The sequence below is a fragment of the Camelus dromedarius genome, chromosome 16 (assembly GCF_036321535.1).
Source record: "Camelus dromedarius isolate mCamDro1 chromosome 16, mCamDro1.pat, whole genome shotgun sequence".
Classification (NCBI taxonomy): domain Eukaryota; kingdom Metazoa; phylum Chordata; class Mammalia; order Artiodactyla; family Camelidae; genus Camelus; species Camelus dromedarius.
The window spans coordinates 32101768-32162495 of NC_087451.1; the positions used below are offsets into that span (position 1 = coordinate 32101768).

At 41.2% G+C, this 60728-nt stretch overlaps 1 protein-coding gene across 1 annotated transcript; it reads left to right on the forward strand.

The window, feature by feature from the left end:
- The first annotated feature begins 218 nt into the window (after positions 1 to 218).
- On the forward strand, positions 219 to 60496 carry GRB2 (growth factor receptor bound protein 2). The gene is made up of 6 exons (XM_010998391.3): positions 219 to 440; positions 7476 to 7689; positions 48520 to 48617; positions 53568 to 53690; positions 56392 to 56560; positions 58372 to 60496. Exons 2-6 carry the CDS (start codon positions 7612 to 7614, stop codon positions 58555 to 58557), a joined length of 654 nt encoding a protein of 217 aa, XP_010996693.1. The 5' UTR covers positions 219 to 440; positions 7476 to 7611; the 3' UTR covers positions 58558 to 60496.
- Positions 60497 to 60728: the final 232 nt, after the last annotated feature.

Here is a 60728-nt window from a genome sequence, read left to right on the forward strand (position 1 = left end):
GCCAAGCTGTAATTTACCCACTCTGGCACCGAGAGGGTTACAGCGGCCCGGGGGTGGAGCCCTGCGGGTGCCACCTGCTGCGGGGCGGCCTGGCGCCTGCGCCCTGGCCTGTAGCAGGTCTACCTGCCGGGGCCCGGAGAGAAAGAGCGCTTGCGCTCTGGGCCTTTTCCGCCGGGGAAGTCTCGCGGGGGCGGGGCGGGGCGGAGCCGCGCGGGGAAGTTCTCGCGGGACCCGGACGAGGAGCGGAAGCGAGGCGGCTGTGCTGCTTCGGCTACCGGACGGCGGCGGCGGCGGCGGCAGTGGCGGCAGTGGCGGCGAAGACTGTGGCGGTGACGGCGACGGGAACAGGAGCTGCCCTCGGGGAGCAGCAGCGGGGTCGGCGGCCGCTCGCACCGCTGCGGAGGGGCTGGCCAGACGCTGAGCGGAGCAGCTGCGCCACGGTGAGTGGCTGGCGGCGGCGGCAGCGCTGCTCCTGTGCCCCTTCTTCTGGGCTCCACGGCGGGAGATGGCCTGGAGGGACCGGGCCCAGCGCACCGCGGGCTGCCGGGCCTGGGGGTCGGGGCCGCGAGGGGCGGGGAGCGGAATCCCTGGGCTCCGGGCTTCACGTTTCCCCTTTTGGGGTGCTTCCTTCCTGGGGGCCATTCTTCCCCGAATCTTGGTTCCGGACGGAGCCCCGGGCCAGAGGCCGGGGGCTCCTTGTTAAGTTTCATGCCTTCTTTACGCGGGTTTGCGCAGAAGGGGCCCGGGAGAAGCCCGAGAGCACAGGGTACTCATTCTGTGAGTCAGTCTGACTTGGCCCGGGAGGCGGGGGATTCGCAGCGGGCTCCAAGTGTGGTGATTGATGCTCCTTCGACCTGCAAGGCCACCACGTCACCATCTCCTGGTGTTTGGGGGCCGAATTTTGGGAGGAAACCCACCAACCCTATAATTACTATGAGTTAGAACGTTCGCTGCTCGAGCCGGTCGAGATGCCTTTGCTTCTTCGTTGTTTGTTGTTTGTTTATTTTTGAACTACTCTGAAAGATACTTGTCAAGAGAAATAAGCAGCAGTTGATTGGAATGCTCCGAGGAAAGGTTTCAGTGAGAGAGGAGAGGGAATCTCTGGTATTCCTCATTTGCAGTGCTCTCCGTGTATATGTAAGCCGTATAAGCTTATTTAGGGAGTTACTCTGGGCTGGCTTCAGATGCAATAAAAGTATAATTTGCAGAGGAGCCGAAGTGCCCTCGCAGTCTGTCTTTTGATTGATTCTCAGAAAAGAGTGGAAAGACACACGAGGGAAATGAGCATTAGTCTCTGGCTTTCTAGTCCCTCTTTCACTTTGCCCTCCCCTGTTGTTGCCTTCCTTTTTTCCCTACTTTTCTCCATTGCCCTGCGGGCACTAAATGCTTACTCGTATAATGCAAGTCACTTGCCCCCTCCCCCCCTTCCCCCATCTACTTCCCCTTCCTCCTTATTGTCCCCTCTGTGGCATAATTTTTCGAGGTTTCTGCTCTTCGGTACAATTTGTTTTCTCCGTCATTTAAAGATTCCGTTTCTCCTGGGAAGATGCCCTCTTTCCTGCTTTATCCTTTATTTGTAAGCGAGCACTGTGTTCCTTCAGTTAGCCAGAAGGGTTGCTAGAGAGCTATGGGAGACTTAAGTTCTTCCCCTGGGAACTGGGAGGCGCAAAGAATTGAAATCAGCCGTAAGTAATCAATACTGCCAGTAGGTGACAAGCGTAGCTTGCTTGTATTTTTGTGTTTTAGTTGTTTTCTTCACTTTTAGATCACGTTTTCGTGCCTGCTCACACTTTCCTTCCTGTGTCTCTTTTATGTTAGTAAGGAAGATTTGGTTGATTTGGGGGTTGTGTGACTTCTCTTTGGCTTTTAGTGGGGGTGATGAATGTTAAAAATGAAAACCAACCATAGACCTATATTACAATAGAACTAAGAAAGCTCGAAACATTTAAGGGAAGAGAATTTTAGACCAGTGATGAATTAATTAAAGTTGCCTGTTGTGATAATACTAAATTTATTCTTTACCAGGCTTTTAAAAAATCAGGTGTCTTTTCCCACTTATGCTGTAATCAGCCCTCTTTGTTATTGCTGTTGGGTTGGGTTTTTTTTTTTTTTTTTTTGACAGGAAGAAATTATTTGTTCTGTTGCTTCTTCCTTTGTTCAAAATTTCCTGAATCCCAAAATTTAAAAACGGTTAATTCTTGTAATCAGCTTTCTTTGATACTGGAAGCAGGCATTTAAACGCTTGAGGCAGTTTACTTCCTCAGCAGATGTATTCAGACTTGAGGGATTACTAGATTTTAAATAATACTAGTTGATGGTGCTTAGAGAATTTTTCTCAGTAATTCCTGTTCTCACGTTGCAGGTTATGCAGCAACAGTTTTAATCATTACCTAGAACAGAAGAGTAACAGATTTTGGAGAAATGAAGTAATAAAGATTAGAGACCCACCAAGCTCTCCTGAGAGACATTAATGGTTCCTTAATTCAGAAGACCTTTCCGGCACTACTGAACGGCCATTGAGAGCCTTTGGTTTTATTTGTCAAAGTTGGCCTTTTCCCAGTTGTGCTAAGTGAATATGCATTATTTTCATTTTATGCAAAGACACTGTAGCAAAGTTTGAAATCCAATAAAGGCACCGTTACTGTATAGCAGTGATTTAAAAAAAATTAGCATGCATAAGAATTACCTGTGAATCTTATTTCAAATTAGGTTCCGGGCCTAAGGCCACTACATTGCAGAACTCCAGAAGGGCACAGTGAATCAGTCCCTGAATGGGATGATTTGATGCAGCTGGTCCAAGGACCAAAACTGTTGTTACAGAATGCATCCGTAAATTAATGGGACTGGAGTGTGGCTTTAAATTACTCAGCTCAAAATTATGCTTTCTGTATATATGGAATAAATATTTAAAGGCCTATTAGAATAAGTGACTATAGATGTGATTAGTTTTTTATAAGTGTGAATATTTGAGCATTGTTTGGACTTGATGTGGAGCCATTTAAAGTTTATACTTAATAGGGCTGTTAATTTGCCAACCAGAGGGTTCTTCTGAGTCTGTATGTAGATGGAAGTTCCAGACTGACTGTGAGAACATGTGGACTGATATTTGAAAAGTCAACTGATGCTAGTTGACAGCTCTTAGCACTTTATGCCAGGGGCTGGGCTGAGGCCTTTTACAGGTGTTGTCTCTTTTAATTAGTCAAATGACCATATAAGGTGTAGATGCTGTTATTTCCCCCATTCTCTAGCTGAGGGAATACTAAGGATTAGAGAACGTTAGTCATTTCTCCAGTGTCGCCCACTCAGCCAGTGGTAAAGTGACAGTTGAATCCAGGTCTAACTCCAGAGCATCAGTAAGATTTTTGTTTTTGTTTTTTTCTAACTACAAACGCATGCTTACAGTAAAAACAATGGAAATACAATTCAGGTGTATGGTATAGAAAGTAAAAATATTCTGTGATCTCACTTCCAAAGGTAATCACTGTTAACATTTTGTTTTGGGTTTTGGGGGGGGGGTTGGGGGCACACATTGATGTATATTATTTTGCTTTACAGAAATGAGATAAACTGTAATTTTTCTGCAGTTTTTTTTAAGCTTAATAACGTATCTTGGTACTTATATAGAAAGATACTTGTTAGTTATTATGTTCATAGATATTAATCAGGGATATATGTATTTTGCACACAGTTTTTGGTCAGTATTTTAAAGAGATAAATCTGGAATTACTTATCCAAGGGTATGTAGTTTAAAATTGTCAAAAGATACTACAAAATTACTCTCCAAAAAGATTGAATTAATTAATTCCCTGCTAGAGTGTAGGCTCTGTGACGGTTTTATTATTATAATCCAGTGCCAACCATAAAGTCAGGCACATAGTACCTGCTTAAAATGTTAATAAACATTGGTAGAATAAAGAGTCTGAGAATCTGTTTATCCAGAGTATTGCAGAGACTGGATATTACATATCTTTTAAAAATTTGCCACGTAGGTGAAAGAAATCTCATTGTTTTAATTTGCTGTTTTTAATAATTAAGATGAACATCTTATCATGTATTTTAAGTAGAGTCACATATTAACTTATTTTGAGTGACTTTGTGTCAGGCTCTGTTCAAAGCACTTCATGTATGTCTATTACCTATATTACCTAATTTAATGCTCAATGAGTCTTATAAAATAGGTGATATTATCCCTATTTTACCAATGAGACAAACTGGGGCTTATTAAAAAGGCTTCCCGAAATTATAGCTGGTAAGCATCAGGGTTATTGCTTGAACCCGGGGCCAGCCTGCCTTTGCAAACCATGCAGACTTAACACTAAGCTGTACTGCCCCAGTAAAGCATCATGTATTTTATTTTCTGTCAATTTTGGGAAGAAGAGAGTTGAATAGAAGAAAGAAAATAAAATCCTACAAATACCTTTAGGAGACTGCAGTTTAGGATACAGTGCACATTGCTTTAAATGTATAATTCAAGCTGCACTTGCCTTGTTAAAAATTCTCTGCTTGTGATGGGCCTGCAGGGTGTGTGCTGGTACCAGTTCAGTTCAGACATACTCTCATTAGGCTTCAGTGTTATGTGTACTCTCAGCCCGTTTTCTTGGGAAATGAACAGCAACGTCTACTCTGTTAAGATCATTATACATGGTGTCCACGTTGACATTTCTTTCTTTTTTTTTTTTTAAAGTAATTAGTGTGGTGTATGTGATAGAATGTTTTTTTTTTCTGTCTTAATAATGAAACACACCCTTCTGAATTCCTTTAGCCTGTGTGCTTTTCTGTGGATAGCTTAATATGCTGTCTTCTTCCAGTTTTCTCTGTGAGATGCTAATTTTTATTTGGCACAGCCACAGAAGTACTGATTAGCTGATTTTCATTTCTATCAAACTGTATCCCACAAAGCAGTAGTTGCCTGATTTTCATGAGTGTTAGTCTGTTTAAACTTTCTCTAGGAAACCTGTGGTAGGTAAGTTGAGTAACAGCAGGAAGACGTTGAAAACTCTTGGTTTTTATGCCATGGCTGTTCAGTCACACTACAGTCATCTGGAATCCTGAATGAGAAGTTTATGCCCTGTTACTACATAGTACCTTGACAGTGACAGTGCTTTGGGTTTCCATCTGATTTCCATTTTACAAAAATGAAACTCAGTTTTTTTGGATTTGCTCAGTTATTTTTCAGCTTCCCATTTTTTTTTTTTTAAGTTTTTTTAGGGGGAGGGCAGGTAATTAAGCTTCTCATCTTTGGTATATAGTTCCAACGGTCAGACCAGGATACCAATGAAAATAAATGGTCAGGTCAGGGTGTGGAAGATATTGATAGGTGTGTGGCAGAGATTTTGGAGCATCTGTAAAAAAAAAAAATTTTTTTAAGTAAGTATACACATTGGAAAGTAAGCAAAAAAAGACAGTTATTAGTTATTAATGCTGGAAAAAAATTGAAGGATTGTGCTAGAAAGGAACATTGGTTGTCACACATTATTTACATCATCAGTGAACACTCTTTCATAATGTGGTACTGCTGTTTAAACTGGAATATGGGTTGTTACTGTGATGAGGCAAAGGAAAACAAGCAGGGGTGGAACAGCCAGGTCCTCATCTTCCAGGTGATAGGAAATGGCTGGAATAAGTTAAGAAACAGCATATGTAGGAGCATATTATTTAGAAATATTGTGAGTAAATACAGAGAAAGCTAAAAACAAAGTCAAGGGGGATGGCTTGTGGGTATTGGGGTAGGGAACTCCTTTTTCATAAGCCTTTTGATACTCTGACTTTTAAAGTTGTATACATGTATTCATTTGATAAAAAAGCAACAGTGGTGAGTGTAAGTAAAGGGTATTTAAGGACTCACAGAAATAGATACCCTGAGACTAATCTTTGTTTTTTTGCTGGAACTCTGTCTTTGCTTTCCCCTCAGGGAGCCAGCACAACATAGGATATCCTAGATTTGGCCTGATAGAATAAAACACTGGTTTGGCTTATTAGTTACCTGCAGGAGAATGTTTGGCTTTCAGAATTTGACTGAAGGACTTCTTATTACTAGATGATTTCTTTCCTCCTTTTAATATTCATTTCCCTCTAATCTTACTATTATATTCCCAGCTGGTTTACTCTGTAGTTCATTTGCAGCTATGCCCCAGTTGTTAACTTTAGAACAAAAGAATAATAACCTCAAATGAATTCTCTGCTAGGTGGTAATTATGGAAGAAGGGTGTCACTATAAATAATCTGTCCCCATTCTGCCACTGTCAGTGTTGTCTTCTGCTTTTATTTAGACTGTTTGAAACCAATGACTGACCCAACAAGAACGGGACTTCGTTTTCCTTTGTTATGCAGAGGTCTAGGTTGTATCCCATTCTCTTGGCTGGAGATGCTGTACTTCCCCCTTTGCTTCTGCAGCCATTGTCTGTACTGCCTTGGTTCAGCTGGTCTACTACCTAAGGGATATTACAGAATCTTTACCTGCAAAATGCAATTTGGATCAGTTTAGTACTCCCCTGGCTCCCAGAAAAGCAGCTGTTCTTAGGGTAACTGAGAGAGACTTCTGTTTGGCTTTCTGGCACCATCTCCCAGACAAGGTGTCTGGCAGCTCAGATTATGAAAAAGGGATTCCTTTCAGGTATAGATTAGGACTTCAGCTTTGCTCCTCAAGCTAGTTAGAAGTAATGTGGAGGCTACTCCGGAATGCTGAACCTTGGACATCTATTTTAAGGGCTGTTGGGGCCCCCAAAGCCCTCCTTTGCAAGGGAGCTTTATGCAAGAGCAGGTCTCCACTTGCAAAAGGCTCCGAGCTGAAGCGCCTTTTTCTGGTCCCCTGAGCTTGCAGATCACAGTTGTTAAGTGGAGAGGGAGAGCCACTGTGCTGACAAGCAGCAAACTGAATGAAAAAGTAGTTCCTCGGTTCATTTTCTCCCCTTTCCCAGGAGCAGACCAAGGTTTAGTTTCTGAGAACAGGTAAAGCAGCCTAGGACCAAAGCCCACATTGCTGGCTTTTGACTGTGGTTAGGGGACCCAACATTTTCAAGAACCAGAAAGGTTGGCAGGGAAAATGGAGGGAGAGGCTTATTTAACTGAGAAAATTTGGGTGCCATCCCCAGGGTGAGGCCTTTCTTTTGGTGGACCGCATTTCGTGCCCAGAGAAGAGAGTGTAAGGGGTGAGGGAGGAAAGGCGGAGACTGCTCGGGACTCCAGCCGGTTCCTGCACACCGAGCACACCCAGCGGGAAGGAAGAGGAAGTGTGTTCTGGAATAGCTCGAGCAGCTGTCGCCATTGGCCGGCAGGCCTGTCAGTCGCCTGGGGGCTGAGGTTGGAAAGAGGAAGAAGGAGATCAGGGCTTTTGCCTGGGAGGGAGGGAGGAGGGCTGAGCCAGGCTGAGCCAGGCCGAGCCAGGGGGCGTGGGGGCTGGGACGACTGGCCGACTGGCAGGGCGGGGCTGCCTTCTATCCTAGCCACTTCTCTCAATCACTCCTCTTCTGATTCAGGGTGGCATTGTGTGTCCGGAGTGCAGGAGCGAGTCCGAGAAGAGAGGCGAGGCTGAGCCCAGAGCACTGGGTTGCTTCAGCCGGGAAGACTCCCTTCCCCCTGCTTCGGGCTGCTGAGCACTGAGCCCCGCTCAGAATGGAAGCCATCGCCAAATATGACTTCAAAGCTACCGCAGACGACGAGCTGAGCTTCAAAAGGGGGGACATCCTCAAGGTAAGCATTGATGCCCAGCAGATGCCCAGACGCCCTCTCCTTGTACTCACCTGCCTTTTTTTGCCCTGATAACACACAAAGAAGCTGTGTTCCTTCTTTTTTCATTGCCCACTTTTCACATTTACCATCGTGTGTGATTTGGCTAGCTGAGATAGATGCTGAGTAGAATATCAAATATGACTTCAGAGGCTTGGTGTGGTGTATGGTCTTTAACTGCCTTTGTGTGGGTGCCTTTGTGAACATTTCTCCTTGCTTGTTAATATTGGTAATTCAAGTAGAGGCAAAGCAATGGGATTAGAGTAAGGAAGTAGATGAGTAGATGGGTTTACCTTGTAGAGTTTTACTTAAAAATTAGAGGGTTTTTTTTTAAAAAAGGGCTAAACTTGAAGCATTTATGTAAAAACACTCAATTAGTCTTCTTTTACATAGTCAAAAGATTTTTGCATTCTGGAATGTGATCCTAGTAGGTTAGAAATTAATTTCCCCTACTTTAGAGAGACAGAAGTATATGCCAAAACTCATTAAAGAACCTCTGTATTTTTCTTCTTTGTGAAACAACTAATGGAGTTCTAAATGACAAGGTTCAACTTGCTGTTGTACAAGTCAGATTTCGATTTTCTTAAATGGAACTTGAGGAGCAATTTCCCTGTATTAAACTCTGATTGCACACACACACAAAAACCCTGCTGACGGTTTAAAAATAAGCTTCCGTATATTTTGCAGCTCATTTTGAGCCCCGCTATTTACATGAGATTCGGCTTCCACCTGGCACATGTTAATTATGTGTTTACCCAATTGACTGGAGCACTTGCCCTTTTGGATATGTAATTTATTTTTTTACAAGGCTGGGTGTTATCGAATGGTGTATCAACTCTAACTGAGGAAAACCTGAAGTTTAATGTTTGAGTCTTCACTGTGTCTCGGGTTTTGACGTTTTTTTCTCTCAGAACCTCAGTCTGATTGTTGGAATTTGCCATCCATTATTAGGATTTTTATAAAGAGGAAAAAAATAGAAATAGAGAAATATGATTCTTTATAAAAGGACTAGTGGTTTTTGTTTTTAAGCTTGGCAGACCTATAGATGGTTACTATTTTGCTCTCATTGCCTGAGGCGTGGAGTTCTGCTTTGAAGTTATCTGCACGGTAGTTTCTTGATGTTAGAAATGTAGGTTGTACTTCATAGAAGGTGATAAAGAGCCCTTTAAGGAGAAGGAAACTGTGTGTGTTCTTTTCAAAGCTGTTTTTGTGATGCCAGGCTTTTTGAGGATATTCTCAAAGTCAGTGCTAAATTGTCAGAAAGCAGACAGAATCAGCTATAGGTTTTAGAATGAAATACATCTTCTGTTTCTATTTCTTTAGCTAGAAATCAAAGTAAACATAACTTAGTAAATTACTCTGTATCATTGGTATACAGAGAAAGTGATTTGATGTTTTTTATGTGATTACTGTTTTCAGCAGATAACCTGCTCCTGATGTCATAAGATTGGCTACTTAAAAAAAAGGGGATTAGCTATTCAAGTAGCCAGACTTGTCACCTATAGAAAAATACTTTGGAGCCAACTTTTGTTTGTTTTTATCTAAATGTAAATTAGATAAACAATTAAAGTTACTCTAGGAACTTGAAATTTGAGCCTGGTAGTTCATATTTTTTTCTCTAACTCTGTTCAATTGCACATTTAACGCTAAAGCAACAAATTAAAACAAAACTGCAGTTTTGAGGTCTGTTGTTTTTTTTTTTTTTAAGAATTTTTAGACAAGAACTTTCCCTGTTTACTGTCACTGAAGTTTGTCTCAGACCTGAACAGTTTATAAGTTCTCCAATTTAAGTTGGTAAACTCCTTGAACAAGTGTGACATCTTTCTTTCCCATCCTATAATTAGAGAAGATGATACTGTTTAACGTTCCCCTAGAAATTTTTATAATGGGAGAGAAAGTGAATCAGAGTGCCCACATTTACCTTCAGATTTTCTTCTGGGAGAGAGAAAAATACATATATTTGGTTCTTTCCAGTTTGGTAGATAAGTGGCATATGAAGTCATAGTGCCATTATTGCTTTTGAATGGTGGCTGTTAGCTGTTTGTCAGTAATCTTGTGGCTTTACTCCAAAAAAAGAGTGACGATACAGTGGTTGCCCTTTGTCTCATAATTCTGTGAAGCAGCTGAGTGAAGAGGAGGGACATTGCTTTGTCTTTATAGCTATTAGTTTTTTTAAAAAAAAAAAGCAGTGTTTTCTTCTTTGATTATTCAAGGAGTAACTGGTTTCATTTGAGTGGCTCTGATTTGATTTGATAACTCTTTAGGGTGTTAGTTGTGAACCAGAACACGTTTAGAAGTGACTGGAAAGCATTGGCCAGTTTCCCTTGATTGAAATAGAGATATATTTGCCCTGTGTTGATGAAAGGGACGTGTGCACTTGGGTATTGAGTACATTTTATTGGAAAATGATGAAGTAGAAAGAGGCTTAGCCCTCTGCCCCAACTAGAGTTCCAAGGGATTACATTCTCTGTCTGGGAGTTCCCGGTTAACTTTTGGTGAATGTTGACCCCTGTGCTCCATCAGACCACTTCCTTACTTTCCATCTACACATTGACTTGTACTGCCCTGAGAAAAGAGCAAAATTAAAACATCTTACTGGAGGCCTTAAATAGAACTTAATGCTTCAATGTATCTGCCTTTGTTAATTTCCCTTTTATGAAAGCTTGTGTTTTTCTTGGGGAAGGGTGGGGAGGGCTCTGGAGCATAGAAATGGAAGAAATCGCTCTTCTGTTGCAGATTTTAGGTCTTACGTGTCTGAAATGAACCTAAATTTCCCCACCGTTGATTAGGGCAACCTTGAAATAGTCCCGGGGGTTCTCCACTGAACAAGGCCCCTAAATACTCTGCCCTACAACACACAAAATGCCTGAGCTTACCTAAAAGTTGTACCTGCCATCTAGGGGCTTATGTACATGTACTTCAGACAGTGCTGCATAGGAATTAAGAGACTGTTTTGAGTTCTCACACCCGGCTCATTCCATTCTAGAGCAGGCTTATTTTCTATCAAGGCAGACCCTCGACTCTAGAAGATTACCAACAGTAGATCATCTCAGGATCCTACTCTGTCCGGCACTAACTTCCTTTGTCTGTTTCTTAAACCTCTTGAGAACTAGATCTTGAGTTCAGTACTGATGACCCTATTTCACCATCACATTTACAGAGCATCTCCTTGAGCCATGTCCTGGGACAAGTTGTTTTGAGAGTTGGGGAAGAAACAGAAGGTGTAGTTCCTCCCTTCAGGAACTAGTAAGAGAAGTGAGATTGATAAGTAAAACAGTATGTGGGAGTATATAAAGTTAGAGGGTTTTTAGAACAGGAAAAGACCTTTTAAAATCTCTTAACTTAGACTTTCTTATTTTACCGGTGAGGAAATGGTGGCCGATAGAGTTTAATGATCTATCCAAGCTTACCGCTATTAGTACTTAGTACTGAGCTGATATTTAATGAATTGCTAAAGTTGTGTTGTTACATGCTGTAACTGCGGAATAATTTAGGAAGGGAAGAGATGGGTAAGAGCTGAAGTCAGAAAAATGTGTGGGAGAGGTGCGACTTGATCTGGACCTTGTGCCAGGTAGGATAGGGCTAGGTGAAGAAAAGGGTGAGGCGGTGCTTGTTCTGTTTGAAATAGGAATGCTGGAATAAGGTTGCAGACTGTTTCAGAGTGGAAAACAAGGTAGAATTGGAGCCAGATAAGAAAAACCCAGTAAGAGTCTGATCTTGTCCTTAAGTGTCTGAAGAGTTATTAGCCAATGACAAAAGTGTTCTCTGCGTGTGTAGTGGGTTGCAAGGAGGGAAGCCTGGAGTCCCAGCCTAGCAGGTCGCAGTGATCGGTGTAATTTAAGTGCCTGCCTAGGTGTTGGAGACTAGGAATGAAGGACTGGGGGTGCTTTGAGAGACACTGAAAGGAAAAACAGTGGGATTTCTGCCTGTTAGTGGTTGGGGGACATTTAAATAATTCTCCTGTGTAACTGAGAAGAGCATGTCAATTGAGTACGCTCCTGAGAGCCAGAATCTGATTGGTTATTGTTTTCACAGCAGCTGTAAGTCCTGAATTACAGTACATGTGTCTCATTTCAGGTGTTTGAACTGTCAAACCTGAAAAATAAGAGGTTGGGGTGGGTTTTTTCTTCACTATTTTAAAGCCCTAGTATCAGTGTACTTTTTGAAATACTTGTTTACCTGTTGATAAGAATTATTATCAATCTTGTTGACTAAACTCAGAGTACTGCATTTAATCTTTAAGTATGAGGACAGTTTGAGTTCTCTTATAGCAGATAATTTATTTGCCTTTCATTATGTTCGTTTGCCTCCCCTGCCATCTGAATGGACTATTTCCAAATAGGTGCTAAGAATGAACTTTCAGTTCTTATACAAGACTCTTTTGGGGGGCTGGATGAAGACCAGTCATCCCTGTTTGGAGAAAGAAATGTGTAAGAAAATGCGATGTTCCTTTGGGTCTTCAGGTTTCACCTCTGTGAGCTGTTATAATTAAGGCATCATTGAATGGCTATTATTTATGGAGCATTTAATACATGCCACGAAGTGATACGTGATTTCTGATTTTGGGCACTGAAAGGTTGACATTATTAGCCCCGTCATAGGGGTGCAGAAGTCAAGCAACAGGCTCAGGTTCACACATCTAGTAAGTGGCAAAGCAGGGGTTTGGTCTTAGGTCTGGCTGCAGTGCTCCCCCTGCAATACATTAATGTCCTTGTTAACTGTCAGAGAGGAGGAAACCAGAAATGTAAGGTATTGGCAGTCCTGATTTGCTCACCTGCCAGGCATGGGCAGCTGTCTTGTGGCACTGCTTCTACGTAGTGACTTATTGGACATCCTATCTAAAGCAAGCTGAGGTTAATAATGAAAGAAATGAAGGGGGTGAAAAAAGGTCATTTTCCCTGTCAGATTAGCAGAGATGGTAAAGATTGACTCCACTCTGTTGGCCAGGGTGTGGAGAAATGGGGCCTGCCACCTCCTGCCAGTGGAGGTTTGTAGAAATACAGTTGGTCTTTCTGAACAGTGGCTTAGTGATAGGTATCAGATCATAAAATGACCCAGCGATTTCACTTTTAGGAATTAATTCCAAGAAAATTCACAAACAGGTTTTTAAAAATGTAGACATAAGGATGTTTATTTCAATGAATCTGTGTACTACCTAGCAAAGAAATTGCTGCAATTAAATCATGAAATATGATCATTTATAAGATTCATTTCAGAGATGTTAAAAGGTGTGAAAAGAAGCTTCTTCCTTGAATCCATGGAATTACTGAATTGGGGGGAACAAACCTAAGTAGCCCATCGATAAGGGGCTACATAAACAGATGATAGTGCCTGTAGAGTAGACTACTGTGAAGATGTTAATGTGAGCATCAGTCTGTATCAACACAGTATTAACATCTACACTTGCACAGACAAGTGTTTATGGATCCTCTTTTGAATAGTAATGATGTATCTAATGCATTGAGTTCTTAGCATGTCCTTGCACTAAGCTAAGTATTTTACTTGCATTTTCTTTTGATCTTTACAATAATCCTATTAAGATAGATGCTATTATCCCCAATTTACTGATCAGGAACCTGAAGCTTAGGTTAAGTAACTTGCCCAAGTTCACATTCAAATCCAGGCCGGTTAAGTCCAGATTCCATGTTCTTAACCACTACCCTGTGGGGCTTTTTTGTACCCAAATGAGGTCAAACGGAGAGAGAAAGGGAGAGCACATTTAGGGAAAATTGCTATCTATTTCTGTTTGCTTATTAAATACATAGACTTCTTTCTGAATGGTCCCCTGAAAGGTAATAGTTACCTCCAAGGGGCTGTATTTCATGTGATTGTTACTCCTTTTTTGAGCTCTTTTTTAATTACTTTATTCATTTAATTTATCAGTTTTATTACATCAATACAGTTTTATTCAAGTAGTAAGTAGTTAACATTTTGCATCTTTTTACCTTGATGAATATTTCCAGGAAGTTAAAGTGCTCTGGTCAAGGGTTAGTTTGTTGGTTGGTTGGTTTTTGTTTTTGTTTTTGTTTTTGTTTTCCAATGACTGAGATTTAACCTGCTTTTATATCTTTAGGCTACAATTCACTGTGCCTATGCTGTGTCATAAAAGTTAGAAACCTTTAAAAGAGTGACTCAGAATGCCTTTTTGAGGAAAATCTTGGTCCTTTTGGAAAGTACTTTCTCTGTTTCACCTCCTTGTCGATGTGGATGAGAGACATGTGCTCCAGGGCCGGACCCACCTTGTTTGAATCCCAGCTCTGCCCCTGGCATACCTGGCCTTGTGGTCTTAGGCAATTTATTCTATGCTTTGGTTCTCCCATCCTTAAAATGGGAATGGTAGCACCTACCTTCCTAATGTCACAGTGAGGATGACAAGAACTAATATATTAGTGTACTTGAAGCAGTGACTAGGATGCATTAGATAGTATGCTAGCTGCCATTGGTTTTATTAATGTTGTTCATATGCACAAGCTTTGCTAAGGGGATGTCCGTTCATCTGCTGGCTCAGGTAACTGTTAAGTCACATGATGCCGCACAGAAAACTTGCCAGGGGCTTGTCCTTATTTTACCTCAAACTCAGAACTGATCTAGCTTTGTCTCAGAGCTTAGCTGAAAGCATGATATTGATGGAGGATTGTATGAAAGACAAATAGTTTTTACATTTTTAAAAGTCTTTGGTCTCTCTCAGGATTAAACCTCAAAGCAAAGAGATGGGTACCTGCACAGCGTTCTGTCGGGGACCTTGCCTTTGTATATTTCTTGGGTTGAATGGAGCTTTGGGATTGCACTGTTGGCCAACAGTAAGAGATGATGGAAGAAACAGCCTTGGGAAAAACTCATCATTGTCACGGCTATAAGGATATTAAGGAGTTATCTCTAAGTGTCTTCAGGGAGGACCTGTGGGAGAACATTCTCTCTGGTCTCAATACCTAGAATAGGCATATTTTTCCTCCAAACAACTTTTTTAAGTCTCAAAGATGCTATAAATAATGCTTTGATATGTTTCCTTCTTTATATTGTGGGAAAGCTCAGAGCCTACGTTGGTCCCCTTTATAGCAGTAGCTGTATGTTTTCTGTCCTAATACTTTTATCAAAACAGGTACTAATTATTAGTGGTAAAATAGTAGAGTTTTTTCTCACCTTAACAGTGGCTTTACTTTTTAATTAATTTATTCTCAATAGTGGACTTTTAAAATCTTGGATTGGCGAAATGGCAAAGCCTTCTGTAATATTTGGTTTTGAAAAATACAAAAAGCATCAGTTTAGTTTTGAAGTGAGAGGAAATGCCTTTTGGACCTTGAAGCTGTAGGCTTCACAGAGAAGAAAGGAGTATGTGTTTTCTGTTAGAACATTGACCGTTGCATGTCTTCTTTGTGTCATTTCATAGATCTTTTATTTTCATAGATAAGTATATGTATGGTTTGAAATGGATTACTAGAGGAAAAAACATATTTGCAACATTTTATTAGCAGTACTTCCATTTTCCCTTAACATTTAAAATTACTTTAACATACATTAATAGGGAAAAAAAAAGGTAGGAAATTCAAAATCCTGCATAACACCCCCCCCCCCAAACTCTAGTAGAAGAGAGCTAGAAGATCTTTTCTGGGCTTTGTCATCATACCAACATTTTTATAGTGCTGTAATTGTAGTGGACTTAAAATATAACATATGTTACCATTTGCCCATATTTACTTTACTAATTATTTTTTAATGGTTTAATATTTTGAAATATTTTTAAGGTTAATGATCTATAATTGTACTTAACTATTTCCCTATTACTGTATATTTAGCTTGTTTCTACTAATAATTTAGTTCATAATCTCAAAGGAGGCTTTCGCTATATTTATGTGTGTGTGTATGTGTATATATATGTGTGTATAATGCTCTGTTGTCCTAAAGGATTGGACAGGTTACCTACCGGAGGTCAAGTTAAATGAGAATTGCCCATAATCTTAGCCAGAATACATAATAATAGTGCCGCTGATTGATGTTGGCTTCATCCTCTGTTCTTCTTTAACAATAGAACATTATTTCACAGTTTGACAGTGTTTTATAGGACTGTGGAACCAGATTTGTGAAATGATTAAACCTCTTCACTCAGCATGTGAGATACTTGACTACAGCACGTAATTTTTTTTGAAGCATATTTTATTTTGTGCTCTTCCTTCAGGTGATTAATTTTTTTAATAGCTGTGCCAGGTTAAGTTAATGAGTAATTTTGATAGCTGAGAAATTTGGTGCTTATTCATAGATGTTGTTTTAATTCAGTTTTACTTCTTTGGCTAAATGAGTCCCTTCTAGAGGGAGATCATCCATCCTCACTCCTGTTTGGAAAAAGATGGGAAGACAGACAAACCAGGCTTTGTTTAGTTGATGCTGCAAATGTTTAGGTTTGGAGCCAGGAGGTTCAGCAGACCTTTTGAGAAAAAAGCAGAGTGACTTAACTGAAACATCCTCATGCACTTACATGGATTGCAATATAAAAAAAAAAGAAAACTGTCATGTTGGTTTTCTCTGGATGTTGGGATTATGGAGAACTTTTACTTTCTACAGTATGCATTTCTGTAGTGGATATTTTTATAAGCATATATTAGTTTCATAATCAGAAAAGCAATTAAAAACACTACAACGGTTTTCCAGATGTCAGTTTACAAGTGAACAAACATTTTAGGTTCAGTTTTGCTTTCTTAAAAGGGAAAAAAATCACAATGTCCAGCTTCATGGAGTGAATTTACTTCATATTAAGACTCTTCTTGGTGCAGGCAGCACAAACATCTCCTCGTTACCTAGGGCTGTTACATAGACTTTATGTAGAATATACACCGATAAGCCCTTTTCCTTATGAACAAATAAGATTGGCCCTAAAACTGGTCTTGCTGCCCAGATTTCTAGTTATACTAGCTTATCTTTTCCCTGCAGCTGATAGGAAAGTAATGTTATGTGCTTTCTTATGTAATTTTGACTTAGGTCAGGCTCCCAAACTGGATTAAAATTAGTAATGCAGCCAAATTGCAGTTTTTCAGAGGTTTAATTATCCATTTCTCCTTTTTGTCTTCTGTCCATATTTAGCTCTGACTGGTCAAGTTTACTTTTTATTTATCAGCTTTTATGAAAATATTCCACTTTGTAAAGTAAAATTAAGAGACAAAATAAAGATTTGAAATTATTAGTGGGTCTTAGCTATCTATTGTGCATTATAAAAATCAGATGTATTCATTTCATTCTTTTAAAGTATTTGTTGGAAATATTTAATAGAAAAGTGTAAAAGAAAGTTAGGCCATAATCCGTCCTGTCACCCAGGTAAGTTTTTTCCAAATTAAATAAACAAATAAATGTAGGACCCATTAGAAAATGTAAGACGCAAACACTCTTCCCAGAGAAAATTACTGTTCCATTTTGCTGTAACATTTTAGGAAAAAAACATTTAATGAATATAGCCATAGTTACTGTTCCTGTACTTTCTGGGTACAATGAGAAACCATAATCAAATCACAGTGAAACCATAGTCAAAACTAATAATGAAAGTACGCAGGTACTTCATCTTTGGAAGGAAGGCCAGCATTGCTGTTTAATGTACTGTACCTCTTTAGAAAACAGCAGTAGCTTGAAGGATTTCTTTGCCAGGCTACTAGAAAAGATCATAATGATTAAGACTTTCTCAAAGTCACATGTTACAGCTGAGTCAGAATAGCTCTTGAACCTGAAATTGGTGTGGTGTGAATTTCCCCCAAAGTTGTGCTAATATTGTCCACATCAGATAATCAAATAAATTTGTGACTAATGGCCTCACTTAGTGCTGCAGGTGAAAAGTTGTAGCCCTTCAGGTCTTGAGATTAATTACTTTACTGGTCTCCTAAATTTAGGGTACTGGTGTAGAAAGAACCAATACTTTTAAGTTTTTATCAACTTGGAAAATGACATTCTATGTGTTGCAAAGCCCTTTGTCTGCCTTCTTGGAGCCCCTAATATAACTGCATACACCTAAACAGCTGTTGCCTTTGAAGACCCTAGAAGTAACTTTCAAATTTAGTTACTAGTTTATTACTGTTGTGTATGAAGGTTTAAGCTTTCTGCATGTTCTTTCCCTCACTCCCTTCCCTATTAGATATTAAAGGCCTTGTGAAAGGGGCGTGCCTCTCATTTGCATATTCTCAGATATCCTGATGAAAAATTGATTGCCTGCTTTTGGGGGGGGGTTTATAAATAGAAGAATAGCACCCTCAGTTTGAAATGAACTATGGTACATTTTTCCTTTGAATATAGACATTAATAAATACCTAAAGCTGTAGCCTTAAATTTTCCTCTGAATGCTGCTTTAGCTGCATCCCATAATTATGGGTATGTAGTTGTTTTCGGTTTCATTCATCTCAAAGTTATTTTCCAATTTCTCTTTTTTCTATGACCCATTGGTTATTTTGGAGTGTGTTTATAATTTCTGCATATTTGTGAATTTCCCAGAATTCCTTCTGTTGATTTCTATTTTAATTTTACTGTGCTTATAGAACACACTCTGATTTTGGTCCTTTTACATTTATTGTGGCTTATTTTATGGCCTAGCATAAGAGCTACCCTGGAGAATGTTCTGCTGTGTGCTTCAAGTGAATGTGTATTCTGCTATTGTTGGTTGAAGTGTTCTATAGATGTCTGTTAAGTCTAGTTGGTTAATTATTTTTCCCTTGAGTATGTATGAATTCTTAAGATTGCTTATCTAGTACCTTGATGAATCATAACAACAAACTGAGTATCTCCTAGGTCAAGAGTACTATGCTTAGTGCAGAGGGTTCATGATATAGATAATATTCAGTACTACACTGTTTTTAGAGGTATGCACTTTGGTGTCCTGAATGAAAACAGACTTGATAAGACATGAGTATTGAAAAGTTTTCTGAGCTAATTTAGAAACACTCATGGCTGCTTTGTCCATCCAGATATGCCTGACTTACTGAGAATTTCTGTAAGCTTACTGTCAAACTCTGAAGAGTTGTTGGAGTTGTCCTAGAACGCTTAAACTTGAAAGATTAATTGCCTTCCAGCATATAGGCAGTTATAAAAGTAGACATGAGCTGTTTGATGACAGCATGGCACGTACAAGAGCTTCAGAGTAATCGTGACACTTCCTTCACGTTTTATAAAAAAACCTTAGATAAGTGCCATCAAATTCAAACTTCCTGCTCATGACACAACCATACCGCCTTTTAAGGAGGTATTTTATGGAAATAGGTTTCTAAGTGGGACTACTTTTAACTAGAACTTTCCAAGTATTGAAAATAGCATGAACTTTACACTAGTGTTTTAGTAACTTCAGAAATAGAAAGGATTAAGCTTTTTATTTTCTCTATCACCAGAATATGAATCACGTTTAACAAGTATGTTGTATATAGTGCAGGGTGGTATCCACCTGAAATCTGCTATCTAGATGTTAGTTTCTAAAAAAAAAAGAAAATTTAAAAAGTTTGTGGTCTAAGTAGAAAATGGAATACCTTTTCATGAAGCCTTTGGAAAAAAAATTGCTCAAGGAAATAAAGAAGCTCAAGATTCCTCTTCATATACCTGAAAACATTTACTCAGTTAAACATTTACACAGGTGTTTATCAAATGTAAGCCTGGAGGCCCCAAAATTCAGTGTACTGTTTACAGGGAGGGTTGGGTAAGATACCACTGCTACTATGTTCTCAACCAGGATCCCTTAACAGGATCCTCTCATTAAGATAAAACTGTTACAGCATCTTTACTGAACATAATTTCTTTGAGCATAGATTTTCTTTAAAGTAACTTTATTTTAGAACCCTTTTAGGCTTACCAAAAAAATTAAAAAGACAGCACAGAAAGAGCCCATGTATCTCACACCCAATCTTTCTTGTCATTAACGTCTTTTTATTAGTATGGTATGTTTGTTACAATTAATGAATCAATGTTGATATTATTAACCAAGGCCCATACATTATTCAGATTTCCTTAGATTTTTCCTGATGTCCTTTGTTCTGTTCCAGGATCCCATCTATTTGATTGCCACACTGTTTGGTTGTGTCTTCTTAGACTCATCTTGGCTAAAACAGCTGAACATAGATTAAATCTGTCAACACACACACACACACACACACACACACACACACACACTTAAAATGTAATATTCTTTTGATTACTTGATAGTCCCTACTTAATGAAGAACTGTTTTCTAAGAGCTTATAAATTGGTGTTTCTGTGGAAGATGTTATTTCTCGTGTAAGGTTGGACTCCGTAAGTATTTGGCTTCCATATGTCGGATATTTACCACTCTCTTCAGTACTATCTGCACTAGCCTTATGTGACTATTTAAATTAAGTAAAACATTCAGTTCTTCACTTGCATTGGCTATATTTCAAGATCTTAATATCTGTGCGTGGCTAATGGCTACTATGTATTGAACAGTGCAGACATAGGACATTTGCATCATTGTAGAAAATTTTTTTGGACAGCCCTGCTGTAGAATGTCACCACCCATTGGTGTGTTTAGAGTATTTTGGGTTTCACTTTGAAATGCCAGGAATCATATCTTCCCTCTCGTTGCAAACCATTAGTGGTTACTCTGATCTTTGGAGGTGAGGCCGTGGGGCAGAATTGGGGCGGGAGTGGGAATGGAGAACCCTGCTGTGGACTAGCAGTAGAACTTGGTAGGCGTTTCCCTTTACCATGAATCTGTACTCCTCCCTTTCCTCGAGGACCTTTGACTTCCCAAAGCCTTTCCTTCAGGGCGCTGCACCTTTCCTACCCCAGCCTAAGCAGACAGAGGCAGATACTGGGGACCTGTGATCTAGTATTGTGTCTTTATGTGAAAATTGAAGGACCAAAAGAGTACTTGTAGAGTGGCTCCACTGGGGTGACATACAGCATGTTGTCCAGTCCAGCACTGCCTCTTCTAATTTGGGTTCCTTGTGTCATTGGATGTGTAATGTGGTCTTGAGCTAAATGTGCAGACAGCAGCATCTGAGGCACATCCAGAGAGCAGAGGCAGCATTTCTTTGAATTCAGCAAAACCATAATTATTGTGTTTTCTTTTCAGAACTCTGTTTTACATAAATAATCTTAGGCAAAGTCTTACTCTTGTTGTAGAGTCATTTTGTTTCTTTGTGTTAAACTGCACCAGAATTTTGCACAATTAAATATCCTGGCCCAGAAAGCTCTACAGTGTTTCATTAGTGAACATATTTGCCAGTAATGTCAAATAATGGGTCGATTAATCTTTGTGACTATATTTAAACAAAATTTGGTCAATTTCCAATTAGTTGCATAGTTTCCCTGAGCACTAAGCTATTTCACATCTTGTGGTCTTCAGTCCTATTGTTCATTTTGCCTTGGCCACCTCCCACTCTTCCCTCCTGGTTTAGAGCAAGCCCGAGCTGCACAAGTCTTTCTCGATGCGCTTCTCTCCCTGGGGTGCCCCAGCACTGCCCCTTAGTGCCATTGTGTACCTCTGCCTGTGGCATGTTTATGTGTCCCCGGGTCTCAGGTTCCTGTATCTCAGCGTCTTGCACAGCCCCTAGCAACGTGGTCATTTAGTTTGTTGGAAGAGAGGAAGGTTCACTCCACTCAGTGTTAATCGAGTCCATAGTGGGTATTGACTTTGTGACCTGGTATTTCCCTGTCAGAGGTCAGGCTTGGTTCTTATGTTGCCTGAGCTGTTTTTGCATTTATTTAGATGACATAAACCAGAAATAGGAGCTCTGAAATTTCCACTGTATTTTTTTAATTCCCTTACTTTCTGCCACCACCTTAGTTAGGTTTCTTAGCTACTTTTCCTTTGAGTCTCTGTAATTACACATTACTGTGCATGTGATCTAAAGAATATTCAATCAGTTTTATTTTTGTAACTGTCTAAAAAGTGTTCCCAGTTTCCACCAGCTTTTGGTTTTGGACATTTATTCCATGTATAGTCATGGTGGCATTTCATTTCAGCATATGGTCCATACACAGATAAGAAATACTGCTTTAGAAGGAGATTCTAAACATTTTGGTTTTCTGTCCTGAATTTGTCCTTTATTCTTCAAGTGTGTAAGAAAAATGAGAAAAAAATTTGCAGGAATAGTTTGAAGTAACCCTGATGAACTGTTCTAATTTACATAGTTTACACAACTCCTAGCCTTAGAAAAAGTGCCAAAGAACAGCTTTGTGGAGGGCTGGAGAGCGGAAAGAGGAATCTTGTCTCATCAGATACTCTCTTGAGTATACTCTGCTGCTAAAAGTGAGGTTAGTTGGGGGAGGTATTGCTTCTTATTTCTGAAGCTTTGCCAGAACTCTTTGCTTACAAACAACAGTGTGATCTGTTAACTAGCGTCCCTGTATTTCCAGGGATGCTTTCCGACCTCCTGTTAGCAACACAGCTAGGACTGGCAGCATGCTTTGTGGTGCCAAACATAGCCGTAGCCAGCCTGGAACGTGTCCAACTCGAAGGACATCCTGAAGTCAGAACTAGCAAGTGGTGCAAATGCTCTCAGTCAGAATCTGGGAAGTCTTCATGAGGACCTAAGGCAGGCAGATCTGACAGGCTGATGAAAATGTGTTTGTAGACTGACGCTTCATTTCCAGGCTCTGCATAGTTGAGTTCAGTCAGTGAGCCATTAATACCTCTTTTAAAATTTGCTCATAGAAGCCAGCTTTGGGAATGTACCCTGGAGCCTGAATATTGGTAGGATATTCAAAAAATAATGGATTTGCATCTCTAGTAGGACCTGGCTTTAGATTTGACTCCATAAGTCAATGAAAGCCTTGCTTTAAGGATTTACTGATTTTAAGTGTTTGTGCTTCTTCATTGGTAATATGATGGTTCATGTTTTGAGTAAATAATACTGTCCTTAAAGCAAAGGAGTACATATGTTTTGAGTCGTTTTTTTCTAGTAGTGGTAGGTACAGTATAGGGTCAGTAAGTTCTTAAACACCATCGCTTTGTTAACTGGTGCCATTCATAAATAGGCTGGTTGGTTAGAGTCAGAAAGTCAGTCTTTGACTAGCCCAGCCCATACCAGCCCACAGTCCTTGTCTCAAGAGTCTTATATTGTGACTAGTCAGCTGAGCTCAGAGGAAACAAAGAAATAAATTGGAGTTTTCCTTAATATAAGGTTGATCAGCATCTTTCAGCTGAGTAAAAGTAGCATAAGGCTGTTCATGCCTTCTTAAATTTTTATGTCTTTGGCTCTGGCCTTACAGTGTAAAGAAACTTTCAGTTTTGCTACAACTTTAAGCTGCTACTCCTTGTTCCAGCTTAAGGTCATTTAAATGAGATAAATAGTTTTGATGTATCCCATTTTGAACTCTTAGGAATATCTAGTGGCACACTGATAGAACATGAGGAAAATCGTAACTTACACATTTCTAAGATTCTGTGTTTATATACCAAGTTTAGGTCAGTCAGCAAGCTTTTGACTGTGTGCCAAGGAGACAGTTGCTAGGGGCTTATAGTTGAGCTGGTGAGGCTCTGTGTTCATACCTGTGAAACAATGTGTAAAGAAGACAGTTCCATGAAGTACCCCTTCTGACTAAATGCTGATTAGAGGATTTGTAGCGTGATAGAATCAGACGTAGTGATTGTGTACTATAACTAAATAATTTTGGACTCAAGATTCTCTGAAACAGTAGCTACCATCTGAGTAATCAGATCCTTCAAGATGGGAGGAGACCTGAAGACAGAGAGGGACTTGAACACGGAGATAACCTCACTGATGTAAAGCTTTCATGCAGGCCAAGAAAATTAGCTCTTACTGAGCTCATACAGTCTTGGGAGCCAGGCAGGCTCTGTACCAGGTGCTTTTGCTCTTTAATCCTCTCAAGAGCTCAATGAACGGGCTTTTTCAGATGCATTAACAGAGGAGCTGAGTAACTAGTGTAAATTGCACAGCTAATCAGTGGGAGAACAGACACTTGTGCACGATTTGATCTGGTTTTCATTTTGAACTGTGGATTGGATTGATCAGAAGGCAGGCATTTGTATTGATGGAACAGCAGCATTTTCTAACAGGTCCTGGAACAGTGAGCTTACCCGAACGGTGTTTTAGAAAGACTATTGTGAGTAGTACTGGATTAAAGTAGAGAAAGATTAGAAGCAAGATACAGCCTAGGGAGGAAGGACCCAGGCTGGAGCCAGACCATTTGGGTTCAGACTTCAGCTGTGCTGTTTGCCATGGTTGTGATGTTAGGCAAGTTTTTAAAACTTCTTTGTGCCAAAATTTCCTCATTGGAAAAATGGGGATAATAATAGTACTTATTACCTCATCAGATTGTTGTGAGGATTAAATTAATTGAAACATGTAAGCAGTTAAAACTGCAAGTATATAGTTAGTTGTTATCAAAACAGTTTTGTTGCAGGCAAGCTGATGAAATGAGTTAGTGGAAATGGAGAACAGTCCAGATCTAGAGGATGTTACAAGGGAAGAAATCACAGGACCCGGGAGGAGATGCAGTCTAGACAGAGGATTCTGAGTCTTTGATGCTGGGAGATTATTGGTATCATTAACAGGATGGGAAGAGGAATTATCTAATTGGGGAAGATAAGAGGTTGAATCCTCAACCATGGGAAGAGGTTTGACTAAAAATACTGCAGACAGTTTAGACTCTTCCCACTGTGGAGCAAAGTAAACAGTAAAAGGATTCAAGTCACTCTTCACAAGGTAACTTCTTTCTGCATCTTCCACAGCAAGAAACAGCTTTAATATTGAGAAACATGAGTCATCCCTGAGACCTAATGCTCTGGGCAGTTCCTGTTTCACTAAGCAGAGTCATAGATGGGAGTATGACCCTTTGTGGCAAATGCTAGATTCCATTGCTGTCGATTTTCCAAATCGGTTACAGTACAGTTTTAAATTGTATTGGCTAATAGTAAGAATGGTGTGGCTCTATTATTCAGAAAGATTCAAGTGAGGATTCCCACATCTCAATTATAAGACCCTGAAGTACTGAAACCTTGTGTTAATTTTATATTCATCGTGAGCCCCGTTGTGCTTATTATGGTCGGCTTAGGAAAAGCTTGCTGACTGGGTTAAAATGATTACAGTTTCAACAGCCAATTCATGTAAACAGAAGGATGAACACACAGGCGCTCCTCCCCAAGTCCTGTGGAGAGGGATCGTTAACAGTGCCCTCAGTTGTCAAGGAGAGGTTCTGTTTGCCTCTACTTCATCAGAGTACTCTCCGTATGAGGTTCCTAAAACCTGGTCATACGCTCAGCGTGACTAGAAATATGTTCCTCCACTTGTGTGGACTGGTGTGCCCTTTACCCGAGAATCTTTGGCTTATTGGTGGTCTGTTGAGCTACTGATTTAAGAACTATTCGTTGAATATTGCAGTAGTTCTTAACCTATTTTGGGGGTCACATCCTTTGAGAGTCTTTTTAAAGCTATTTCCCCCATTCCAAATGTATATAAATAATCCATATCAAGACCCTCTACTTTGTTTTAGAATGCGCAAGACATTGAGGCAGTTCAACATAAGTGTAAAACACTTCCTGCCCTCCAAGAATTTCATATGTGGTTGAGTAGAAATAACTAATACAGAAATGGTTATGTTTAACTGTAATAAAACGTAATACAGCACATAGTAGGTGTTCAATAAATGAGGTGGTTATTGTAATGTTTGCTGCTGTTAACTGTTGAAGGCATCAAGCATTCAGAGAAAGAAGTTGTTGGGGATTATAGATATGAAGGAAGAGGAGCACTGATCCTTAATGGCTAAGATTTGGATCTGTGGCAGGAGAGAATGGCATTTCATGGCAGTGTTCCAGTGTAAATGGAATATGAGTTTCAAAGACAGTGATCAATCTGGCAGTCTCTTCTTTATAATTAAAATATATGTATGATCATTACTGATCAGTACCCAAATCTAGCCCAATCCACTGCCTAGAAATAGTTTATTTTATTATCTTCCCTAATAATCATTTTTTATGGACATTTTTAAAGTAAAGATCACACTGTGTGTGAAACAAAGTAGTTTCCCATTGTATTAAGCCATTATTGTTTGCAAATAACAGAATATGATACTCATACTGGTCTAAACAATAAAACATTGGTTTATATAATCAAAAAGTTCAACAGTAGGATGGAGATCAGATAGGATTTGATCAGGGCTCCTGCTCAGTGTCTTCATGAGTTTTTGGTAGCTATGCTCTGTTCCACATATTAGCTTGTTCTGAGGCTGGTTCCTCTCGTGATCACTATGCCTATGGCCAAGAACCTTGACTAGAGACATCTCGTTAACTTCAGGGAGAGAGAAAAGTGTGCCTTGGCCTGAGATTTGAGTTGATTGGTTCAGGTAACCAAGGGCTAAGCTGTTCAGTGTGGGTTAAAGAGGATAGACTTGCCTTGGGAGATTTGGGGGGGAGTCAATCCCACCCAAGCTTCATGGCTGCTACATAGTGGCAGAATAGAAGTTGACGAGACCACCCATTGTCTATCCCACCCTATTACAAATTCTTAGTAAATAACATTTGTAACCGCTGCAGAGTATCTCATTGTATGAATGTACTATAATTTAACAATTCCACTACTGTTGGACATTTTAGAATGCCCCCCCCCCGTTTCTTAAATAACGCAAGTGGTATTTCCATAGACAGACACAGCGAGTTGGCTATTAGGGAGACTTGGAAGGATGATTGGTTTGGGTTCTGGCACGTTGAGTGGGAGCGATTCCTTGGCTGGTTCTGTTCATCTTTTTGGTGCTCTTGAGCATCCCCTGGAATCCCATTCATTATTAACTGTTCCCAGTCACATTCTTCTGTTTTATCTTCTAAAGACGCTAATTGTACTGATGGTGCTTTTTTTGCCTTTTGCTCATTTTGTTTCTATCCTCCACAGTCCTGTTGTACTTTGATTTGAACCTTTTCCCTTGGTATAGATGGTATCAGATGTTCCTTTCAAGTGAAACCAGTTGGTCATTACTACTACAGTTATAAAGGCAACATCTTGCCAGAATATCCTGTCCCTGCTGTCCCCTTCTAGTTTTGCTGTGTTTAGCTTCTATTAAAAATGCATAAGTGATTTACTCTGAGTAAAAGGACAGCTTAATTTCCTGTACCCTTACTTACAACAAAGAAGAATTCATTAAAGTAGGATTTAGTTTCTTTGATATAAGATTCTGTCCAGGAAGATTTAAATGATTCTAACTTAGAGGGTTTTTTTGGTTTTGTTTTGTTTTGAGACAGCTGAAAGTAGGAAATCTGGTGTAAGATGAGCCATTAGCTTCTGCTCCCTTCATGGACTTCTTCCCAGTTTAAATGCAAGCATCTGGGTGGGCAGCAGATGGAGCTGCTGTAGGATTGGTATCCGACACCTGCCAGCTTGTGAAGCTCACATATTCTCAGTATCACAATCATTTGATACTAGAAGTGCCAGAGAATGTCCTAAAAATAACGATGGCCAGGAGCAGGGGAGAGGCTTACGAGATTAGTTTAATCTTACTTTTTCTTTGTGGTCTGCCATTAAAAGTTTGGATAAAAGGCTCAAAACTGCCAAATAAAAAGAATTTTTATATTTTTTAGACTGCCCTGCCTTCCAAAAAAATGGGAGGAGTTATTCCATTTGAAGACGGACCTAAGTAAATAAGTACTTGGTAGATATTTTTCCTTAGTGGACCTCAAAAAAACTTTTCTAGTCGGCTGGATTTTTCTGTCTGCATAGTATGTAAAGATTAGGTTGGGTACCGGATACTTGTGTTTGAGACAGTTTAGAGTAATGGTATTTTCTGAGCTCATTGTCCATAGCATTCATAATCCAAAATAACTCTTTTCCTTTAGCTACAGAAAGTACAAAACCCTAATAGAGACCTAGCTAGATAATTGATTCTGTGAAGTTTTGAACAGAAGTAGTGCAGACAGCACTCCTTGGGAGGCTTTTAAGAACTGTGTAGAACAGCACATACCAAGAAGTATACATAGAGGTTATAATAAGCAGGGACTGCAGTTGATCAGACCTGAGTTCCACTCCTGCCTCCTCCGTTACTCTGTAACTCCTTAGGCAAGTTATCTGGCCTCTTTGAATGGACCTAAGATTCCTCATCTGTAAAGTGGAATAATACCTACCTACCTTATGGAGTTGTTGTGAAGATGAAATGGCCTGATACATCATGAATTCTGCCATATGATAAATGCTATAAATAAATGTAAGCTGTGTTATTTTAGTTACTTATTAAAGGAGAGATTAACTCATTCTCCAAACAGGCATTAAGTGTTTATATAGATATGTGATAAAACCAGCACTCCTCTGTGAAGGGCATGGCATATACACTCTATGGTGTACAGTTAGTTTCTTTTGACTAGTAGAGGTGCGTACGAGGTACAAATCTAGGAAGGAGAGTGGTGGTGATAGAGTCACAGAGGATGGACATTTCAGCTAAGTTTTGAAGAGTGAGATAAGACTAGGTGAACAAATATGAAGGCAAGGGCATTCCATGCAGAGAGGGCAGAGGCGGAAAAACACAGAAGGTGGGTGGGGAGGAGCAGGTAGTTGGCTGTAGTCAGGATGTGGGGTCTTGTGGGGAAATGGCAGAGGTAGTTGGAGAGTCAGGCAGAAACTGTCATTAGGGAGTTGGTATGCTGGGCTAAGTACTGGACTTGATTCTTTAAGGGTAAGAAGTAATTAAAAGATGGTAAGCATGGAAATAAATCAGTTGCATTTTAGGAAAGTCACTGTTACGGCAGAGGGGTAAAGAAAGGGATATCAGTTAGGATGTTGCACTGTGTAGAGATGATAGACATTTTAATTGAAGAGGACGTCTATTTAGATGTAGAAGAAACTAGATTTGGGGATGGATAAGGAGGAAGTCTGAGTAAGGCAGCTTGGTGGCTGTGGGCACTATAAACTGGGAACGATAATGTGGGAGTATTTTTTGGAACATCTTGAGTTCCGTTTGGTTTGAGGTGCTTGTGAGACATCCAGGAAGTTAGATTAGGCTGTTGAACAGGTTGATTTGGGCTAGAGAGATTTGCATATATCCGAGTAGAATATAAGCAGTAATGGAAGTTTGTGTAGGGGTGAGCTTTTTCTAGAGTGGAACTATAGGGTTAGAACAATTCCAAAAAGAGAACCTTGAAGAATGTCAAACATTTGAAGAGGGACCAGCAGTGAGCAGTGCCGTGGAAGCACTCCTGCTATCCCTGAAATTGAAAGAGGCCATGATAAAACTTTCCCAGGAATATCTTAGGTTGACTTTTTGGTATGTAGTCATTATATTGACTTTCTCATGTACACACCGTGTCAGCCATGTCTTTGGCTGGTCTGCTCTTAGGACAAGCTTAACAAAACTTCAGGGTTGTGATTTCATAACAGTGAGACTTGGTAAAACATTTTGCAAATATAACATCCTTTGCGTTTGCACTTTTGGGTTCCTAAAATAATGATCAAGAGTATATCTGTCTATCACTGCCCCCTAGATAATCCACATAGTTTTCCAAAGTGGAAAAGATATTCCAGAGAGAAACCTTAAAGGCAGAAGGTGCTTTTATGAGCGGAAATGAGAGTATCCCCCCGTGGCTGATCTTATTTAGAGGTCAGAAAGTGGAAGACATGGCAGTCACTTACTCGTGGATGTGTATTGGGGCACATGTTGACCAAAGAAGTTAATTTGAGTGTTCAAAACCTTTGTTTGAGAAAGGGCCTCTTGAGTCTTAACTTTAGAAACCAGAGGATCTGTGTGATGGAAAATAATCTCCCTTCCCTCAAAACAAACAAACACATACCCTTCGTGACAAGAAGATTAGAAAGTATGACATCAAGAGCAAACTCTCCACTCAGCACCTTTATTTTCACTTCTATTTCCTTCAGTTACCCAACTCAGACAAACAGTTCTCTCTCTCTTTTTTTTTTCCTATCCTCTAGACTGACTTTTCTTTTCTTCCTTCCTCTACTCCCAAAACGAGAAAGCGTTTAGCTTTTAACTATAGTACTTTATTTGGCTGTCAGTGTTTGTCACATAAGTAATTGGGTGATCTTGGCTGGAGGTGGGGGGCTGTTCTGCCCTTTTGAAGATTGGCCCACACACCATTGTACTTAGGTACCCACACAGGAGCACAGGCAAACTGGTGGATGGATTTTGAACGCAGAAGCATGATGCTGTGGGTGGGAGGACGTATAGTTTTAGATTTTTTTTTTTTTTTTTAGAATTTTTAAAGGCAAGACAAAACCTGTGCACCTAATGGGGCCAGTGAAATTAACTGTACAAAAGATAGAACTTTCATTTCTATTTTTCTTGTCCTACATCCAGCGATTTAAAATACTAAGAATAGAAATAAAGTGAAAATTATTCGACACCTGTATCTATTGCTTATTGGTAAAAATCAACACATTAAAAAATAACTGCTGGCTCCCAGATTGTTAACCCTTCCTGATTTCTGTGTGTTCTGAGTAGTTAAGTGGAGTAAATGGACTGGATCTTACACTCTCAACAGGGATGATTTCTCCCTCATCTGGGAGAGGTGTGCTGGTTGTAGGGTTGAAAAAAAAATTAACTCTTTATGCATACAGTTCATAAATACAAATTAGTGTATCTTTGGATCCAAATTTCACGGAGGAGGGTGATTTTTTTTTTTTCATGCTAAGAAACATTGGGCTCTTTCCAGTACCCTGCAGAGCCCTGAGTGTGTGCCTGAGGATGTTAGTGTGCCTTCTTCATTTTTCTGATCTCTAAACTGAGCTTAAGGTGATAAACTCTCAACTAATCTGAAGTGCTTCAGGAATGCTTATGGGTGCTTTTAGGATTAGGACAAAACATGTGATTCTAACACTTAGCAAGAACATATATAATGCTTCAAAAATATATTTATACTACACTTAACGTTCTCCTGCACCAGGGAATTCTGAGGTTGATTTAAACATCGGAAAATAAGCTGAGAAAAATACTAGGAGTGGGAAGACATGCATCCTAAAATAGTTCCATTATAATTTGCAGTATTAATTTAATAACTTGTATGAGTGGAGTTGCTCAGTAACTAATGAGCATAATATATTTTGCTCATGGAATTGTGTTGATTTCAGAGATGTTAAAACCTACTAAATTGGGAAGATTTTTATCCCCCTGATTTGATGGGGAGTTTATTGTCTGCATGCCTGTTTCCCACCCCACCCCCAAAACGATGATTTTCAGGATGGTTCCTCAAACTGTTTAAAGTATTTCCCTCATACCTTCATTCAAGATGTTTGATATTTTCCGAGTAGATATGAGAAGTAATATGATGGAATGTCCTGGTAAATTAAGCAGTTGGTAAAGAAATTACAGCATTTATGATGACAGTTTCAAAGAGCCAAGTGTTTGGGCCCATTTTCCTTAGAATTCCCCAACCCTTCCCATGGCGTAATGGACTGTCTTGACCTATTTTTCTTACTTTCTACTGCCCGCAGGAAAAACACTTACTTGTATCATTGTCAGCCTGTAGGTTTTTTTCTTTTTTCTTTTTTTTTTCTTTTTCTTTTCTAGGAGGCAGATTAGCAAAACGTTTTTTAGAACCAGACAGACCTGAATTTGAATTGAATTGCAGTTTCACTTTTTTTTAACTGTGTTTGTGGTCAAGGCATTTATTAACCTCCCTGAGCTCTGGTTTGTTCACCTGTAAAATAAAAGTGCCCTTTCTGGAAAGGGTCATACTCAGTATACACATAGAGGTCACATAACAGGTACATAGTACGTTGTGCCTTTAAAGTTCTAACTTTAAAGTAGAAAAGAACCTCGCATTATAGGGCTTCAGTCCAGCACTCTTATTTTACAGGGGATTTACATGAGGCCCAGACAAGCCAAGGGACCAGAGCAAGGTTAGAGGGATGGACAGCGTTGATGCCACTAGACCTCAGTGTTCTTTTCGCTCCACTACACTTCCCTTTCGTGTCGTGTCCTTCCTCAGCTTGTAGACATGTGGTACTGGTGGGATTTTGCTTTCCTGTGTGAACTAATGCTGAATTTGACCTAAATTGCATGGGTAGAGATTACATTTATATAAATTCTTAAGTATAATTCTGTGGATGCCTCTAAAATAGGATAATTATCTTGGCCATGTTTGTGACTTCATTTACTAGGTTTTATAATAGGAGAACAGATTGGAGAATCTCCTAAAATCCCATCTGGTCCTTTGATTTTTATGTGTGAAAGGCTTACAATTACCAGGAATTGTTCCAAATACATATAAAACTGGTCCCTGTTGTCCAGAATTGTCTAAGATTGTGTGTGTGTGTGTGTGTGTGAGAGAGAGAGAGAGAGAGAGAGAGAGAGAGAGACACACACACAAAGTGCTTGAAATCTATTGAAACCATGTTTTTGAGATCTTAAGCTACTGAAGCATTTGTTTATTATAAATTAAAAAACCAGGCATAAAAGTTCATTATGTAACAATCACATTTCCTCATTTACATCTAGGAGATAGTTTATCTAATTTCTTTTAAGAGAGAAAGATCTAGAATATTTTTGTGATGTACTGTTTCCCCAACAAAGATTTCTCTTTGCAAGACAAGTCAAACTGTCAAACGCTTTACTGAATGCCCTTGAGGATTCCAAGGTTAATAACTGAGACTCCTGCCTTCAAATCTAGTAGAGAAGACAAGTAGTTACAACATACTGAGACTAGTATGATGATAAAACTGTGATAATAATACGAAGATCAGTGGTAACAGAGAGGAAGTGATCCTTGAGTCTTGAATTTGCCATCTGAGCCGGAGGAGACACATATCCCAAGTCTGAAAACCATAAACCATCTTGGCAGTTGGGGAGTGACTCACAGTAGCCTTGGTATTGTTGAAACTTGGAGTTGAAGGCGGAAAGTAGCAGGAAGACTGGAGAGTTAGATGCGGGTCTGGTTGGTAGAGGAGGGCTTTGTGTTCAGTGCTGCGCCGCCTCACGCCAGCCAGGAAATAGCTGGACTTAGACCAAGAATTGCTGAGGCTTGACATGGTAGTCACAGGTGAGGTCTCTGGAATTGATCATCTCTGTCCTTCACTTAAGTTTATCAGATTCACTGTCGACACAGATAAGTTTAGAGGAAGAAAAATAGCTTTTGTGGGTAAGTAAATATTTAAACCAAAAACATGGCTATTGGGCCTGTTAAGAGGAATTGATTCCAAATTGCATTTTACCTCAATTTTTTTTAAAGTCATTATTTAACATTTGATTAAGGTTTTAAAGACCTAATGCATTTTACTAAGTATCTTCTACATTATGTGTGGGTGGTGGTTGTTTAATCCCAGTTTAAGTTGCATTATAGCCCCTCTCCCTGTGGACGTACTCATTCCCCATTCCCTTCCAGTGTTTGTTGAGTGTTTAGTGTATTACACAATACGAAGAACAGTAAACGGGGTCTGTCATTTCAAAGAGAGGTCACAATGTGATGAGAGAATTTGTTGTCAACAAGGAGTAGAACTGTCATTGAGAATAATAGACAATAACACTTCTGCCAAATTGTCTCAAAAAACGCTTGTGGCATTGGAAATAATGTTCGCCTTCCCTCCCTAAGGATACCTACAGCTAGATCTCTGTCTTACTCTTAAGTCTCTGTTGTCAGGCCTCGCCCTCTTCCAGTAGAGTTCCTAATCTGCTTTTGTGTTGCCTCAGTTTTAAATATGAATACACAACAGAGGAACACCAGATGTTAGAGGAATGGGAACTTGATTTACAGAAAAGTTGTACAAAGTGTTCAGGTATACCCCACATCAAGTTTCCCCTGTTAGCATCTTACATTAGTATGGTTTGGTTTTTGTTTATTTGCTTTTTTCAATTAGTGAACCAATACTGATACATAATTAGTAACTAAAATCCATGCTTTATTCAGATTTCCTTAGCTTTTCCCTAATGTCCTTTTTCTGTTTCAGGATCCCAACTAGGATACCACATTACACTTAGTTGTCATGTTTGCCTAGACGACTCCTGGCTGTGACAGATCTGGTTTACATTTTAATGATGTTATGCTGGTTTGCAGAGTTGAGAACATTGTGAAGGAGACAAAGTGAAAGCAGTGAGACCTGTTAGGAGGCCGGTGTATAATAATCCAAGCAAGAGATAATGGCAGCTTGGACTAGTGTTACAGCAATGGGAGTGGAGAGGAGCCTTTGGATTTAGGATCTGTGAGAGCCATCAGCCTGTGTGAGAAAAGTAATGGAATGAGTGTAGACAGAGAAGAAAACAGGTTCAGGGATGGAGCCCTTGGGACACTTTAATGTTTAAAAGTTAATGAGATAAAAAGAAACTAGCAAAGGAGACCAAACAAGAGTGGCCAATTAGATCTGAAGAAAACCTAGGAAGTGTTGTGTCCTAGAACCAAGAAAGTGTTTGAAGGCAAAGGAAATGATCACTCTGTTATGTGTTTCTGATAGGCCAAGTCAGGTAAGGGCAGGGAGCTGACCTTTAGATTCAACAACAGGAGATCATGAGTGACCCCTGTGAGCAGTTTCATTGGAGGGGTGAGAGCAAAAGCAGGCTTGGAGTGGGTTCAGAGAGGATGGGTCGGCACATGGAAAGGGGCGTCAGGAAACTTGGCTGGGGGGGTTATGTAAAATTTTACACCAAAGAAAACATTGCAAACTAATATTTGACTATAGTTAATAATATGTATGCAGAAGTATTTAAGAGAAAAAGTACTGATGTCTGCAACTTTGAAGAACATCAGAAAATAAAATGGACTAATGGAAGGGTGTCTAGATGGACAGATACATGATAAAGCACATATTGTTAATGGCATAATTTATGTGATGGGTAAATGTGTATTCATTGTAAAATTATTTTAATTGCTCTGTGTTTGAAAGCTTTCATAATAAAATGTTGGGGATGGGGAGAGAACAGGAGGAAAGAAATTGGAAACAGGGGATGTAGACAGCTCTTCTGAGGAGTTTCAATGTGAAGACAGAATCAAAAGAAGTCTGTTTCCATCCCGATCTCAAAGTTGAGAGAAATCACAGTGTTTTTATTTATGGATAGGAAAGATCCAGTAGAGACAGGAAAAAAAAAAAAAAGATAATGCAGAAGAAAGGAAAATTACTGAACTAATGTCCTTGAGGAGGCAGGAAGAGATGGACTCTAGCACAGAAGGAGAATTTTATTTTGTTAGGAGCATGGAAGAAACTAATAGAAGGTAGAGGATAAAGATACAGGTGCACGTAGTTGTATAGATGTGGGAGCTTTATAAGATCTCTTCTGTTTGCTTCTGCTTTTTTGGTGAAATAGAAAGTAAGACCATCTACTGGGAAAGATGGTGGAGGAGCTGCTGGAGCTGCAGGAGAGAAAATGAGTCACCTGGGAGAGAGTGTGAATGGATTAGGGAAATACAGCCCGTTTGAGGTCTTTCATGAGGTCTAATAATTAATCTTTAAAGTTTAAGAAGAAGAACAGTATAAATGCCAGGAAGACACTATCAGATTTTTTAAAAAGAGATAACTTCCCATAGCTGATGGATGTGTATTTTGGGATAGGAAGGGCCTACCAAGTCTACCCAGCAATATGAACAAAACTAGATCTGTGCTCAGATAATTGTTAAGTTTCAAAATGACAAGAAGAAAAGGTTCTAAAAAGCATCTAGAAAAAAGAAACAAGTCTCTGTAAAGAAAATGATAATCAGATTGCTGATAAACTTTGCATGAACAACTTAAAATACCAGAGAAGTGTCTTCCAAATTCTGAGAGAAGATGCCATTCAGCTTAGAATTCTTTTGAACACTAAACCTCATTGAACTAGCATTCAAGTATAAGTGTAGAATCAAGGCAATTTCAGACGTGTTGGGACTAAAACATTTGCTTCCCAAGCACCCTTTCTTTGGGAAAGCATTAATGGTGCACTTCAGTAAAAACCAAGAGTGAGGAAGGCATGAAATCTAGGAATCCGTACATCCAACCAAGGAAAGTATTAGAGGAAAAGCCCAGAATGATGGACCCATGGAAGAGAGAAACGATTATTCCAGACATTTTTTATATATACCATTCTTGCAAAGTTGTAATAATTTAAAATTTTAAAAAGCCAGAAAAAAATTTCTTTGGGACCATTAGAACTCTAGGGAAAGTAGGCCATCCAGTGGCCTATAATTTTTTAAACCAGCTTAGCTGTATCTCCCAGACCTGCAGACTATGACTTCAATAATGAAAATTTACCTGTAGTAGGCGGGGCATTTTGGTTCTAGTCCATTCCGATCTGATAGCTTAATCATTGTAGGTCTGTTATGCACAGCCATTCATACTAGAACCCTTTTACCTCTTTAGGGGGAATTCTAAGGGCCTACCAATGCCATTCGGTAACTGCAATCAGTAGTCACGGCTTAGTTGATCACAGTATGTCTGATCATTTTCATGATTTTTGGGAAGCTACTTGTTATTGTGGGCAAGAGAGAACCCCGAATGCCTGGTTTCCCCTTGTGCTTCCAGGCAGCACAGATGTTGTTCTTTTAGTTCTGTGGCTGACCCAAAACTGGGGAGCGGCACACAAGTTTGGCACTTGAATTACTGGGTGAAGTCAGGAAGTTGTTCTTGTAGTCTGGAAGTGAGGGTCTGACAGGCCCATTGTTTGCATTATTACATCCTATTATTTAGTCCTCTGAGTCCCTCTGTTCTCTGCAGGCTGTGATGCTTCTGTGGGACGAAAGTGCTGCTTTTCTACGTGCAACAGTGTGTAGGTGCTTAGAGAGATAAAACTAATAGGCGGAGCAAGGCTGGGCTTGTCTTCTTTTGATGGTACAAGCTGAGAACAGAGCAGCCTGGTTGTTCTCCGGCTGCCCCCACCCCCCAGCCCTCTCAAGGAACCTGCTCTCTCTGGGGTGTGCAGCTGCCTGAAGGAGGCCATGAAAGCTAGTTAATTACTAAACAGGCCTCCCAACAGTAGAAGGGGGAGTAGTTTAGCCTGTCTGTTAACATCAGTTGTATTTGTCTCCAGTTCCGTTAGAGAGGTGCTTTGAAAATTTTTCATGTCCTGAATGCTATTGTCTGTTTTCTTGATGAAAATGTATTTGGGGTCCTATAAGACTCCTAATGTCACTTTTGGAAGTAGAGAAAGTTTAATACATGAGTAAGCCTGAGTCAGGGTATAGTCGTTGAAATTGAATATTTTCATAGATTCTAAAAGATTGCACATTATATTTATTTGAATTGGTTGTATGAAAAAGTAATATCCTTTTTATGCAGATTTTCAATGTATAGCAATTAAAACATCACCTCAGCACAACTGAAGGATTACCTTTTTTATGCATTTTCTATTTCTTTTTGAAGAATCAGCTTTCTCTTAAGTTTTGTCACCTGAGAAGCCTGTGGTATGGCATGAAATTTGGTGTCTCACCCTATACTGTGCTGTGTTCCTTGTTCCTGCAAACAGGGGATCTTGTTGGGTGGAGGTATAAATTAGAGTCTGCAAATATTGTGTATGGGGTTTTTAATGTTAATTTTTAAAATTTATTTAATTGAAGTATAGTCTTTTACAGTGTGTCAATTTCTGGTGTGTGGCATAGTGTCTCAGTCATGCATGTATACACATACATTCATTTTCATATTCAATGTTCATTTTAGAGTCTTCTCAAAACAGTCAAAATCCCCCACCCTAGTCCAAGGTCTCCTCTGGCCTAGCTTTCTGCAGTAGCCCCTTAACTAAGTGGTGTTCCTGCCATCACTTTGGCCCCTCTCAGATCTTGGCACCACGTAAAAACCAGAATCATCTTAAAGAGCAAGTTCAGTCCATGGTTTCCCAGAATCCTTACTCTACCTTTCAAAGCCCTGTGCTGTCTGGCCCAGTTCTCTCTCTCTCCCTCTAGCCTCCAGTGCTCCGCTTTTCGCAAAACTCCCCTGGATTCCACATTTTAGTTCTAGACCATGCTAAACCCCTTCCCACCCAAGGACCTCTATTCATGCTCTGCCCACTGCTTGGGGTATTTCTCCTCATTCTCATTTGTGTCCTCCATCCCCACCCCCAAGCCTAGCTAAGACCTACTCATACTTAGGGTTTCGGTTGAAATGTTACTGCCCAGGTGAGCTTTCCTGGACACCTCTCTCTCTGCATGATGAGATTGGGCCTCCCTAAGTGCTCATACGGAACTTTGCATCATAGAACTTATTATACCTGAAGTTATAATTACCTTGCCTCCCCTACTATCAGCTCCTTGCAGGTAAGGATCATTTCCTTATTGTGGTATCCCCAGGACCTAGCACAGTCTCTGACTCAGAATGGATACTCGTTGCGTACTTGTCTACTCCCTGAGTCTTAAATAGTGTATCTTTGATTATTTTATTAGGATAGAGTCCTAAGAATGGCATTACTGGGTTAATAGGTATGAAAATTGAAGTCTTTAATGTGTATGGCCAAGTTGCTTTTGATAAAACCGTATTTTTTTTATACTCCCACCAGTACCATCCCACCACCATCACTGAGCATTAACTTTTTTTCAACTTGGCCAAAGGATCATCCAAAAAGAAGAGGAAGGTGGAGGTCTATCAACTGTCTGAGCGTTAAAAACAGAAGCCTAGAGTAGGCCACTTGATCCAGTTGTGCAGGAATGCCTGCACGATGTCCTGTCCTTGAAGGTTTCAGGGCTATAAGACTTCAGCCTTCCTGGTGGCACTTGAGCAGAGTGGAGACCTTGGGGAGGAGAGCTTCTCTTATCTGTTAGGCAGTAGTGTTCCTGCAGTGGCATAGCCTCACCACAGCGGTTCCCTGTAAGAGGTGACTCCGTTTGATTGAGCCACATCCAGCCATCCATGGTGTCTGCAATTACCATCTGTCACTTAAGCATGACAGCTCCATCACAGGAGGGCAGGGCATAGCCTGGCAGAGGATAGCAAGCAAAATGTGACAAACAGGGACTCCTTCATGTATTAAACCCCAGGTTCAATATCAAAGGGAAGATGGTGTTGCTTACCATATGCTCGAACTTACTGAGTTGCTCTACCTTTTAGGTTCTTGCTCTTTTCCTGGACTGTTTGAAGTTGTCCCTTTCCTAGTTCCTCAAGACATGAATTGAATTTTCTGTATCAACCGTGCAGTTCATTTGGAAACATGTAGCTGTGAATTCCATACAATCAGCAGTTTCCCTTATCCCACTTTTTCCTTATTCCCTCATTATTTACGTGCATAGCTCCCTTAGCTATAAACACTTCTGAGGGCAGGGAATGTGTATCTATCTCTCTGCCTTTTTTTTAATCCTGGTAGATTATGCTTTCCTCACACAATGCTTTCACTGTAGTAGACACTTAAACATTAATGAAAATGCAATTCAGAGAGGACAGCTACTGTGACTCATTAGGACAGCCTGTTAATAAGCAGGTTACAGACCTGGATTTTCATACCTTCACTACCTTTCTCAATTCCCTGTGACTGTTTTAATAGTAACCAGAATTATTTGGTTGCTTAAGAATGGTGGACCTCAAGGCTCTTTTATAGTTTTCTTCTCCCAAGTAGTTAGTAGAATTTGGATACATCCTGCTGTTTGCTCCATAACAAATGTCACTTTATATAATGAAATATCTCCTTAGTGAGTTCCGAAAGATGGATAGAACTGATTTTAGAGTGATTTCAATCAGGATCCTGATAGGCAACACCTGACACACTTAAACTGGCTCATTTGGGGAGACTTTATTAATGAGACTATTCACATTGTGTGGACAGGGTTTCTCTAGAAACCACAGGGGATGTTGCGGTGCCCAGAGCTGGTAACCGGGTTACTGCCTTGAGGCCTGATGAAGACTGTGGGGCAGAGGATGGGGGAGGTGTTACCAGAACCTGGAAGAGGAAAGGACTGAGTCAAGAGGGCTGAGACTTGCAGTTGCAGGCCTGAGACTGCCCACAGAAACCCCAGACAGGAAGCTGCCTTCTGCAGGCCTCCCCACGGGGGGAGCTGGAGAGCCTGTGGAAGAGCCTATTGCCGTGGTCATAGGGGTGGAGGGCCCAGAAAGACGGAGAGGGTGTCAGCTGGTTCTGGAGAGGCAGGTGGAAGATACCAGCACGGGGTACCATCTGCCTTTTACAATTACGCTTTTCACTTATGGCTTTAAAAGAGGGACGTTTGCCCAGCGGCTCTATATAGCTGTTTTTCTAAAGTGCTTTTCAGAAAAAAACTGATGGCCAAGAAGACGACCACTGAGCTACCTCTAAGCACCAAGATTTTTTGATTCCACCTCCGAAAAGTGTCTTGAATCTGTCTCCTTCTCTCTGCCGCACTTTCCCAAGCACTGTCGTCTTTCACCCGGCCACTGTAGCTGTCCCCGCCTGGTATTCCCTACACTTCTTTCTTACAGGGCACCCAGTGGAATGTTCGAAAAATGCAAACCCGAATGTCACTCTTAAGTGACTTCTGATTAGCATCCTTAGCATACCAGTCTGAACTCACTGATTTGCACACTAGAGCCTTTTGCCTAGACCGCTGGTAGGAAATCCTTTGTCCCTTCAAACGTTACTCTCTCATCACATTACCCCTCCCTCTCAAACTAAGTCAAATCCCTCTCTTTTCTGCTCCCTTACACTGTATTTAACCTAACACTCATCCACACTCTCAGTTTTAGTCGTGTGATCGCCCATTTAATTGCTTGTATTCACCATCACCCTGGGAATGGGGTAGGACTTAGCACTCTACCCCAGTCCCTTGGTCTGTCGTGTGATCACTGTTGGTCCTGCCTTGGAGCTAGATTAACTGTTCCAAAGTGGAAAATACGTTTGGAACTAGTTTTTTTAGTTCAGCATGATAGCATTCTAGGTATAAGGACCCCTGGCCTTGAGTTTTTCAGAGTCCTAGATCTTATGCAGCTGCCAGTGATTAGCTCAGTGACTGGTGGTTTTTTTGTTTGTTTTATTACATTCTATGAAGTGGCCCTTGGGTCACAGAATGACTGTAAATCAATAGACCCTTTAGTTCACATCTTGAATCAATAAGGCTTAAGTGAAATTTAATAAACTCTGTGGTCATTAATGGGGGAGGTGGTTGGGACCTCTGGTTTTGTTATGCTGAAGCAGCAGAGTGAGTTAGATCTTAGAGGGTGGAACTGATGGAAGTGAGCAGCTTTGCCTGTCATCAGAGAACAGGTAACTGCTGCTCCCCTGGCCTAGGAGGCTTTGTTTGGGTTTTTTTGTTTGGTGGTTTTTTCCTGGGGAGAGGGTTGTAGAATTTGACCTAAGATTGAAAGCTTTCTGTTAATGAACAAAGTGACAAGGGCAGTAGCTAAGTATATTTTGTTACAGTAAAGAATTAACCATGGTTTGTGATTATTTTGGTTATTTCCAGTTCTGATACCATTAGTAAGGGTTTTACTTTTCAACTTAAGGAAGCTTAACCAGTCTTTTAGTTAATGACTGCCGAGTGTGGCCAAGGGAACCATCATCCCTCCGTTTGCTTGATAGCAAGTTGGGAAGTCTGCCATGTTTCTTCCACACAGAGTTCTACATAGGCTGAGCAGAGCTACAGATGCAAACAAAGACTATAACCCAGTTCATCCAGGAGGTTTTCCTGTGTCCCCTACACAGGACTTAGGTCTTTCTCTTTGGTGTGTGGAACTCAGATATTTTCTGTTGAATTGATACTTGCCATAGTACCTGTAACTCCCCCTCCCCTGGCATCCATCACACTGTGTTGCAACTGGCAGTTACGACGCTGTGTGCTCCCTGGGAGGGGTGTCCATTGTATCCTCAGCTCACCTGGCTCAGGGCTTGGCACTTGTGTTGCATAGTGCTTGCCTAGTACTGGCTATTGTATGACTGCTGAGTTTTTCAAATATACAGAATTTTCTCCCTTGAAACTCCCTGATATTTATCCCTATCTCCATCCACTCCCCCTGCCCCTGTGTCCCCTTTCCCCTGCAGCTGAAATTCTGACACTCCTGAGAGCATTTCACTCTTCTGTTGAACAGTCAGCTACACTAAAGGAATGTCTTCTGCAAGTCACAGAACATAAAAGACAGTTACTTTGAATGGAAACTCTTGGTACCCCTTTGGCAGAAAGAGTTTATTTTGGGGTGTTGCCTGTTCATTAGGTTTCATCACCTCCAGATTCATCTGGGTGGAGTAATAGCTGCGTAAGTGTGAACCACCTTCCTGTTTTGTTCAGATGTCATGAGCATCTTTTCTTAATGACAGCTGAACCTGGAGATGTTGATAAGAGTATCCAATTTGTTTTTTGAGTACTAAAATATTTCTTAGAGAAAGAAAAATATTCTGGTTTTGCTTATTCTTCTTATAATTCTTATAATATTAATTTGGTTGGTCTTAATTGTTCATCTTCGTACCATATATGAACATTATAAAGGAAGTCTTCCATTTAAAGAAATGCATGAGTGGTCCTGAACTCTTGATACAATCAATTTTGTGTTTGTGTGTGTGTGAGTGTGATCATTTTTTCTCTCTGCATCAACCTGGCTGCCATTTAGAAGAATAAAAAAGGTGGAGGTCTTCATACTATCCTTGTAAAAGTTTTGCTGGAGGGAGTTGTAGCTGTAAAATGAACACCCTGCAAAAGTCAGTCACCAGTTAAACATGCAGGCTGAACTAGGCATCTTAACATTCCAGGAAGGGCCCGCATGCTGAGAGCTGTCAGGAGGGACAGGTGTGTAGACACAGAGCCACAGCTCTTCACTCCCTAATCCACCCAAGGCACCGATTTCATGCTGAAATTTCCCTTCCCTGTCTACCTGCCCTACCCTTGCACTTTTTTATCTTGGAGAAAGTAGAAGCAGGTAGTGTTGTGGAAAAGGTCTGTGTACCCCCTTTTGAGATACTCCACATGGAAGTGGTGCTTACAGTACAGGAAGACTGCCTAATTCTGTTACTTTATTTTGCTGCTTCTTCCTTGTCCCCAACTCATGACAATCAGTCTTCTTCCTGGGATCTATTGAAGAGGTGGTTATTTTCACCAAGGAGTTTGATGGTAATATATAACTTGGGGTGCTCTTTCTGCTGTGCCTAGACCCAGCTAGCTCTGTGATACTGCACACATTGTTTAGAACAAAGCATCCATATACAAGTCAGTTCCTCAAAATACTCTGTATGTCATTCTAAGAACTGTGGAGAAAATTGGTGAGAACTGACAGGGAGCTAGCATCAGGGTGCTTGCAATTTAGTTCAGGAGAGGACCGAAGCATACCAGTACACAGGACAAAGGAGTGGTGGTTGAGATTTGACAGATGAGGAAGAAGACAGTCCAACCAGAGGAACTACAGTGTGTTTAGAGGTCACTTTCTTGACGGAACTGAAGGGTTCGTTTAGATAAGTAGCGAGTGAGAAGGGCAGGAAGTAGGTGATGGGCAAATTATGAAAAGTGGAACACCAAACTCAGGATAATTTGGACCTATAGAAAGCTACTTAAGACTTTAACAAAAAAACAGTGGTGTTTGAACTGATTTGGAGCACAAAATAGTTTGAGGTCAAATCAGGTCAGCCTTAAACGGTGATGCCTGGGCATTTGGGGGGCCGTGGTCTCTTGATCCACCAGTGTTCACCTTTCAGACTGACCCCCATTGATAGCAGCTGCTTAGAGAGGGTAGAGAGATCTCTCTTGGGCAACAGGAAAAAAGGTCAAAAGGCGCTTGGTGTGTCTTTACTGAGTTTTAATCATTCAGCATTTGGAGACTGGCCTGTCAACATGCATTTGAGCACTGTTGTTCTCTTGTGCTTGGATAAGCACCTTAAGGTTTCTTTGGGACCAGGAACCTTAATTATTAAACTGCCTTTAAGTTGGTCATCTCATCATTAAAATTCAGAATAATTTTTCTGCAGTGGGTGTTTTTCATGGTTTGGCACACAGTAGAGCAAGCAGCGTAGCCAAGATGTTTTCCATGTTGAGCAAAAACTGTAACAGATGGAGGTGGTGATTGTAAAGTACTTATTTAAAGTGTTAGGAATGAATCAGTGTAGTTTGAGTCCGAGTCAATAATCCGTACTAAGGGAGTCTGAGAAGTTGGAGAGCGCCCTAATAGTTTCTAATAAAATCTGTAACAAGCAACTGAAGGGAACTGATTTTAAATGGCTCTCGCAGTGCTGTTACCCTCGCCAGGGGCCTGTAGAATTTTTCTTAGGGATTAAAGTCTTTTAAAAAGCCTCTGTGTGTGTGCGTGTGTTTTCTTTCCCTTTTCTGAGAACTTGAAATTATGTGGTAGGGTGACCATAATTCTTTAAATTTGTCTTCAAGTCATGGCAGCATTTCAGTGTTGCTCGTGTGGGATTGACTGATCTTGGAAAAGCTGGGGAAGTCGCTGGCTATTGCAGAATTTCTGTAATGTAGGGACCAGCTATAAGTGGTATTTTTGGTTTTTTTACGTAGTTTAAGTATGTAATTGTTGCTATATGTATCTTTTATGTACAAATGTTCTTTCTTATACAAATTGCTTTCACAGACTGATAGAACTTTGAATAATTTTTTCCCTGAAGAAATGTTGAACCCCGTGCAAGCTGTTAGAATTAGAGTGTATGTTGAAGGCTGTAATGGGACTGCTATTCCAGAGCTGCACGGCTTCTTTCTTTCTTAAAAAAAAAATTATGATTCCTTTGTTTATTTACAGATGACTGAATATGTTCAGGCAAGAAAATATGCCCATATTTCAAAATACAGCAGCCTATAGACAAAATACTTACCTACCATTTTCCTAAAAGACACCTCTTTTCTGTAATTTGTATAGAAAGTTAAGTGCAGTTCTTGTCTCCCAGTATTGGTATGGAAGGGACGGGGAAGGGGAGTTACCTACTGTAAACCTTGAACCCTGCATTTAAAATCTTATTTGAAGTAAGCACAGAAATCCTGTACTTGGGTGTTTTCAGAATAAAACAAGAATCCCAGTTCTCTGTTAATGTGTTGGTGCCCACGAACAGCGTTACATCAAAGACACCTAATTTAGACAAAACTCAGCCCCCTAGGATTGCCATGTTTTGTTAGAGCTAATGCTGCTGATCGCTGTACTGCGTATTACACCTTCTTCCTTAACTGCCTCAGTAACCCGGGGGGTAGATATTATCACCACCTTATAGGTGGGGAAAGCAAAGTTGAGAACCCATGGATTTATTAGCCTCGAGTTCTTCCAGATCAGGTACATCCTAAGGGGTCTAAAGACCTCTGGCATTTTTTCTTTTTAAACTATTTGGAAACCCTTGAATTGGTATAGTATAAATGGAAATCTGCATTGCCTTTAGAATGGTCTCAGATTGAGGGTAGGGTGGGGGCAGCAGTGAATACTGTTATAAAAATTATATAATACAGAAAAGTAGAACACGTGAAGTGCTCTGAGTTGTCCATAGTGAAGAAAGTCTTATTTCTGGGAATTAATTTTTTTCATAAATCAGTGATGGTAAACTACCATGGTGGGGGTTTCTGAAGCCTCACTGTGTTATTTTCTGCTTCCCCATGTATTTTCTGTGTGAAAAGTTTGTACTGGAGGTGTGCGAGGCCCTGGTATGTTTCTTACATGTAACTTGGACCGTAATATTACTGTGTTCTCATGACTGAAATATTTCTTTTAGTTGAAGTATGATGTCCATGTAGAGAAGTTACATATCATAAGTGCACAGCCCCGTGAATTGTCCACACCCAGGCTGCCAACCCACAGGGCAAGAGATAGAACACTTGCGACACCTCAGGAGCACCCATGTTGTCCCTTCCATCGCCTGGAATAGTTTTCATTTTTCTGTAGGAACCTCTCACATCCTTTCTTATCATTTAGTTTCTTTCTGATTGGGTCTCAAACATTACTTTCAGTCTTTTTGCAACCAGAAAGAAAAAAAAAAAACCTTCACTGAAACTTGTATCTTCCTCCTTTCATAATCTCATCTCTTGATCAGTCTGCTTCCGTTAAACCAAAGTGTTTTGATGGCTACAAAGTCATAACTCCAGGGAATAGAGGCTGTGAGAACAGGCAGCTGTGCAGTTGACAGCTAAAAGCATGCCTTGGAATTTTCAAAACTGAATGGAAATTTGGTGGTTGAACTCAGCCATCTGTTTGTTAAGAGGTAACAAGTCAGCAAAAGGTAAGCTGCCCTTGTTTTGGGGAAGTGGTGATGGGAGCAGTTTCCTCCTTCTCAGAACTCTGATCAGGCTTAAAAATTACTTGTGAAGGCTGTGTGTGAGCTTTCATCTAAAACCATAGCAAATTCAGCACCGTCTTTGTAGATGCACACTCACCCACATCTGGTTCTGGTCCCCTTCTCTGTTCCACTTTAGACTCACTTGTGTTAATTGGTGCCCTTGGCTGTTCTACACATTTGAATAGAACTTTATTTTTAACTTTTAAATTACGCCATTCTGGTTTGGGGGCTTGTGTGTGAAGGCTTAGGTCCCCAGGGAACAGCTGGATTGGGAAGACCTGGTCCCTGCTCACACGTGGCCAGGCTTACCAAGCTCTTTCTCCTGGGCTTTGCCTCTAGCAGAACCAGTCTTTTAAAGTATTGAGTCGAGAGGTTTAGAGGCATGCATGGCAACACCTCGGCTTTCTGGCAAAGTAATACTCTGGATCCTAGAATGTGATGGAGAACCACAATTTTAGCTTCCCATGTATTCAAACATTACCTTAAAAGATAACATACACTTCCTATTTCCAGACCTTCCTGGGGGAGAAAAGCATACCAAACACCAAGTATTAATTTTGTTCTAGTTTAGAACTGTAGTTCTAAAGTGGTGCCAAATCTGGGAGTTGCCCTGGAGTTTCTGTTACTGTTGGGGAGACATTTTTTAGGGGGAGGTTTGCCTCTTCCGTAGTGAAGGTGACAAGGAGAAGGTGCACTTCTGTGGACCCCTAGGGCGGAGCACAGTTAGCCTTTTCTGCACAGTTATTGGTCACAGATTAAAACGGGCCTTTTCCAAGTGATTTCTTTATTCTGTTTTGATGCCCAGACAGGCCACAGTCACCTCCTTTTCGGCCTGGCTCTCCCCTGTCTTCCAGGAAATCTTTAGAATAGGTAAACAGCCCTCCATTTCAGGGATTTTAAAAGATATTTTGAAAAATGCTTGTTCATCGGCCTTCAGGGTTTATTGTTTATTATCATCATTGTAGGATAATGCTTTATAAGATAATTACTAGGCCACATCTTTCTTTAAGCCCTTTTTGGTAGATAACAGAAGCCTGGCCTTAAACTCCTTTGCTCTCGTGCTGTTGAGTCTTGTGTGTTGCCTGCACAGTGACAGGCTCCCTCCTGAGGTCACAGCATCACCTGTGGATGCTGGTGGGTTTACCTCGGTGCTTAAGGACGTTAATGTTGTGGCAGGGAGCACGTGGAGAGCCTCTCCCTCCCAAACCTTTATGCTTGGTGTGCACTTCATAATAGTCTACACACAATTTTTCTGGACACAGCACATTTCATTGTTTTTGAAATGCAGATTTTAAAATTATGAATGTATTTTACATATATTAGTTTGTATCATCACAATATTTAATAAAATACAATTTTTTAAGGGAAAATAATGATGAAAAAAGTTTTCATCACTGAGGCTGATGGGGTTTGCCAGTAGCTGATTCTTTCAGCTCTCTGTTCACATTTATTAGTTCTTGCAAGATTTGCTGCCTTATCTTGCACTCTTAAACTCAGTGGCTGACACCGCAGGCCAGAGGTTGGCCAGCATCACAGAGAGGCACCAACCTTATAAACTTCTCAGGACACAGCCTCTGTTCAGAAGTGAATTCACTAAGAGGCATCACTTAGCTGTTTGTTGGTTATTGGTCAGTCTCATTTACCCTTCCTAAAGTTGGTCTGACTTTGAAATATCAGTACGTTTACACCATGCTCTCTAAAGCAGTCCAGGTTCTAATCTGGTCACAAGTACAGCATCATGAATAATTTTGTGAAGAGTTTTACCGACTTCCTGTTTCTGCCATGTAGGTTAACTAGCCCTGTTCCGGTCCATCAGCATTTTCCCCTGTTTGCCGTTTTGGAGTTGGGCTCAGGTCTCTATTTTCTCTTTTAAGTTACTGACGACTTTTTTTTTTTTAATGCCTTACACCGTTTGCCTTTTGTTAGAAATCTAGAATTCAGAGGATGGCTTTTATTACTATCCCTAGATCTATTCCGCTCCTTACAATACTCTGCAGATGATAGTCCCATGGCCTAGCCCATCCGTGTGAGTCAGCATTGGAGAACACACTCGATTGGGATCTGAAAGTCTGCGTGGGATTCACTAGCCCGTAACCTTGGGTGGTCTTGTCACATTCCTAGGTCATTTTCACTTTATAGGATGCAGTGGCTCAGTTATATGCTGTCTGGGACTTCCCCCTGAGCTGGGCTAGTTGGCGTGCTGCCCACATTCTCCAGCTTGAATGCCTTGAGGCCCTTGGGGGTGAGAGAAGTAGGTAGGACTTGCTGTGCCTTTTCATTAAAATACTTTGTTCCTACATGAGGGCACATGGATGTGCACACAGGTTGCAGCGTGATGGACCTATTTGGTGGCTGGCCCATACATGGGATAACCTAGAGAGGATACTAGGAAATCCCAAGATTGCAGCCCTGTGATTCTGGAGATGGGCTTGAAGATCTCCGGAGAGGTCTGAAAGCCCTCTCTGTTGCTGCTCACGTCTGTTCTGCCTCTCTCCCTTTATTCTCCAGCATCCGTGTTTGCTGTTTTCCAGAGTCTCCCCTCAGAAACTCATCTCTTGCTTTTCTCTCCCTCTGCTTTCCTACTGAGGGTTTAATGCTAGATATTTGGGAGCCTGAATTCTCATTTCCAGATATAATTTCTTTTTCTTTTTAATTATCAGAGTTGACATAATGCTTGTTGTTTGAAATTACAAGAAGTCTTGCGTGCATGTAACTGATAATACTCCAAATAACACCTTTTAAATTAAAACAAACCTAAAGGGCAACATAATCGTCTTCATGGCTACCCCTTTTTAAGAGTGAAAAGGAAATAATTGCTTTTTTTCCCCTTGTCTTAATACTTTGCAGGTTTTGAATGAAGAATGTGACCAGAACTGGTACAAGGCAGAGCTCAATGGGAAAGACGGCTTCATCCCCAAGAATTACATAGAAATGAAACCACATCCGTAAGTTGGGCTCTGCTGACCCTCCAGGGTCAGACCCGCCTGCCTGTTTCAAATCATGTTTCTAAAATTGAGATCATTGGGATGAATGTCATACTTTTAATTCTGTCTTCCCAGGGAATTAGCAAAGCGTGTTGAGTTGTCCATGTTAATGAGAGTATATGAGAGTATAATAGTAATAGCCGATGTTTTAGGTAATAACTGTCCATAATCTTCAAATGACGAAACAGCAGTTATGCAGGCTCATCATTCTCTTTCCGTGAGACCCTTCGTACCAGATGCGTTTCATAATTCTTCATTTTTTGAGTTTTAGAAAGGGTACTTACCACATGGTTTTGTATTGACATGTTTGGTTTTCCTGTGGGACCATATCTTAATAATCTTTGTATCCCCAGAGCACAATACTTAGCATATAATTGATTTTTAATAAATGTACACTGTAATCACCGCCCTTGCCCTCCACTTCAGTGTTTTACTTCAGTGAAAACAAAATGCTCTCCTACTTAAAATGCTGAGAGCAGTGAAAAAAAAAGTTTTTTTTTTAATTCCAAAACCACTAGTGCCGCCGCACCCCCCCAGCGCAATTTATGTGGATACGTGACATGGTGGGACCCTGGGAGCCCTCACAGACCACTGTCCTCCCGCCCTCACCCACCACCTCTTCTATCGTCCCTGCTCCTCTCTCAAAGCAGTCATTTTCTTGTGAGTATGTCAGAACTGAGGCTGTCATTGCTCAGACCAGAATGCCACTGAGACACAAAGAAATGTAGGTCCCTGCTATTTGCTTGTTTTAACACAAAATGTAAATAAGACTTTGAGATGACTGCCACCCTTGAGTAGCAGCCCTTTGTCCCTTTCGCCCATTGTCACTGTTCTAATGTGTCCCAGTCATTTCTCATCCCCCAGGGACTAGAGCAGAGATCCTAACCACACCTTATCTTACACAAATCTTGCAGCATCCTACATAGAACTTAATGCCATAGAGCTCGAAAGGCCCTTGACAATGGTCTAGTTCATTCCTCGTTATCCTACAAATTAGGAAAGCTTCTAGTATTTTTATTTCAAAACCAGTGATTTTTGAGTATAGTTTTCATTCTAAAAGACTCATATAGAGCAATATATGAATTTCTCCCATACACGTACTCCTTTCAGAGGTAACCACTAGCAATTAAATGTGGCCCAAATGCTACTTCATGAACCCAGTCTGTTCTAAAACGAGGATTTGCCTTCGGTAAAACAAACAAATGATTCAAGAGCTTCACCATAAAACTCTTTTGGGTCCATGCCTTAGTCAATAAACTCTTACACGGTTCTTATCATGTAGCAGAGACCGTGCTAGGAGCTGGGAAGTTAGGTTCTGTAGTTAAATTATAGTATAATAAAAGTCCGTGTAGTTAATGTGAAGTTCTTCGAGATACCACATCCAGGAAGCCTTAACCTGGAGAGATAAGCTGGGGTTACCCTACAATTTGGTAATGGGAAGTCACCTATACAGAAGTTTCCATAATGAAGAATCTGTCCTCAAGGAAGAAGGTCCTCAAGGAAGTTTTTTCCTTTAAGAAGAACCAGACACCTTATAATGGATCAGTAAATGTTTCTTTGAATGATTTGCAGGGAGAAAACCAGTCTAGCTGATAAAGTATACTTTTCTAGTTTTTGTTTGGAACTTGTACTCTCTAAATCTTTGTAACTATATGAGTTTGATCTCTCCCCCCAGAAAAGATACTAGATTCCTTGGAGAATTTGCCTTCCTCTTTATAAACTCCCTTGTAACCTGCACCTTGCTTTTGTGCCTAGTAGCTCAGAAAGTAGTTCTGATCTGATACTGAGACCCAAATTCTTGTGCAAAGGCCTGGACCAATTTGTTCATGATAATAGAAGCCAAAAGTATTAAATCTTCAAAGGTGCATATGGGAGAGATCCTGACCCTCTGTCAGTAGATTGATAATGTCCCTCATTGGACGTCCCTGTAACATTAGATTGGCGGTTATGGACACGCACCCATGCCCAGGTTACTAAAATGTAGGCACACGTAGTGCAGAAAACTCCAAAAGATGAGATGACTACAGATTCCGGAGGCATTCTTGTTGCCACTTAGTGTCCGTATTTGCTTTGGGGGCCGTGTGGGCTTTTCACGGACAGCATCACAGAATGCACTCCGTGGGGGGAGGCAGTCGGGTGGTGGTTAATGGGAGTCGCAAAGTGCATCCTCCCTCAGTCCATACAAGGCAAGTAATCTGTGCACATCTACTCCTTCAGTCCATCCTCAAAATAGATCAAGGGTTGGCTAAACTGCTTCTGTAAAGGTCCAGATAATAAATACTTTAACCCTTATGGGCCATGTGCAGTCTCTGTCATATCACATTCTCTTCTTTTGAATTTTTTAAAACCCAGTTCTTAAAAAAAATTTAGATTGTGGGCCATACAAAAACCAGACCGATTTAGACCAAGGGGCATAATTTGCTGACTTCTGCATTAGATCCAGTGATAACAAAATTAACTTAAGTTCCTTTTCATTTTCATATTTCCAGGCCGAAAGGGAATTCAGCAGAAGCATCAGACTGTAATTTTTATATTGAATAAAATGCCTGTGGCTCTAAATCCTTGTTTTCCTTCCAGTTGCTTCATGTGGTGTAGGCATTTCATATCTGACTGTTGAAAACAGAGGAAAGGCTGCCTTCCTTGGATAGTTGCAGTTACTGACACAACTGATTAGCCTTTTAGGAAGAGTCACCCTCATGGCTGCTTCTCTCTTCCCACTATAAAGAGCTTTGGAATAACAGTCGATCGGGAAGCAGCCAGCACAGGCTCGGTGGTGGTGTTCTTCACAGACGTGATCTGAAAGGCAGGCAGTGCTCATCCAGTCCAAGCTCTGAAAAAGGATAGCATATTGCCAAAAAAAGGCCATGCCCTTGTACCTGTGTGGTGGTTGGCCTTACAGGCCTGTGTCACCTTATGGGATGTGACTGGATGTCCGTGAGTACAGGGTCAGTGTTGTCTCGGAGCTGTGGGAGAGCACAGAGGACCTGGCCCCCTTCCTTCTCCTCTTCCTCCCTTCCTCCCCCACCTTCTAGTTTTTGTTAGGGAGGAAGAGGGAAGTTTAAAATGGAGTATGACCTAATACTGCATTTGAGCTAACAAATTAAACACAGGCTACAAAATGATTGTTGGCATTACTGTTGCAGCATGAGTTGTATATACTGGGGGTGGATCCAAATATATGCTTTTCCCATTAGATGAATATGGAAGGGAGCCTGTAGGATGTAATAAAGAATTGAATTGGAAAGTAAGATGCCTCCTCCCATTAGCTTTCTCCCTTTTTATTTGTATTGTAGTATAAACCCATCTTTTTAAAACTTTAAAAAATTTTTTGACCATAGCCATGTAGTTACATAAAGATATCACTATTAAAGGAAGCTAATCAAATTTACAAACAGTATAAAATGTTTTAACTGAGAGATAGCTGTTCCTCATATAGTGTCATATCCCTTACGTTGTGGGACATCTTTGAGAGGGAGGGAGAGAGAGAGAGAGAGAGAGAGAGAGTGTGTGTGTGTGTGTGTGTGTGTGTGTGTGTGTGTGTGTGTGTGTGTGTTTAGTGAAAACAGGAGCAGATACAAAAAAAAATCTTTAGTAAAATAGTCTCCAAGTAATTTTCTATTTTTCAATCTGGGTGCTGATAACAGGGGTGTGTTTACTTTGTAAAAATTCCAATCAGAGTACTTCAGTCCACTACAGTTTTTTAAATTGAAAATGAAAAATGAGTTAATTTTAAGCTGAGGGCAAGAAAACACTGAAGCCACATCTGTATATTTGTGCACTGTAAGGGAAGGTCTAAAAACATACGCGTCCAACTGCCGACAGTTGCTGCCTCTGGGGAGTTTGAGGAAAGAGTCTTGCTTTTTATTTTTACTTCAGGCTCATCTAAGCTATTTTAATTTAGATTCATTACTTATACTTTATAAAAGGGAGAAAGAAAGAACATGCCTGGTGGGAAGACTAGGTGGGGTGGTTTAAAAGGAAAGAGTATGGCTGTTAAGAACCTTCAGCCCCCCTCCCAGCCAAGTGCCTACTGTGTGCACGTGCATCAGGAACTGGAGAGCAGAGGGATTCTCAGCTCTGTTAGCTGTCCTTTCAGAGCTGGAGATCATTCTATTGTGTTAATATGTGATTTCTCTTGTGCGCCCTTGTTTCCAGGCAGTGGGGGACTCATTCTCGATTCCATGAATCCCTCACTTTTTCTTTTGACCAAGGTGAATTAGCATTGGGAGCAAAAGAATCTGTAACTTGCTCCAAATGAAAAAAATCAAATTTTGCAACTAGCTGCTTCTGCACAGGATAAATTACGGCGTTTCTAGTAGTTCTGGGAAGCCACACTCTGAGCAGTGACGGCAGAAAGAGGCCTTGAGAGGAATGCCAACCGGAGCCACCGGTCGAGGCTGCTCCCTCACAGCCGGATCCTCTCCCCTTGGGGCTGACAAGACCCAGCAGCCCTGTCTGTCTCCAGCTTCTGGGCCTTCCAGCTTTCCTAGCCCCGTTTCTCTTCATCCCACTGAGGCAGAGCTGCTGCCTTATCAAAGGCGGCGAGCAGGGCCTGTCTCCCCTTACGTGGCTCATCCTGTGCTCAGGTCGATAGGCCTGGGCTTTCCCCAGTGCCTCGCTGATGACTCAGGAGGGCGCCCAGGAGGCCCGTTTTTAAGTGTCTTCCTCTACAGAGTGGCTCTCGATGGTGTCTCTTGAGTCAGTTTCTGGAGAGTGAGGAAGGGTGAGGACGCCTGAAGGGAGACAGTCCTCTCTCGGGAGTGACTGAGCAAGTCCCCTGTGGAGACTGAAGGGTAGAGAGGGAGGCCCCTTCCTCTGGCAAGGAGTGTTCTGTTCCTCACATTTCAGAGGCTGGATATCCCGTTTCTTTGTGGGGAAGCAGATGTTGACTGGCTTGCCTTCCTTCCTTAGGTGGTTTTTTGGCAAAATCCCCAGAGCCAAGGCAGAAGAAATGCTTAGCAAACAGCGGCACGATGGGGCTTTTCTGATCCGAGAGAGTGAGAGTGCGCCTGGGGATTTCTCCCTCTCTGTCAAGTAAGTGTTTCCTGCTCTGGTGCCCGGGGTCCTTCTCCAGCTGATGTAAATTGTGAAGCCACAGGCCGGATGTCTGGCTACACGCACCAAAGGTGGCAAAATAGGAGAGGTTTAGCCTAAACAGTGTTTTACAAGTCAGAAAGTTTTACATTAAGATCCTAACTTCTGGCTCCTCGTAAAAATTCCCTCTGGCAGCACTGGGTTTCAGTTCCCATGTGGAAACAGTCTTTAGTTACTGGGAGCAAATACTGGTCGGATTTCCCAAATCCTCACCACTCTGCGGTATTCTCCACACACACAGCTCTGTCCTCCTCAGGGCCCCCTGCAGCTCTCTTTTAACTGATCACCATTTCAGCTGCCTTGTGCGTCTTTACCAGATACCAGGGATCTAGCTGAAACCTACCAGCACCAGCCTAGGCCTCTCCTGTTGACTTAAAAGGTTACTACAAGGGTTTTAGGGGTTTTGGCTTTCACAGTGGTAAGTTTAAATGCAGAGGGGAATGGGGAAGGCATGGAGTTATACCTTGGGAATCATGGAGAATATAAATTGGAACTTGGAAAATCCTAAATTGATCACTCCGCATCCATGACATAAGGATTTTGAATCAAACTGTCATTTCCATATGTGTTTTGACTCAGTCCATTTCTAACTAGCATATTATCACAGGAATCCCTCCCCTCAGAATCTTACAAATCAGTCATTATTTATATGACAAAGAGGTGGTCAGATTAAAACTCAGATGACTTTTAGTATAGATTGCATTGATTATTTTAAAATGAAGACTGAAACAATTTGCCATTTACAAATGATATAAAGATTTTCCAGTTTCAAAAATCAACTGAATATCTTGTTTCATTTTAGGACCAAATGTGTGGTTACAGTGTAGATTTTTTAAATGTAGATTTAAATTTAGAATTTTTGTGTTCTTTCTCGTAGTGAAGATATGGGAGGTGGTTTCAGGTGATATTTGCAGTATCTTACAGATTTGTTTCCAGTATAGTTAGGTTTTAGTCCCAGCGTGAAAAAATTAAGCTGGATCTAATTACTGGTTTTCTTCTTTTAACAATGGCTTTTTTTTTTACTAGACTTTTTTTTTTTTTTTAGAGCAGTTTTAGGTTCATAGCAAAATTGAGTGGAAGGTACAGAGATTTCCCGTGTACCCCCTTACTCCCACGTACATAGAAACAGTGGCTTTTTGATGTGCTTGATTAAACACATGCAAATGAGGATCTGGTGAAGAGCATCTTGAGGTGGAAGAGTCTTTAAGCTTCTAGTTAACTTGTGTTTCTTCATCTGTTTTCCTTACATTTTATACTGACCTGAGTATAAATCAAACAATGGAGGACGAGGAATACAAGCAATTAATCCTTGAATAATGGCCCCAAACCCCGTGGCAGTTAGTGTTCCGTTGTCCGATTACCAGGGTCCCTGCCGGTGTTCATGCCCTGCCTGCCAGGAAGCCCCTCCCCCCATTCCATTTTATCAAATAAAACCTTTAAAGAGTCCACATATCTATTGTTTTAGAAATAAAATTTGGAACAGATGTCATAACCACCTTTAACAACACAAGCACATGCACAAAGGAGGTTCACGAATCCACAATCTCTAGTTTCAAGGTGTGGTGAGTCTGTAATGGAAAAACTGCTACTTAACAGCTCATTGTCATGGACTCTTGTACTTTTTGCAGAAACCACCTGCATTGCATGGTGGGAGTGGGCTTCCGTGGGGCCTGAAGTGTCATTTGAGTATGTCCTTCCTCATAGAACTTTTCTCCCCATCTACCTTTTTTCCCCACATAACAATGCTATGAAATAGCATTACTGTCTCTAAACACTTGGTAGCTCCTGTTCAGTGTCTTCCCTGAAGCTCAGTGCTGCCACCTGCTGGGCTGTTTTAAAGAAGTGTTTATGCTTTAATGTTGATGGGAGGAGAGACTCGTTCATTGACTTAACAGATCTTCAGAGAGTGCCTTTTGAGGGCTGGGCGCTGGTGTGGACACTGAGGACTCAGCAGAAGGTAGGACAGGCACAGCCTTCACTGAGCTGATTTTCTGGGCAGATAGCACAGTGGCCACTCAGGTTCTTGCTACCTGTGTGGGTCAGTATAAAAGGGGGCATTTACCTTCCTACCAGGTGGTAGAGAAGCCTTGAGGGGGGTGTGCCTGGGCCTCTTCTTTATGTTCCAGCATATTCTTTTGTTCTGAGACCTTTTTCCCATGAGTAGAACTAAAATCCCTGAGTGGAAAACATGACTTTAAACTCTTCCCAGTTGCAGTCCCTCCTCTTCTCACCTTATTTCCTGTCCTACCTTTTGTACTCTTTAAATAGCACATAAGATTTCAGTTCTTTTTCTATTTGGAGCACATAGAGGTATTCCATAGGTTAGGACATTTCTCTTTTTATTTACAAATGTCCCCAGAATTAGACAGACTGCCAGACAGGGTTTCCCTGTCTGGTGAGGATTCTTCTTGTTGTCGCTGGTAATCGGCAGTCCTGACGGAGGGGTCTCATCGCTCCACGATTAACCTAACTCTCCAGCCAAGGAGTCAAGCTGCACTACGGTCCTGAGCGCCTCGGCCTGTGGGAGGTGTGGCCGGAACACTAGTTCTTTCAAGATGCCTCCTTGGTGGGCAGGTGGCCCTGAGTAGCTGGGACCGAGCCCTCTGGCCTGTTCTCACGTGTGTCCTCTGCCCCTCCCCAGGTTTGGAAATGACGTGCAGCACTTCAAGGTGCTCCGAGACGGAGCTGGAAAGTATTTCCTCTGGGTGGTGAAGTTCAATTCTTTGAATGAGCTGGTAGATTATCACAGATCTACATCCGTCTCTAGAAACCAGCAGATTTTCCTCCGGGACATAGAGCAGGTGCCACAGGTAAGCCTCATGAGCAGCGAGAGCAAGATCAGTTTTAGTAACTAAGAATAGCTCCAAAAAGAATATGAGATGAATACATGTATGCTCGTGTGTGACTGAAGCATTATGCTGCAGACGAGAAATTGGCACAACATTGTAAACTGACTATACTTCAATAAAAATATTTTAAAAAATAGCTCCTCGGATGATCCAGCAATCCCACTCTGGGCATATATCCAGAGAGAACCTTAATTTGAAAAGATACAGGGAGAAGATAGCTCAAGTGGTAGAGTGCATGCTTAGCATATACGAGGTCCTGGGTTCAATCCCCAGTACCTCCATCGAAAAACTAAATAAATAAATAAACCTAATTACCACCCCCCCCAAACAAACAAACAAAAATTTTTTTTAAAAAAAAGAAGAAAAAAAAGAGAAGATATGTATGCCCCAATGTTCACAGCAGCAGTATTTACAATAGCTAAGACAAATGACTGGATAAAGAAGTTGCGGTATATTTCTACAATGGAATACTACTTAGCCATAAAGAGGAATGAAATATTGCCATTTGTAGCAACATGGATGGACCTGGAGATTGTCATTCTAAGTGAAGTAAGCCAGAAATAGAGAGAAATTACCATATGATATCACTTATATATGGAATGTTAAAAAAAATGTATTTACAGAACAGAAACAGACTCACAGACATAGAAAACATGGTTATGGGGGTTGGGGAGGAAGGGCGTTGGTAGGGATAAATTAAGAGTTCAAGATTGGCAGATACTAGCTACTATATATAAAATAAACAAGGTCCTACTATATAACACACTGAACTATATTCAATATTTTGTAGTAACCTATAGTGAAAAATAATATGAAAACAAATATATGGATGATTGAACTATTATGCTGTACACCAGAAATTGACACAACATTGTAAACTGACAATACTTCAATTAAAAAAAAAGAATAGCTTCTTAGGCGTGTGCTTAGTATGCACGAGGTCCTGGGTTCAGTCCCCAATATGTCCACTAAAGAATAAAGAAAAATGGAAAAATCTTAAATTAGTATCAACCTTACCAAAACAAACAAAAAAAGGAAAAGAATAGCTCCTCGGGCAAGTGGGTGTTTTTTTCAAAGGATCACCTCTGGGGCTTCCATACTCATTATTCAAAATGTCGTCCTTAAGATTTGAAGTTTGAAATAAGAAATAGTTTTGCCTTTTCCAGAGGTTGCCTCTCTGAAGTGATGTGTTGCTAGTTAACCTTGTGTCTCTAGGAACAGAGTCTTTAACACACTCTCAAATATCCTTGAAGTCAACTGTGAAGAAAACCATACTAGTAAGGGAGTGGGATCCACACTCACTCCAGTATTTGTTTCTCAACTCCTGGTCGTGTGTTTTGGTTAGCACCACCTTATTTTATTCAAGCTCTGAACCTTTGACTCTAAAACCTTAATAAAAATTTTGTAAGTGACAAAGTGATAGGAACTAAAACGTTTATTTTCCTGTCTGGGATTGTAAACAAAACTTCCCAGTGTCTGTTCCCGAAGTTCTTTCCCCTCAAAACAGCATGTGCTTCTCTCTGCTTAATGATAGGGCCCAACTGGGCGCCATCAGGGGTGTGCACCTGAGTGTTTTTTGGAGCACTGATGAAAGATTACATGGCCCCCAATCTGTAAGAATTAGTGGGACGAAGGGGAGAACTGGGGGTTATTTTAGGAACTGTGAATAAGCTGGCCCATGTCTGTTTCCCCCGATCACTTGTCCCGCTCACGAGGGGGCTGGGCCGTGACACGGATGCAATGTGTGTTCTCCCCCCGCCTCTCTTCTGCAGCAGCCAACATACGTCCAAGCTCTCTTTGACTTCGATCCCCAGGAGGATGGAGAGCTGGGATTCCGCCGGGGAGACTTTATCCACGTCATGGATAACTCAGACCCCAACTGGTGGAAAGGGGCTTGCCACGGGCAGACCGGCATGTTTCCGCGCAATTACGTCACCCCCGTGAACCGGAACGTCTAAGAATCGAGATTATTTAAAGAGAGTGGAAAATTTTAAACACGTACAAAAGAATTAAACCCACAAGCTGCCTCTAACAGCAGCCTGTGAGGGAGCTCAGAACACCTGGCTGGGTCACCTGGTGACCTCCTCTCACTTTGGTTGGAACTTTGGGGGGTGGGGGGGAGTTGGATATAACAATGCCAAAACTTACCTATAAATTAAGAAGAGAGTTTTTATTACAAAATTTTCACCGCTGCTCCTATTTCTCCTCCTTTGTCCTTTTTTTCATCCTTTTTCTCTTCTGTCCATCAGTGCATGACGTTTAATGCCACATATAGTCCTAGCTGATGCCAATAATAAAAGAGAAGAAACCAAGTGGGCTGATATTTTCTCTATGCAAAATGTCTTGAGTCGGAACGACGGGAGAACAGCCGTTCCTGTGTTCCGCGTATATACACACAAAAGGCTAGGCGGGGGGCCTTGCTGTTGAGCTTCTGCCAGAGGAAGATGGGGGCGAGCAGGAACCTGCCCTGCAGCCCCCCAGCCCCGCTGGTATATTTGGTCAAAGTCCGACGTAGAGAAGGGGTGACGGGGGAGTGGTGCCCCTCGGGCGTCCTGCGAGCCAGGCCCCAAGCTGATGTCTCTTCCACTCTGTCTTCCCTTTCTAGTGGTGTTCTCCAGCATGTTGTTTCTCATAGTGCCTTTTGCCTCATTTCAAGGGTTGCTTCTGAGTGGTGTTTTTTATTTGTTTTGTTTTAAAATAAGTTAAAGACAGCCAATTTGTCTCCTACTCTGTGTAAATATTTTCCCCTCGGGGGAGGGAAAGCAGGGTAGAGGAGACTGAAGTGAGGGTGTGGGCGTCCTGCCTGTGCAAAGCCAGAGTCTCTCAGCTTTAATATCCGTCAGCCCCTCCTGCACCCCCCCCCCCCGAGTTGAAGGGGCCAGAGCCCTGTTATCTGGAGTTGTTACCCTGGAGTGTAGTGTGACCCAGTTGCAACGCCTCCCCCCCCTTAACGCCTGCCTGGATCCAGCTGAAAGGGGGTCAGGGTTCTTGACCTTGTGGTCTCAGGTGTTGTCCGCCCCCTCCTTAGCCCCAGTGGCCCCCAGGCGCCAGGCTAGAGCCAGCAAGTTTCAGACACAGAAAAGCCCAAGGAGTTGAACTGTATCAGATTATACCATGTTTCTGCACTGGGGGGAAAATGTGAGTTTTCACTTTTTCTTTTTTTTTTTTTTTTTGCCCTAAAAGCTAGAGGTATCTGTTCATGGCTCTCACCTTTTGTGTCCCCTACCTGACCTGCCCAAGTGAGCTTAGGGCAGCATTCAAGAAGCAGCCTGGGTGATTTTTCATGTCCCTGTTCACAGCGGGCTGTGTTCATAGCTGCTCCACCCGACCCCCTGAAAAGGAAATACCTCCATGAAGCAGGGATACTTGGAAGGAAGGGTTGCAAATCTAGGAAGGCTGCAACCGTTGCAAAGCTCTTTCTGTCCGCCTCCTGTTGGCTTCTTGTCCCTTGTGGTGATGTGCCTGCGAACTCTCCCCTCACCCCGTCCCCTTCCCGCAACCAAAACGGGACCGCCAGGACTTGGTGACAGCCTTTGGGTTCTGAAGCGGTTCGGTCAGCGTCCCACGGGCTGTGGTCATACAGCCGGACTCGGCCAGGAGCATTGGGAGGCCCCGGAGGCTAGAGCATCGCCTCTCCCGCCCCCACTCTGCTAGCTTCTCTTTTCTTCGCTGATGATAAAAGGAATCTCTGGCATTCTACACCTGGACCATTTGATTGTTTTATTTTGGAATTGGTGTATATCATGAAGCCTTGCTGAACTCAGTTTTGTGTGTATATATTTAAAAGAAAATCAGTGTTTAAATAAAAAGACCTATGTACTTAATCCTTTAACTCTGCGGATAGCGTTTGGTAGGTAGTGATTAACTGTGAATAATAAACATACAATGAATTCTTCACTCTGTATCTTTTCTTTTTTTCCCCCTTCGCCTTAAAGTAAAAACCTAAAAACTCTGTCAGGGACTCAGGACACTTGTGTCCTTATTTTGGACTCACCTCGCTCCTTGGGGAGCATGTTGGTCTTGTGGGGCTTCCAGAGGCGTGATGTCCACACCACACTGCTCATCAGAGCCCCAGACCCCACCCTCCAACACTCCGAGGGCACCAGCCAGTGCGCCTGTTTTTTCCAGC

What these genes read in the sequence shown, in the direction of transcription:
- GRB2 (XM_010998391.3), top strand. Translation starts at nt 7,612, where the DNA reads ATGGAAGCCATCGCCAAATATGACTTCAAAGCTACCGCAGACGACGAG. An exon ending in AAAGGGGGGACATCCTCAAG is followed by an intron (nt 7,690 to 48,519) that starts GTAAGCATTGAT and finishes AATACTTTGCAG; the next exon opens with GTTTTGAATGAAGAATGTGA. An exon ending in ATAGAAATGAAACCACATCC is followed by an intron (nt 48,618 to 53,567) that starts GTAAGTTGGGCT and finishes TTCCTTCCTTAG; the next exon opens with GTGGTTTTTTGGCAAAATCC.